This window comes from Larimichthys crocea, chromosome VII (genome assembly GCF_000972845.2).
Source record: "Larimichthys crocea isolate SSNF chromosome VII, L_crocea_2.0, whole genome shotgun sequence".
NCBI classification, from domain to species: Eukaryota; Metazoa; Chordata; class Actinopteri; family Sciaenidae; genus Larimichthys; species Larimichthys crocea.
This window is the reverse complement of record NC_040017.1, coordinates 24,242,517-24,313,452: the sequence shown is the minus strand read 5'-3', so window position 1 is coordinate 24,313,452 and position 70,936 is coordinate 24,242,517. Positions and strand designations below refer to the sequence as shown.

General features: G+C 42.6%; 7 protein-coding genes across 9 annotated transcripts in view; 2 read left to right on the top strand and 5 right to left on the bottom strand.

The window, feature by feature from the left end:
- LOC104919846 (odorant receptor 131-2) overlaps positions 1 to 1,093 on the bottom strand; it is a 1,117-nt gene extending 24 nt beyond the window's left edge. Inside the window, exon 1 of the mRNA XM_010731948.3 lies at positions 1 to 1,093. This exon is cut by the window's left edge and continues 24 nt beyond it. Coding sequence (XP_010730250.3) covers positions 119 to 1,093 — 975 coding nt within the window. The 3' untranslated portion in view covers positions 1 to 118.
- A 2,987-nt stretch (positions 1,094 to 4,080) lies between these two features.
- On the bottom strand, positions 4,081 to 5,013 carry LOC109139189 (odorant receptor 131-2-like). The gene has a single exon (XM_019261836.1). It carries the CDS (start codon positions 5,011 to 5,013, stop codon positions 4,081 to 4,083), a length of 933 nt encoding a protein of 310 aa, XP_019117381.1.
- Positions 5,014 to 10,426: 5,413 nt separating this feature from the next.
- On the bottom strand, positions 10,427 to 11,365 carry LOC109139177 (odorant receptor 131-2-like). Its single transcript, XM_019261815.2, has one exon. It carries the CDS (start codon positions 11,363 to 11,365, stop codon positions 10,427 to 10,429), a length of 939 nt encoding a protein of 312 aa, XP_019117360.2.
- A 3,238-nt stretch (positions 11,366 to 14,603) lies between these two features.
- Positions 14,604 to 15,503, bottom strand: LOC104919855 (odorant receptor 131-2-like). Its single transcript, XM_010731958.3, has one exon. The coding sequence runs from the start codon at positions 15,501 to 15,503 to the stop codon at positions 14,604 to 14,606; it is 900 nt and encodes a 299-aa protein (XP_010730260.3).
- A 1,523-nt stretch (positions 15,504 to 17,026) lies between these two features.
- On the bottom strand, positions 17,027 to 17,926 carry LOC109139179 (odorant receptor 131-2-like). The gene has a single exon (XM_019261817.2). It carries the CDS (start codon positions 17,924 to 17,926, stop codon positions 17,027 to 17,029), a length of 900 nt encoding a protein of 299 aa, XP_019117362.2.
- A 5,533-nt stretch (positions 17,927 to 23,459) lies between these two features.
- LOC104919845 (diablo homolog, mitochondrial) lies at positions 23,460 to 28,647 on the top strand. 2 transcript variants are annotated; one of them, XM_019261843.2, is made up of 6 exons: positions 23,460 to 23,591; positions 23,954 to 24,086; positions 26,632 to 26,754; positions 27,382 to 27,492; positions 27,624 to 27,720; positions 28,086 to 28,647. In XM_019261843.2, the coding sequence occupies exons 1-6, from the start codon at positions 23,527 to 23,529 to the stop codon at positions 28,286 to 28,288; spliced, it is 732 nt and encodes a 243-aa protein (XP_019117388.1). In that variant the 5' UTR covers positions 23,460 to 23,526; the 3' UTR covers positions 28,289 to 28,647. The 2 variants fall into 2 exon arrangements, with proteins under 2 accessions (XP_019117388.1, XP_019117386.1); XM_019261841.2 differs by having other exon boundaries at positions 23,464 to 23,591; positions 23,951 to 24,086.
- A 5,254-nt stretch (positions 28,648 to 33,901) lies between these two features.
- Positions 33,902 to 64,236, top strand: nectin3a (nectin cell adhesion molecule 3a). 2 transcript variants are annotated; one of them, XM_019261840.2, is made up of 6 exons: positions 33,902 to 34,182; positions 48,645 to 48,995; positions 53,826 to 54,125; positions 55,985 to 56,102; positions 57,659 to 57,810; positions 59,980 to 64,236. In XM_019261840.2, exons 1-6 carry the CDS (start codon positions 34,095 to 34,097, stop codon positions 60,633 to 60,635), a joined length of 1,665 nt encoding a protein of 554 aa, XP_019117385.2. In that variant the 5' UTR covers positions 33,902 to 34,094; the 3' UTR covers positions 60,636 to 64,236. The 2 variants fall into 2 exon arrangements, with proteins under 2 accessions (XP_019117385.2, XP_010730247.3); XM_010731945.3 differs by having other exon boundaries at positions 33,905 to 34,182; positions 48,648 to 48,995.
- The last annotated feature ends 6,700 nt before the right edge of the window (positions 64,237 to 70,936 follow it).

Below are 70,936 nucleotides of genomic sequence, written 5' to 3'. Positions count from 1 at the left end.
TTTAATTGAAAGCAATGAAACATTTCCAAATCATAACATTTGTCAATCACATGATGAAGAGTGTGTCGTCTACATATTTTAACTGAATTATTTACCGAATATTTACATGTATTGACAATTATGGCAACCGATCACGACACCCAACTTGACAAACAAAACCAGTCCGTGCTTTTATTTTTACACAGTGAAATCCAAAAGGGACCTTGTGCTTTAATGCAAGGAGAAACTTTTCATCCCTCAAACCGTAAATGAGAGGGCTCAGACACCTCGGAGCAAGAATAAAAGTTATGTAGTTAAAATATCTGACATTAACATATAACATAAGATCAATCTGAAACAATGCAACTTCTATAAATGGACACCACAGCTGGACGAGACAGAGGAACACCTGGAAAGCATGAAGAATTACTGTTCTGAGGCCTTTCCGTGTTGACTTTTTGTTTTCTCCTGATGCAGCTTTGGCCACTTTCATTATTTTAACATAAGATAAGATGATAGTGATTGACATGATTAAGAAGTAGAGCTGATATATAGCTGTTTTAATATTGTTCTGCCATCTGAGAGAGACAAATATTTCCATGGAGCATATCTTATATTGTGTATACAAGCTTTTGGAGGCTGATGCACAGAAAACAGAGAGAATAACAATGCAGGGTACAGAGCTGAGGCTGTGAATGATGAGGATGCAATGCATAGTGCTGCGTGTGGAGCACAGCTGTGCATGACGCAGCGGCATGCAGATGGCCACATATCGCTCCAAGGCCATAGCTGTCAGAGTAACTGGTGTGACAAAAATGCAAATCACCGAAAGAATATAGAAAATGATGCACAAACCAAATTGCATAGTCACCCGATAGGAGGACAAAATTAACAGGATATCAGACACAAATAACATCAGGCTATCAGACAGAAGTGTAACAGCAAATAAGATGTAGCGCATGGTTGTGTAGAAGACTTCTTTTGAAAAAAAGGTCACAATGAGCAACATGTTGACACAAAGGAAGATTACCACCAAAATCTGCACTATGATTACCAGGTCATTCATCTGATGCTGCAATGACCCACGACCAGCCATTGAGCTGTTATTTGCCATACTAAATCGAATTAAATCAAATCAGATTTAATTTGTATAGCCCAAAGTCACAAAGTACATTTGCCTCAGAGGGCTTTACAATCTGTACAGGGAGTGACACCCTCTGTCCTTAGACCCTCGGTTCGAGTGAGGAGAAACTTGCTCACAAAAACCTTTAACAGGGAAAAAATGTAGAAGAAACCTCAGGAAGAGCCACAGAGGAGGGATCCCTCTCCCAGGACGGACAGACGTGCAGTAGATGCCACGTGTACAGAAGAAATCAACACATATTGTACAATTACAATGACTGACAAAATGACAATGAATTACAATGAATGATAAAATGATTACGGTAGCAGTGGAACCTGTGTGATACTATACAGTATATAAACTGCACAGTATATGAGACCTACCAGATGTGTTAATTTTACTACTACTAATAACAATAGTTATATTTATATAAAAATAAGATGACAGCTCTAAATCAAATGTCACCTTCTCTTATGTCCTTACCTGCATTGTGCAGCTTATCTGTGTTTGGAGACTTTATAGTGACTAGAGCCTCCAAGAATAACACCATGAAACTTCGGTCATCGTGGTGTCATCACTGATTGTTCTGTCTAATTGGTACAAAATTATCTTGAGACCAAAGTTTGTGTTTATCAGAGACATGCAATAATGTACAAATGTACATTTTATTTTATTAAGATTTTGTTTTATTTTACCAAATAAAAAATAAAAAAAGCTCCACAATGACAAAATCCCAGCTACATATCTACCAATCACAGCAGGCAGATGTATTCTATGTGAAACTTGAATGTTTAAGTCGCGATGCTTGATCTGTATCTATACTACAGCAACAAGGCAAAACAGTCGAAGGGACAGAGAACAGATTTATTTTTTTCTTTTGAATGTTGACACACAAAAAAATGATTTTCTTCCACATTTTTTCATCTGTGTGTTGAAAATAGGAATTAAACTGAATTAAAGCATCCAAAAAATATTGGTGGATTGATTTTTCAAGGTTTTTTTTTACACTTTAATTCTAAAACATGCTAATATATGCTTATATGCTTCAATATAAACAAGGTCTATAGGCCCTAAATTCCAAAACAAAGGGAAAAATGACTTGTTACAGTCTTGAGTTTGTTCTGTGTTTCCTGTTTTATTTTGTAGCTGTACCCTGTCTGTGTCTTGATCCTGCACCTGTTCCTGATCAGTTTCACCTGGTGCCTGGTCTCTCCAGCGTTAGTGTGTTGTTGTTTTTTTGCCTGGATCTCCAGCCGCCTTTTCGTTAGTTTGTTTTTTGTATTCTTTTGTTTTTCTACCCTGTGCCCGTGCTGTCTTATGTTCATCCCTCACCGTTCCCTCCCTCACTCAGTGTCTGTATTATGTCATTTTTATTCAGTTTTAACAATCATAGAGACTTAATATGCTTATATTTTTCTTTGATAAAAATCAAGGAAGCTTTACGACCCCCTGTGAGACTTTGAGGACCCTTTAGTGGGGGGCGAGGACGCGCATGTGCAGTCCATGTGGTTAAAACACGATACCAGTGCAGAAATGGTAAGAGCACCTTCTGATCTTCAACCTTTACGTTTGAGAAAACTGAGCAATGGATTCATGGAGTCAGAGGCGAAAGGATTAATGATACAGACACACATCCAAAATATGCAGCATAAGGACATTTATTCTCGTAGTCCTTCCAACTGCAGCACTGGAAAGATGTGGGGTGTTTCTAAAGTTATTCAACCAGCTGACAAGTACTTCTTATGGAGTATACTGATGTCTTTAGGCTCATATAACGCTATAACACCCTATCACATGTTAACGTTGTGTACACACACACAACTTATTGATGCTTGTTGGGGTACCATAACTGATAAGTTGATAAAACCTGAATAAATTAAACAATTAAAGTTTTTTAAACTCAGCTTTTTGATCGATGTCTGGTATCTAAGCAGCAGTTAACACGTGTCCTGAGGGGATAGCACCCTGAAGGTAACACTCTGTAGTCATAGTTTGTTTCCATCCATGTGGATTTAGACAACAAACAGTGTGGCGACGCTAATTAGCCTGTATGACTAATAAACTGACAGATGAATCATTAATTATTTAAACCATCTTCTGCTATTTTTTGTTCTGATTCAAGACTGATGAAATAACACTCAAATAGTTTAGATAGTTGTAAAACTGCCAGCAATCCAAGCGCATGTCATGTTTTAGTTGAAAAGCATCTTTTGATACGACCACTGAGAACACTTCCAAGTATTATTCTGTTACTGGTTTGTGATTTTCACTTTTATTTGAGCGTTCATTGGAGAGGACAGGCCCGACAATATATATTTGTCTTTCTTACAAAGAATGATCAACCGAAACAATTAGGGGCGGTGTTTAGCTTCTTGCTGTGGAAGCTCAGGGTTCGAATCCAACCTGTAACTTTTTCCCACAGGTCGCTCCCTGTCCCTGTCTCTCTCTCTCTCTATCTGCATTCCTGTCACTCTTCAGCTGTCTCTGTCAGAAATAAAGCTTGAAAAGGCCAAAAAACAGACAGTTGTGGTGGAAGGAGTAACAGTGTCAGAGAGAAAAGACTGATATCTCAGCAAAAAGTCAATGACACAGTACATCTCTCCTGTCTCAAGTGTTTTCCTGACGGGACAAGGTGCTCTGAATGAGGTTCCTCTTTGTCTTCACCTGTCATTTGCATCTGGCTGGATTGTCCCTATATGTCCCTTTCACTATTATCATGCACTGTCAGTGGAAATCTAACAAGCGATTAGCAAGACAAAGGTGTAACCCATGACATGAATGAAGAGACGGATGGAAGACATCCATACTGAATAATTGTTTCTGTATGATGTGCTGCTGACAGTACTTTGTCCTCGATCCAGTCCCAGACCCAATTATTATACCTGTCCCTCTCAGCCGCTGAGTCAAAGAGGCTGCTTTAATCACAGGAACCTCAGGATGAATCGTTTAATCTTCTGCAAAATAACAATAATTATCAGTCAAAATAAACCAAGTGGTTTCTTATACAAGCCACACAAAGCATAGTACTTCAGTGCATGAAAAAACATTTCATCCCTGAGGCCATAAATGAGAGGACTCAGACATCTCGGAGCAAGAATAAATGTAATGTAGTTAAAATATCTGACATTAATAAACAACATAAGATTAATCTGAAGTACTGCAGCTTCTATGAATGGACACCACAGCTGGATGAGACAGAGCAGCAGCTGGAAACCATGAAGAATTACTGTTCTGAGCCCTTTCCATGACGACTTTTTATCCTCTCCTGATGCAGCTTTGGCCACTTTCACGATTTTAACATAAGAAAACACAATGAGGATAACCATAATCAAGAAGTAAAACTGACTTATAGCTGATCTAAGATGACTCTGCCATCTGTGATGAATGAAAATCTCCACAGAGCATATTCTGCCCTGAGTATAGAAGCTGTGGGTCACTGATGCAAAGAAGATGGAGAGAACAACAATGCAGGGCACAGAGCTGAGGCCGTGAATGATGAGGATGCAATGCATAGTGCTGCGTGTGCAGCACAGCTCTGCATGACGCAGGGGCATGCAGATGGCCACATATCGCTCCAGGGTCATTGCTGTCAGAGTAACTGGTGTGACGAACGTGTACAGTGACAAAACAGTGTATACGATAAGACACAACCACATTTGTATGGCGAAACGAAAATAGCTGAAAATGAGCAGGATGTCAGTCATGAGCAAAAACAGACAATCGGACAGCAGTGTGACAGCAAACAGGATGTAGCGCGTGGTCGTGTAGAAGGAATCTTTCATGAAAAAAGTTATGATGAGCAAAACGTTGATGCAAAGGAAGACTGACACAAAAACCTGAACTAAAATGACCTTATCATTGATCTCGTGCACTGAGGATCCACCACCAGTCTGAGAGTTATTGGCCTCCATATACAGGTTTTCTCAAACATGTAAGAGTTTTACACCCTGCTACAATTTATTCAGCTCTGCAGCCAGATCCACAACACAAGAACTCATCTGACTAAACTGTGTCTCTTGCTGTACCCTAAAATATTTGTATAAGACAGTCAAATCATTAAACCATCCCTGCTTTAATTATAATCCCTGCCAACAATCTCCTCCTGCTGAGCTCTTGCAGCCTCGCGAGGGCTGAAGGTGTATGAAGACTTTATATGTAAATGTGACACATTAGGATCACGTGGTCAGACTTTGCTTACCACAGTGTCGTCATTACCAGATGTTGTTCGCTACACACCTCATAGGCCATAGTAACCCCTCGATTTGTGTGTTGGAGAGATGTTTTCCCGCAAGAAAACTACTCACAATCACACAGGCCGGTGTTTTAGGCCGGGTTCTGTGACAAAAATGTTAAAGCAACATTGTGCAACTTTTCTTTCTAAACATTTGATGCTACATTAATGTGTAATTAGTTGAAAGGTGTCTGTCATTTCCACTCTCTGGGTAGCAGAATGGTGACGAGGAGCCGAGCCAGTGTCGTGCCAGAACTGGAGCTGGGAAAAGTGGGCAATGTAAGTGAGGTCAGCATCCTCTAGGGACATAATGACAGAAAAAGATAAAGTGACCTGACAAGAGTAAATCTGGGAAGTTCAAACTTTCTCACTTCCACAGACCTGGTTAACCGCTACGTGAATCGGGTGTGGATGTCTGTCAGAAAGTTACAAAACTTGGTCGTAGTCCTTCCAACTGCAGCACTGGAAAGATGTGGGGTGTTTCCAAAGTTATTCAACCAGCTGACAAGTACTTCTTCTGGAGTATACTGATGTCTTTAGGCTCATATAACGCTATAACACCCTATCACATGTTAACGTTGTGTACACACACACAACCTATCGATGCTTGTTGGGGTACCATAAGTGATAAGTTGATAAAACCTGAATAAATTAAACAATTAAAGTTTTTTAAACTCAGCTTTTTGATCGATGTCTGGTATCTAAGCAGCAGTTAACACGTGTCCTGAGGGGATAGCACCCTGAAGGTAACACTCTGTAGTCATAGTTTGTTTCCATCCATGTGGATTTAGACAACAAACAGTGTGGCGACGCTAATTAGCCTGTATGACTAATAAACTGACAGATGAATCATTAATTATTTAAACCATCTTCTGCTATTTTTTGTTCTGATTCAAGACTGATGAAATAACACTCAAATAGTTTAGATAGTTGTAAAACTGCCAGCAATCCAAGCGCATGTCATGTTTTAGTTGAAAAGCATCTTTTGATACGACCACTGAGAACACTTCCAAGTATTAACACGTATTCAGACAGGAACAGGGAAACCGGCAACCGGGTTGCCGTGGGCGTGTCTATACCTGCTGAATGTAACCGCTGTGAAACAATCAGGAAATATTTTTTTATTTCGCTAAATAATAATAGCTTTATCGAGGCCGGCGCTCGCTCTCTGTTATTGTTACTTTATATCTCTTTCTCTCTCTCTAATCATCAGACTCAAATCAAATTAAACTTCTTCGTGTCTCTATTTTGCAGCGTAAATTGCGAGTCGGACTCAGATTTAGAAGCTGGGTACATGAAATAAACAAAGTCAGAACACACACACACACACAGGTAGATTATCAGAGTTTAGTCCGTGAATTTACCTGGATAGTCAGAGGCATTTCATGCTGTCTGTGGAGGTTTAGCCAATCTGAGTGTCTGATTGGCCTGTGGAGCGTGACGTGGGGCTCTGGTTTCCCAAAAGTTGAGCTCAACTTCTTTCCGGGACGCCAGCAACGTTTTTTGCGGCAAACCCTGCGTCAGTGCGGAAACGCACGACCCCCAGTGAAATGAACTGAAAAACTTTTCTGACGTCCGGTTTCCCTGTTTCTGTCTGAAAGTGGCCCTAATGTGTTGTTTATTTGTGATTTTCAGTTTTATCTGAGTGTTCATTCGAGAGGACAGGCCCGACAAATTTGTCTGAGTGTCTGTTTATGATAAAAAAAACGTCCTGGAGTGTCTTTCTTACAAAAGAATGATAAACTGAAACAATTAAGCTACAGAAACTATTACAATGAATCATGTGAAGAAATTATTTTTAGAATTTAACAAAATATTTAACAGACAGTTGTGGTGGAAGGAGTAACAGTGTCAGAGAGAAAAGACCGATATCTCAGCACAAAGTCAATGACACGGTACATGTCTCTCCTGGTGCTCTGAATGAAGTTCCTCCTTATCTTCGCTGTCATTTGCATCTGGCTGGATTGTCCCTATATGTCCCTTTCACTATTATCATGCACTGTCAGCGGAGAGTCTAACAAGCAATTGCAAAAAGGCCGTAACCCATGACACAATGGAAGAAATTACATCCGTATTGAATAAATGTTTCTGTAGGATGTGCTGCAGACCCAATTATTATACCTGTCCCTCTCAGCCATTGAGTCAAACAGGCTGCTACTCTGTCTCATCCAGATGTGGTGTCCATTCGTAGAAGCTGCTGTACTTCAAATAGATTTCATGTTATACATTAATGTCAGGTACTTTAATTTCATCACCTTTTATCTCGCTCCAAGATGCCTGAGTCCTCTCATTTACGGCCTCAGGGATGAAAAGTTCTTTCATGCTCTTAAATATTACACTCTCTGCTGCTTGTGCAGGAACTTTTTTATTCATTTGAGAAATTAGAGCCCAAATTCTGCTCCAGAAAATAATACTATGTATACTATAATATACTCTGCTACTGAATATAATGTGCACTGATGACCTTAGAAGGTCCCTGGTGCCTGATTCTACATGGTGGAAATGCCCTCTTGAAGTGTTTGTGTACAGCTGTTGATGTATTGTTAATACTTTTTGTAATTTCACTTTGTAAGGCACCTTTTTTTCTTGTCATGTGTATTTATAATACATTTCAAATTTCTTAATTCTGATGGTGTTTTCAATTCAAGCCCCAGTTTAGACTAGATGCTCTCTTTTCTTCTCTCTCTGGATTCTTTAAGTCTTCCACACACTGCATAGTGTTAATCATGTATCAAGTTACATAGCATGTTTGATCTGAGCTACAAGATGAACCAAACAATCTGTTAAACTAGCTAGTGTGCTAAGTGAATCCTCAGTTAATCAGCATGCTGCCTGAGCCATGCCCAAACAAGAAACAGCATGTTTAAGCCACCTGGCATGCTAAACCAACGTCTGCTGTGACGTAAAGTTGGAATCACTGGATTTTATAATGAAGGTGGCTAAAGGAATATTTCTAATATGAATTGTCTCATGTGGCTGATACTGGAGCCACTTAAGAGTGTCAGTATTGAGGCCTTCAGGAGTCTGAAGACCTGCTGAAGAGGGTCAATGTGTTGTCCACGTTTTAGGAGGACATAGTAACAGTTCATGTTTCATAGATGGAGTTTTAATGCTATGGAGTTGAGTATAATCTGAGTCAGAGGGGCATAGTGGGCCAAGTCCAACATGGCAGAGGGGGCCCAGGTTTGGGAGCAACAACACCCACATGGCAGAAGGCTACTCCAGCTGAACGCAGGCGCCTGGTGGTTGAGGAGGTGCACCACCAGGAAGAAGCGGACAGGGGTGCCAGAGCTGTGTCCCAAGCCAAGCAAGGCTGCTGGATGGGGTGGGATGGCGTGGAGAGGAGGAAGATCACTTGGAGCGAGTTGTGGAACATGGAGTCCAATATGTTGAGCTTTACCATCAGAGCCACATATGATGTCCTGCCCTCTCCAGCCAACCTACATCTCTGACTTGGAGAGGATCCAGCCTGTCTCCAGTGTCTTGCCCCAGCAACCCTGAAACACATCCTGGTGGGTTGCAAGACCAGCCTTACTCAAGGCAGATACACCTGGCGCCACAACCAAGTGCTGAAGTGCCTGGCTGTTGCACTGGAGAATAAGAGGGTAATTGCAAACGCCATGCCCCCAGAAGCCCAGGCTACATTTCGGCAACCAGCATCCTTCATCCGGGAAGGGGAGAAACAGTCGACCAACTGGTCACCTACAGACTCATGCCCACTGAATGCAGCACGGGACTGGGAAATGCGGGTATACTTAAACCAGAGGCTCACTTTCCCACCCAAAATTGCAGTGACCAACGTGCGCCCAGACCTGCTCCTTTGGTCCAAATCCTGCCGACGTGTCTTCATCGTGGAACTGACAGTCCCTTGGGAAGAAGCCATCAATGAAGCGTTTGAAAGGAAACGGTTGCGATATGCAAACTTGGCTGCCGAGGCAGAGGACCAGGGCTGGAATATATTTGTGCATTCAGTGGAAGTGGGCTGCAGGGGCTTTGTAGCCTGTTCAACCTTAAGGCTACTAAAAGAGGTTGGAATAAGAGGACAGGCTCAGCGGAAGACCATCAAGGAGCTCGCAACTGCTGCGGAAAGAAGCAGCCACTGGCTGTGGTTGGAGTGGAACGAGACGATATGGGCTGCCAAGTGACCTCATGGAGCCTCCAGCGCAACACACACCCAAGTCTGATCAGCCTGTGGTGGGCCAACCTTGGGTGAGGGTCTATTGTGATAAAAGGCCGAAACACCCAATGAGGCTGGTGTGCACAACTGATGATGTGTCGTACTGGAGGCACCAGGCGGTCTTCCCCCCAATCCAGACCTCAACCCAAGAGGACATCTCCATCAACAGTGTTGTGCTGACTTATCAAGGGATTGTAACATCTAGTCCTAGTGAACATGCAGTATGTGCAGGTGGAATTACGTATTTTTCAGTCTGCGTTGTGTATATTTACATCTAAATCCCCTCTGATGCAAATCATTCAGTCATGTTCTGTAGGGATTTCAAAGGCATGACCTGGTTGTCCAATACTTAACTCAAAATGCATAATTATGGAGCTTTCTTTGGGTTGGTAAATTGCACCTCTTCTGTGACACATGTGATTTTTACTCCCTGAAGTCAAGCAGCAGAAGAGTAGTGACAATGTGCAGAAAAATGTGCTAGAAAGGTCTTACATGACATTAATGGTAACAAAAGGTGTTTAATAAAAAGAACTGGGGCACATAAATTAAAAGTATACCCACTTCTCCAGATACCACTACACCACTGAGTGTAATCAGCACAGTGTGTGGAAGACTTAAAGAGAAGAAAAGAGAGCATCTAGTCTAAAGTGGGGCTTGAATTGAAAACACCATCAGACTTAAGAAATTTTAAATGTATTATAAATACACATGACAAGAAAAAAAGGTGCCTTACAAAGTGAAATTACAAAAAGTATTAACAATACATCAAGAGCTGTACACAAACACTTCAAGAGGGCATTTCCACCACGTAGAATCAGGCACCAGGGACCTTCTAAGGTCATCAGTGCACATTATATTCAGTAGCAGAGTATATTATAGTATACATAGTATTATTTTCTGGAGCAGAATTTGGGCTCTAATTTGTCAAATGAATAAAAAAGTTCCTGCACAAGCAGCAGAGAGTGTAATATTTAAGAGCATGAAAGAACTTTTCATCCCTGAGGCCGTAAATGAGAGGACTCAGACATCTTGGAGTGAGATAAAAGATAATGAAATTAATGTACCTGACATTAATGTATAACATGAAATCTACTTCAAGTACAGCAGCTTCTATGGACGGACACCACATCTGGATGAGACAGAGTAACAGCTGGAAACCATGAAGAATTACTGTCCTGAGCCCTTTCCATGACGACTTTTTATCCTCTACCGATGCAGCTTTGGCCACTTTCATTATTTTAACATAGGAGAATACAACAGTAATGCACATGATCAAGAAGTACAGCTGATATATGGCTGACATAAAATGACTCTGCCAGCTGTACAAGAACAACTTCTCTACAGAGCATATCTTGTATTGACTGTACAAACTAAGAGAGGCTGATGCAAAGAAGGCTAAGAGAATCACAATGCACGGTATAGAGCTGATGCAGTGAATAATGATGATGCAGTGCACAGTGCTGCGTGTGGAGCACAGCTCTGCATGGCGCAGAGGCATGCAGATGGCCACATAGCGCTCCAGAGTCATTGCCATCAGAGTAACGGGTGTAACTAAAGTGTACACAGCTGACAAAATGTAGAAGATGAGACACAACCACATCTGTATGGTCAAATGAAAATAGACAAATATGAGCAGGATATTTGTCAGGATCAGGATCAGACAGTCAGACAGTAATGTGATAGCAAATAAGATGTAGCGCATGGTTGTGTAGAAGAAATCCTTCAGGAAAAAGGTTGTGATTAGCAGAGAGTTAACACAAAGGAAGAGTGCAACTAAAACCTGAACTAAAATGACCCGGTAATTAACGTTTCTCATTAAGAACTCAACACCACCCAATGAGTTGTTTTTAGTCATATCTTTCCGATGCCCAGCTTTTCTGTCAAATAAATTCAATATGAAGGACCTCACAGCAACAACTGGTAGAAATTGCATTAAGGCAAACTAAAAGAAATACACACCAGCAGCATATGACATATGACATATACACTATGTATGATAGAATCGACAGAAACACATCAACAGAATCTTGAAATGTCACTGACTAAACTAGTAAAGTGAAGTAAAGTGGTGTTATGGCACACAGTGCAATAGACGAGCGTCTCCTGTGGAGCTGCATGCAGCCTTCTGACAGAGCAACATGTATGAAGACTTTATAGAGACAAAAGTGGAGCATCAAATGAAAGATAACGAATGACGTCATCATCAATTATTGTGAACACACAGCACACAGGCGGTAATAATTAGAGTTACATACATGTGTTTGAGTTTTAATGGTCGTAGTATTGAGAAAAAAATCATACATGCTTTCGCATTTGAACAATATCAGTATATCAGCCTGTCCACCATTTGGTCCAGACTGGTATATCTCAATACCTATTGGATGGATTGCCATGAAAGTTTGTACAGACATTTGTGATGATTGATTTGTGCAACAACTCCTGCATGGATTTCCATGAAGTTTGGTGTAATATAAAAACTGTTGATCGTCTGACTTTTAATCCAGCATCACCCGCAACCCAAATTTCAAAATGGTTCATGACTGTTGTGATGTGTTTTGTGTGTTCCAACATGCCAGAACTACCCTCCACTTCATTGAACAAACACACTCAATACAATCCTCCATACCAGGTCGTGTGCGCTTTCGTCTACGGCATGTCAAACTAACCCGGAGCTAAACAAACATAGACCAAAACATAGACTCTTATATACCATCAAATGACATTAATCATGTATCAGGTTACATAGCATGTTTGATCTGAGCTACAAGATGAACCAAACAATCTGTTAAACTAGCTAGTGTGCTAAGTGAATCCTCAGTTAATCAGCATGCTGCCTGAGCCATGCCCAAACAAGAAACAGCATGTTTAAGCCACCTGGCATGCTAAACCAACGTCTGCTGTGACGTAAAGTTGGAATCACTGGATTTTATAATGAAGGTGGCTAAAGGAATATTTCTAATATGAATTGTCTCATGTGGCTGATACTGGAGCCACTTAAGAGTGTCAGTATTGAGGCCTTCAGGAGTCTGAAGACCTGCTGAAGAGGGTCAATGTGTTGTCCACGTTTTAGGAGGACATAGTAACAGTTCATGTTTCATAGATGGAGTTTTAATGCTATGGAGTTGAGTATAATCTGAGTCAGAGGGGCATAGTGGGCCAAGTCCAACATGGCAGAGGGGGCCCAGGTTTGGGAGCAACAACACCCACATGGCAGAAGGCTACTCCAGCTGAACGCAGGCGCCTGGTGGTTGAGGAGGTGCACCACCAGGAAGAAGCGGACAGGGGTGCCAGAGCTGTGTCCCAAGCCAAGCAAGGCTGCTGGATGGGGTGGGATGGCGTGGAGAGGAGGAAGATCACTTGGAGCGAGTTGTGGAACATGGAGTCCAACATGTTGAGCTTTACCATCAGAGCCACATATGATGTCCTGCCCTCTCCAGCCAACCTACATCTCTGACTTGGAGAGGATCCAGCCTGTCTCCAGTGTCTTGCCCCAGCAACCCTGAAACACATCCTGGTGGGTTGCAAGACCAGCCTTACTCAAGGCAGATACACCTGGCGCCACAACCAAGTGCTGAAGTGCCTGGCTGCTGCACTGGAGAATAAGAGGGTAATTGCAAACGCCATGCCCCCAGAAGCCCAGGCTACATTTCGGCAACCAGCATCCTTCATCCGGGAAGGGGAGAAACAGCCGACCAACTGGTCGCCTACAGACTCATGCCCACTGAATGCAGCACGGGACTGGGAAATGCGGGTATACTTAAAGCAGAGGCTCACTTTCCCACCCAAAATTGCAGTGACCAACGTGCACCCAGACCTGCTCCTTTGGTCCAAATCCTGCCGACGTGTCTTCATCGTGGAACTGACAGTCCCTTGGGAAGAAGCCATCAATGAAGCGTTTGAAAGGAAACGGTTGCGATATGCAAACTTGGCTGCCGAGGCAGAGGACCAGGGCTGGAATATATTTGTGCATTCAGTGGAAGTGGGCTGCAGGGGCTTTGTAGCCTGTTCAACCTTAAGGCTACTAAAAGAGGTTGGAATAAGAGGACAGGCTCAGCGGAAGACCATCAAGGAGCTCGCAACTGCTGCGGAAAGAAGCAGCCACTGACTGTGGTTGAAGCGGAAGGAGACGATATGGGCTGCCAAGTGACCTCATGGAGCCTCCAGCGCAACACACACCCAAGTCTGATCAGCCTGTGGTGGGCCAACCTTGGGTGAGGGTCTATTGTGATGAAAGGCCGAAACACGCAATGAGGCTGGTGTGCACAACTGATGATGTGTCGTACTAGAGGCACCAGGCGGTCTTCCCCCCAATCCAGACCTCAACCCAAGAGGACATCTCCATCAACAGTGTTGTGCTGATTTATCAAGGGATTGAAACATCTAGTCCTAGTGAACATGCAGTATGTGCAGGTACACGGAGTGGAATTATGTATTTTTCAGTCTGCGTTGTGTATATTTACATCTAAATCCTCTCTGATGCAAATCATTCAGTCATGTTCTGCAGGGATTTCAAAGGCATGACCTGGTTGTCCAATACTTCACTCAAAATGCATAATTATGGAGCTTTCTTTGGAGCTTTCTTCTGTGACTCATGTGATTGTTACTCCCTGAAGTCAAGCAGCAGAAGAGTAGTGACAATGTGCAGAAAAATGTGCTAGAAAGGTCTTACATGACATTAATGGTAACAAAAGGTGTTTAATAAAAAGAACTGGGGCGCATAAATTAAAAGTATACCCACTTCTCCAGGTACCACTACACCACTGAGTGTAATCAGCACAGTGTGTGGAAGACTTAAAGAGAAGAAAAGAGAGGATCTAGTCTAAAGTGGGGCTTGAATTGAAAACACCATCAGACTTAAGAAATTTCAAATGTATTATAAATACACATGACAAGAAAAAAAGGTGCCTTACAAAGTGAAATTACAAAAAGTATTAACAATACATCAACAGCTGTACACAAACACTTCAAGAGGGCATTTCCACCACGTAGAATCAGGCACCAGGGACCTTCTAAGGTCATCAGTGCACATTATATTCAGTAGCAGAGTATATTATAGTATACATAGTATTATTTTCTGGAGCAGAATTTGGGCTCTAATTTGTCAAATGAATAAAAAAGTTCCTGCACAAGCAGCAGAGAGTGTAATATTTAAGAGCATGAAAGAACTTTTCATCCCTGAGGCCGTAAATGAGAGGACTCAGGCATCTTGGAGCGAGATAAAAGGTGATGAAATTAAAGTACCTGACATTAAAGTATAACATGAAATCTATTTCAAGTACAGCAGCATTTATAAATGGACACCACATCTGGATGAGACAGAGCAGCAGCTGGAAACCATGAAGAATTACTGTCCTGAGCCCTTTCCATGACGACTTTTTATCCTCTCCTGATGCAGCTTTGGCCACTTTCATTATTTTAACATAGGAGAATACAACAGTAATGCACATGATCAAGAAGTACAGCTGATATATGGCTGACATAAAATGACTCTGCCAGCTGTACAAGAACAACTTCTCTACAGAGCATATCTTGTATTGACTGTACAAACTAAGAGAGGCTGATGCAAAGAAGGCTAAGAGAATCACAATGCACGGTATAGAGCTGATGCAGTGAATAATGATGATGCAGTGCACAGTGCTGCGTGTGGAGCACAGCTCTGCATGGCGCAGAGGCATGCAGATGGCCACATAGCGCTCCAGGGTCATTGCCATCAGAGTAACGGGTGTAACTAAACTGTACACAGATGACAAAATGTAGAAGATGAGACACAACCACATCTGCATAGTCAAATGAAAATAGTCAAATATGAGCAAGATATTTGTCACGATCAGGATCAGACAGTCAGACAGTAATGTGATAGCAAATAAGATGTAGCGCACGGTTGTGTAGAAGAAATCCTTCAGGAAAAAGGTTGTGATTAGCAGAGAGTTAACACAAAGGAAGAGTGCAACTAAAACCTGAACTAAAATGACCCGGTAATTAACGTTTCTCATTAAGAACTCAACACCACCCAATGAGTTGTTTTTAGTCATATCTTTCCGATGCCCAGCTTTTCTGTCAAATAAATTCAATATGAAGGACCTCACAGCAACAACTGGTAGAAATTGCATTAAGGCAAACTAAAAGAAATACACACCAGCAGCATATGACATATGACATATACACTATGTATGATAGAATCGACAGAAACACATCAACAGAATCTTGAAATGTCACTGACTAAACTAGTAAAGTGAAGTAAAGTGGTGTTATGGCACACAGTGCAATAGACGAGCGTCTACTGTGGAGCTGCATGCAGCCTTCTGACAAAGCAACATGTATGAAGACTTTATAGAGACAAAAGTGGAACATCAAATGAAAGATAACACAATGACGTCATCATCAATTATTGTGAACATACAGCACACAGCACACATCTGGCATGCTAATCAAACGTCTGCTGTGACGTAAAGTTGGAATCACTGAATTTTAAAATGAAGGTGGCTACAAAACTATTTTTATATGAATTGTTACATGTGGCTGATACTGGAAACACTTAAGAGTGTCAGTATTGAGGCCTTCAGGAGTCTGAAGACCTGCTGAAGAGGGCCAATGTGTTGTCCATGTTTTAGGAGGACATAGTAACAGTTCATGTTTCATAGATGGAGTTGAGTATAATCAGTGCTGTGCAAGGTTCATGTAGTAAACCTGCTTATTTTTCAGTCTGCATTGTGTATATTCGCTCCTAAATCACCTCTGATGCACGTCATTCAGTAATGCTGAATTTGTTTTCCTAGGATGTCAAAGGCATGACCTGGATGTCCAATACTTCACTCAAAATGCATAATTATGGAGCGTTCTTTGGGCCGCATTTATTGCAAAATCTGCACCTCTTCTGTGACTCCTGTTTGTTACTTCCTGAAGTTAAGCAGCAGAAGTTAAGTGACAATGTGCAGAAAAATGTACAAGAGAAATCTTACATGTCATTATTTATAACACAGGCTGGCTGGACGGGACTCTATATTAAAAAATTGGGGCCATAAATTGAAAGTATACCATTATCTCCAGGTATAACATTACCACTGAGTGTATGAAACAAAGTATGAGAATAAGAATAATTCAGTTATTACAAAAAGAGACGAATGTGAGAAAAGAGAGGATCCAGCCTTAACTGGGATTTAAATTTTAAACACAATCAGCTTTAGAAAATCTAAAATTTTATTGTAATTCTGACAGGTAAAAAGAAAACAATAGGCATTGCAAAGCGAAATTACAAAAGGTATTAAGAATACATCAGTATCTGTACACAGAGACTTCAGAAGGGCAATTCCACCATGTGAAATACGGCTCTGGGGATCTTCAAACGTCATAAGCTGCATAATGGATCACTGGATTTGTCAAAAAGATGTAACTGAATATAGTTAATATTCAGTGACACAACTATACAATTTCAGTTATTAATTCACATCATGTTCAATATCAGAGTATATCAGAGTATAGTATATAAACGTTATTTTTCTGGAGCAGAATTTGGGCTCTAATTTGTCAAATGAATAAAAAAGTTCCTGCACAAGCAGCAGAGAGTGTAATATTTAAGAGCATGAAAAAACTTTTCATCCCTGAGGCCGTAAATGAGAGGACTCAGGCATCTTGGAGCGAGATAAAAGATGATGAAATTAATGTACCTGACATTAATGTATAACATGAAATCTACTTCAAGTACAGCAGAATTTATGAATGGACACCACATCTGGATGAGACAGAGCAGCAGCTGGAAACCATGAAGAATTACTGTTCTGAGCCCTTTCCCTGACGACTTTTTATCCTCTCCTGATGCAGCTTTGGCCACTTTCATTATTTTAACATAGGAGAATACAACAGTAATGCACATGATCAAGAAGTACAGCTGATATATGGCTGATATAAAATGACTCTGCCAGCTGTGCAAGAACAACCTCTCCGCAAAGCATATCTTGTATTGACTGTACAAAGTAAGAGAGGCTGATGCAAAGAAGGCTAAGAGAATCACAATGCACGGTACAGAGCTGATGCAGTGAATAATGAGGATACAGTGCACAGTGCTGCGTGTGGAGCACAGCTCTGCATGGCGCAGAGGCATGCAGATGGCCACATAGCGCTCCAGAGTCATTGCCATCAGAGTAACTGGTGTAACTAAACTGTACACAGATGACAAAATGTAGAAGATGAGACACAACCACATCTGCATAGTCAAATGAAAATAGTCAAATATGAGCAAGATATTTGTCACGATCAGGATCAGACAGTCAGACAGTAATGTGATAGCAAATAAGATGTAGCGCACGGTTGTGTAGAAGAAATCCTTCAGGAAAAAGGTTGTGATTAGCAGAGAGTTAACACAAAGGAAGAGTGCAACTAAAACCTGAACTAAAATGACCCGGTAATTAACGCTTCTCATTAAGGATTCAACAACAACCAATGAGTTGTTTTTAGTCATATCTTTCCGATGTCCAGCTTTTCTGTCAAATAAATTCAATATGAAGGACCTCACAGCGACATTGCATTTAGCTATGTACGACAGAATAACACACAGTGCAATAGATGAATGTCCTCTGTGGAGCTGCGTGCAGCCTTCTGACAGGGCAATGTGTATGAAGACTTTATAAGAGCAAAAATGAAAATGACGTCATCATTAATTACTACAAACACACCTCACAGGCTGTATTAACTATACGCTAGAAAGTTTGACCACAGAAACACAATTAACAACAACAGCAGCAGTTTTAAGTCGGTTGTACACTTTGACGTTTAAGAAACTCTATTAAAGGTTTCCATACAGTCTCAAAGTCTGCAGTCCTTCCCCTGGTTATGTAAGTTAGCCTTCCCAACATAATACAAGATGCCATCTCCTTTATCCACACATGTATCGAGGGCATCAGAGCCATCATCCTCCTGGCCTACAGGAGTCCAAAGTCAATTAATGTTTACTCTTTAGGATTGACAATAACATTTTTTGGATATATACCAAGTATACATATCTCTGCCTGGTGAGGTACCTTTACTCCAACAATCTCAGATAAAGTCAGAACAACTTCTTTCCAATATTTTTTTTTTAATTTTTGGACAATCCCATACGCAGTGGTACAGAGTACACTTTCCTTCTAAGCACTTAATGCACGTGTCATCAGGGGACCACCGGTTTAACTTAACCGGGGTAATGTATGTTCTCATCAACCATTTGTATTGTAATAGTTTCATTCTAGTATTGATAGATAGTGATAGTGGTAGTTCAGCTACTACATTCTTATGTTTAGATAAAATAAAATGTTTTAATTGCAGATACTTAAAAAATGTTTTCTAGGAATATAGTATGCTTGGCACATCTGATCAAATGTAAGAAGATTGCCATCCATATAAAGGTCCTTTTTGCGCCCCATTATCTGCCCAGAGTGGCACCAGGGCGTTAGCAGGGCGTTCCAGATGTCCGTCTTTCATGCATCAGGGATCCCGATGCATACCCAGGCCAGATGGGTTATATATTCCCTACAGCAGGTTCTGGGGTGTACTAACAGTTGGATGTACCAGGAACACCTTTCAAAGTAAGGAGGCATCCTGATCAGATGTCCGAACCACCTCAGCTGGCTGTTATAGACGTGAAGGAGTAGTGGCTCTACTCTGAGCTCCCTCTGTATGTCTGAGATCCTAACCCCATATCATTGATTGAGCTCGGCGATCCGACAGTGGAAGCTCAATTTTGGCCTCTTATACCTGCGATATCATTCTCTCACTACCCAAAGCTTATGGTCATAGGTGATGGTTGGAACATCAACTGGTATCAAGGGCTTTGCTTTCCAGGTCAGCTCACTTTTTCCACACAACAGTGTAACATACAGACAGTTCTGGAATGATAGTAAGTTAATGTGTACATTCATTTTTGGGTTTAGGTATTGGAGACTGTAGGTTCACCTAAACCAGCATTATTAGGAGTCATATCCAACACCCTTCTTGCCGAAATAACCAAGGTGTATCGAACTGGCTCTAAATAATAAGTGAACTGCTTTGTTATGAAAAAGTGCAGATCATTTCCTTCTCATGACATTTCCATTGCCAGCACAAAAAAAAATTGCACCATATCTCTATGATGAATTCTGATTTTAGAAGCTACTTCTAATATTTCACAATCTGTCACTGGATGACAATGTTTATGTCTAAATTTTGTGCTTATTTCACCAAATGTACCTTTTTTTGTTCATGTTTTCTTATCCTCTGATACCACGCCTTTAATTCTGTTCACTGTGGAAGACATTGTCCGTTTCTTGGCCTGTCAGACGGTCCAACATGTCATCTCTCTCTCAATAACTACTGGATGGATTGCTATACCTTTTTGTACATACATTCATGATTCCCAGAGGCTGGATCGTAATGAGTCTGGTGACACCTTAACTCTAACACTAGCTCTTCCATCAATGGGTCCAATACTTTGGTTCATAAAATAATAACAAAGCTAACTATACTCCCATCATCCTCAGCTGTACTTTGTGTTTTTTGCTACTTCACAAGATGATTTTCAGAAATCAAATATCGAATATATAACCTTACGACATGTAACAAGGACAAATCATGTGACATCTGGGGATAGTGGGGGCCGAAAAGTTGGGGGACCCCTGCCCTAACCCATAACCTTGTTGTAGTTTTGACCGTCAGTCTTCAGGGCAAGTTAGATTTTTGGAGATAATGTGGATAAAAAGTTTTTTATTTTTGACGTCCTTTATGTTTTATACTGTAACAGACTTGTGCTCACAAATCAGTGAGTCGAAGAAACTAAAAGTTTAAAAGGTGTTAATAAACATATTATCTATATCAATAAACACAAGTGATTGTAAACAAGGCTGAAATCCTGATGCGCTCATTTGGTGAAACTTTCTGTAGATTATTTCTTCATCTGAAAGTTTGTTTTGCATGTTGGATTGTCGTCATTGTGTGGTCTGTGCACTCAGTTACTAAGCAGAGCTCACACAGAGGTATCATGAGGGAATATGATGGTGTTGGTGGTGGTTTGTTTTTTCTCCGTGTGGATTTGGACTCAAAACAGAACAGCGATGCTAATGAGACAATTACCACTATTCTCCCATGGCAAATAAACCCCTGTGAAACGCATTAAAGGTGGCTGTTAATTGGTTCATTAATTATTTAAACTATCCTCTCAGAGATGGATGACATAAACAGTTTTAAAAGTTTTTAATAGTTGAAAAACTCGATTTGTTTTTGGAGTTTCTGTAAGAATTCAGTGTTAGTGTTAATGTTTGTGTGTTCGATTATATTTTCATAGTGATAGAGGAAATTGAATTTATGGCATGCAGAAATGCTCTGAGAGAAGTAACACTTGACAGCACTGACAGCACCAACTATTTCACTGATTTTGGTGAAAAATGGTGAAAATATTTCTGATTATGATCTGATTTCCCGCAGATCTTCTTCAGATGCTCCACCTCAATTCATGTTATTGAAAGAGTTGATGGACGATACAATAAAATGTGGTTCCAAAAATATGTTTGTCATTGTTCTCTTGTGTTCTAGATAAAAGTATAAAGCTGCACTGTGAGGCATGAAAAGTTTTTTCTAGCGCTGATATACAATGTCCTCTGTGGCTTCGTCAAGAACAAATCTGTTGAAGTTAAAAAATATAAATCTGCCACAAACATAGTGTGAATTCTTACATTTACAAATAGTAGTAATCAAGTAATCGGTGAATATGTCCAAGGTAAATTAACCCTGGATGAGGATTTATCATCATTTTCTTCATGACTGTAAAAAATATCAGGATGCAGCCAGCACCAGACATCAGCAGTCTGGTCCATGGTCAGGCAGAGTTCGTAAAGGCCGTCTATGGGCCTGATATTTACACACTGCCGGTTCATCATTACATGCCTGGAATTTAAACCACTGCAGGTCAAACTTTAAATGATCTTAGATAAGATGTCCCGAACAGCACGACTACACGGGGAGATGAAAAGAGAGAGAGTGAAAGGTCTCTGCTGTTTGGCATCAGTGAATCCTGCACTGTGATTTTATTATAGCTTTATATTTTTATTCCTCTTTATACACATCATTCAATTTCACTGTGATATATTTGGAAGAGATTGATCAATAAAATTTAGAGAAGATACTTTATCTGTCAAGAGTAAATCACATCTTTATGGGCAACAGTGTATAATACTTTTCACCTATTAAAATCAAAATCAAATCAAATTTTATTTGTATAGCTCAAAGTCACAAAGTACATTTGCCTTGGAGGGCTTTACAATCTGTACAGGGAGTGACACCCTCTGTCCTTAGACCCTCGGTTTGAGTGAGAAAAAAACTTTTAACAGGGAAAAAAGGTGGAAGAAACCTCAGGAAGAGCCACAGAGGAGGGATCCCTCTCCCAGGACGGACAGACGTGCAATGGATGTCACGTGTACAGAACAAATCAACACAAACATATTGTACAATTACAATGACTGATAAAATGACAATGAATTACAATGAATGATAAAATGATTACAGTAGCAGTGGAACCTGTGCTAGAGATAGAGAGACCATAAGTATGGGATATAATTTATACCCCATACTTATATTATACATTATTATGTTACTATGTTATATTATTTAACTAGATAATATAGTATGATTACATAATATAATCAGAATTACTTTTATTCTCAGTGTATATACACAGATATCGACAGCTAAAAACAAGAACAACAAGCTGGACGGGTAAACATTAAACTACTATGTACAGACACAGAAACAGCAATAATGCATATAGACAGTAACAAAACTGTGCTTAAATATATATTAAATATGATTTATGTGGCAGGTTGCTTTATGTACTTTATGAGGTAGGTAGATGTGACAGTATATGTAGTATACACAGCATTAGTAGATAGTGTATGAGTGATATTATTTATATGTTTAAAGAACAAAAAGTGAGAATGAATCATTTCTAAACACACTTTGAGTCACAGGAAGTGATCTCGGGACGGCATGTGGGAGGAAAGCGTTGTTTTGTTGCACAGTGTTCGTATTCTCTTATAAAAATTAGGATTATATAGATATAGATAGTGTGTGTGTGTATCCTGTCTTTTGCATGTCTCGTGCACTTCCCTTAGTTGGCCTCTGATTTACTGAGGCTGGCAGGGAGAGACAATTATAAATCAGTAGTATAGGATGTTATGATATTATCTGTATCAGTGGGGATGTGTCCGAGATTTTTAAAAAATGTATAAGAACCAACTGTTAGAGCTCCTCAGGGAGCCTTTTCTCTGTAACCCCTTTTTGTGTGTTGCACTGTTAAACGCTCCTTCTTGTACAAGAATAATAAATCCAACTTGAACTTTGATTCTTTGAATCCAGTCTTCCTTACTTAAGGGTTTTTCTTTAAAAATTCCCATAACATATTCTATATAAATCATATGTATGATGATGTATTATATTGTATTTGATGGTATCATTTATTATACTTTGCTGCTACTAACCACATCAACACACTTTGCTTCAGAATTAGAAATACTTTATTAATCCCCGCAGGGAGATTGTGTTTGTTACAGCAGCTTAGATAGTAAGTATGAACACTATGGAGGTTTAACACTATGCACCTATAAGATATCCAATTTAACAATATATACACAGGGTATAAATAACAGTTGAAAACCAAAAACTGTCAAATAAAAGCCAAGTAACAGTAAACTATACGATATATAGATCTAAAACCTTAAAAAAGCATTCAGTGTTTGAGAGACTGTACAGAGAATAGTCTCTGATTGTTTACAGTGCAGTATGCATGCATGATATTGTAACTGACACTGTAATTTGAGAGAATCTTTTAATTAAATTCTTATTTTATATACTTTTATATGCTAATTATTCTTTTTTTGTCCTTGTGCTGCTGCTGCACCTCCCGAGTTTCCCCTGTGGAGAGCAGAGCTGAGCTCTGAGCTCATGCTGCTGCTCTTCCTCTCCACCAGAGGGCAGCAGAGCTCAGTGTGTGTGTGGAACCTTTGATCGGTGACGTCGAACATGTTATTGTGGCGCACCAAGATGTCTTCACTAAGGAGGCTAACAAGCTGCCTCCGTCTGCTCCGGTAAGATTTGTCTTTATTATTGTTAAACGACGTTAAACTGGCGACGTTTGTTATTTATTTTATACGTGATATGTTGAACTAACAAGCGCTCAAAGACTGAGTGTTTGTGTTGACGTTATTGTTGTTAAATTAGCATGTTTAGATCCATGTCAGGTAACCGGAAGCTGTCAAAATAAAAGCTAAACTTGTTTTTAATTTCACATAATTGTTTTTTTTTTCTCTGTTTATCACACAGAAGTAAACAAACATTATGTGTGTTAGCGCCAGGTCTTTAGTTGTTCTTCATAACTTCACAGTAAAAGTCTCTTTTTTAATTTGTTTTGAATTGAACCCAGTTTTATTTTGTTTGTTTTGTTCAGCAGCTCAAAGTCTGCAGCTCATCACAAACCTGTGAGATGGACCAACATGCTGTACACAGGTGTGGCAGGTGTCACAGGTGTGGCAGGTGTGGCAGGTGTGGCGTCTGGGCTGCTGTGTGCGGTGCCTTTCAGACAGGTGAGTCAGTCTGTCACCTGTCATAGACAAACACACTGACGTCATACTGTCTGACTATAGTCATAGATAGATAGATACTTTATTTATTTATTTATTTATTTATTTAGATAGATAGATAGATAGATAGATAGATAGATAGATAGATACTTTATTTATTTATTTATTTATTTAGATAGATAGATAGATAGATAGATAGATAGATAGATAGATAGATAGATAGATTATTAATCCCAAAAGAAATTCGAGCATCCAGCAGTAGCAGCATGCAAACATACATTGAACACACATTAGAAGAAACCTATAACTACATAAAATACACCACAACTCCTCTCCAAATTGTCAGAGATGTAGAACCTGTGAGGGGGACTTGCTTCATATGCTCTGGAAATGTCCTAACTTATTGGAAATACATCATTAATATAGTTTCAAAAACTACAAATATCAAGCTTTTTCTTGTCCTTAGTACCATCAGTTTAACTAGTATGTCAGTGTATAACCTGCTCCCCTTTACTACTTTGTCTACTTCTATGATTTTGACTATTTGGGACCTCATACAGCATTTGATTGTATTTTAATTTGCTTTTCAGATGTAAATGAAGGTGAACTCGTGCAGTTGTTTTATTTATTCTTTTTAATTTTTTTTACTGTACCAGGGTTGAGGGTGGGAGTAGATGAGGGGTTCTGGTTTTGTATGTCTGTTCCTTTGTGTGTCTTGTTTGTGAAAGTACACATATAAAAAAGACTTCAATAAAAAATATCTTAAAAAAAAAACAAAAAAGAATTAACCCTTCAACACAGTATCCATACGTTAAAATCGACCTGAGATAGATCTAAATTTAAATATGTGCAGAGGAGTTAAACATTGACTGTTAGAGGTTAACCTGTGCTAAACATACGTATACAAAAACTGTATAAAAAAGATGTTCATATACTTATACAGTAATACTTCTCAATACTGTATAGAACATTTATACATATTTCTCATAAACTAGTTCAATATATTTTGTATTTTTATTTTAACCTTTAAGTTTATTGTATTTTTATCCTTTGTGCTCTTCATGCAGAGCAGACCAGCTGCTCTCATCCAACATATTCATTTGTTTTGTTGACCCTGTGTTACCCTGACGAATAAAACTTAAAACATGACCTCGTATAATGACTATTTATAGTGACAAATAAAGTGTTTGCCACTGTATCTTATTTTGACTCGTGTCTATAAACTCATTATAGTAACGATGCAACGAGGGGGATAAACTTTAGAGATTTATTTAAATATTAACGACTCACAGCGTCATAAGAGGTGATTTAAAATCATAAATCTCAACCCCGTCCATTACTGACTTGTTACTGTCACACGGTTTACACAATTACACAACCGTCGATCCAAAACTCTTCTTAGCATGTTATTACAAATGACATGTGCTGTACTAGACCTGCAGGTGCCAGGGGCCCCGATGACTATCGTCTATCTCTCTCTCCTCAATACGTGACGTGGCGCACTGTGGAAACACTCTGGCTCTTACTTCTGTTACAAACAAAACAATAATACCTCAGTTACATAACACCCTTTAACAATCTCTTTACATCATTTAACTAAAGGATGACCAGATAAGGCCACAAGGTTGCAAAAGTATTGCTCTATTTCAAGCAAGGCTGGAATGTCCCAAACACTTGACCAACCATAAAATAACCCTTTAATCCTTGGACTCTTTTTGCCACTTACAACATCACCTGGCTTATCAGATTCAACTTTATTGTCATTGTACAAAGTACTAACACAACGAAATGCAGTTTAGCATCTAACCAGAAGTGCAGAGTAAGTATATGAACACTTATGAACAGGAATCTATGCAGTGAATAACATTGTAGATATAAATATGAATATATTATAACACATATACAGCATTAACAAATGAATATACTAAGATAAATACAGTTTGGCAGCAGCAGCATATGTTGGTAAGATAACATATTTACAGCGTATGTGTGAATACAAGTTATTGGTTATTATCCACCTTTTTCTTTGCCCATGCATGCTCAATTACAATTTACAATTTACATTGACTTTATACACAATTATAACAAAACATAAATAACATGTCATAACATTTACATTCATATTATATTCAATAAATAACAATAAAAAGTAGAGAACAGCTGTTAAACTGTACAATGAACCCAAAATTGTAAAAATTATTAATAATTCTGAATGAATTAAGTGAATTTTGAATTTTCTTTGTGTTTTCCTGATATTTTTAGGAATGTTTTATACAATTCTTAGCCTGTATTATATGTTTTTACCAATCATATGTACTTTTGTGTTTTAGTGTTTTATTCTCCCTGATCTTTGGCTGTTTAACAGAGAGTGAAGGCTCTGTGAATATATCTTGTGTTCAGGTTTTTACTGAGGCTTCATCCTGTGTTTAGATCTTAAATAATATGTAAACTTTAAAAACAATTATTTTATTTTATTCACGTTTGAAACCAGTAATCTACAGTGTGTAACCTCTCACTCTCTTTCTTGTGTTCCTCTCTGTGTCTGCAGGTTGACAACCTCTCTCAGGACTCTCTGATCAAACGAGCGGCCTCTCTGGTAACAGACAGTTCAAGCACTTTTCTCTCTCAGACCACCTTGGCTCTCATAGAAGCCATCACAGAGTACTCAAAAGTAAGTTTGGATGCTGTTATTTAGAATTTCTACGATTGCCAGCAAGTCTAGTGCGTACAGATTTGATCCAACATGCCAGATTACAGCATTAAACTCACATCTGTAGTTCACTGGTAAGTCAGAACAAAGACAGTAACATCATACAGAGTCATATAAGAAAATGTACACACAGACATCAAACACAATTTCTTTATTGACAGGCAAAGACTCTCAGTACTCACACAAAATGTGCTGACGCTGACACTTTGTGCTACATGTAAAAAATAAATATTATGTATGAAGAGTAGCACTTGTGACAGCTTCAGCTTTTTTTTTTTGAGCTGTTGCAGAAAGTGAAGCTGAGTCATCAAAAAGGAGTCGGATGAGTGAGCACAGAAAAAGCTGAGCTCTCTCAGTTTTCTTCGTTTGTTTGATGCCTCAGTTCATCACGAAATAGTCCTGATGTATAAAATCAGTATGGAGTAGATTGTCCTGGTTAGTGTTTCGGGAAAATCTACAGACTTATTTTGTCTGAACTGTAATACTTGAAAAAAAAAGTGTCCAGAACTTCCTCACCTGTGCTCCTCTGCCTCCATACTTTGATTTTTAAATGTAAACTATGTATGTCCTCCTTCTGTCTGCCATCAGGCTGTGCACACACTCATAGCTCTCCAAAAACGATATTTGGATTCACTGGGAAAACTCACTGCAGCAGAAGAGGACACAATCTGGCAGGTGATCATCCGCCAGCGTGCAGAGGTTGGTTCATGTTCGTGCTCCTCCATCAAACCTGAACACGTCATTAAGTTCTTTCTGTTCATTTATTGATTGTGACACCATAAATATGACAGCAGGCTTTGCTTTGGTTTCCTAAATCTCTCCATCGGCAGGTTAATGACAGACGAGATGAATGCAAGCGTTTTCATGAGTCCTGGTTCAGCGCAGTCAAGCTGTGTGAAATGGCGTCGGAGGCGGCGTACACCTCAGGTGTGTGAAAGATGTCTCGGTGTGGCTCTGTCGCGGTGTGATTGAAGAGTTGGGATGTCATGGTTGCAGTGTTGGGGCAGGTTTTCTCAGGGCTTTTGCAGCGATGAATCAAAGTGAATCATCTTCACGAAGCTTTGTTCGCCGCTGTCCGTGCCTCTTCCCATTCAGCTGCTGTCAGTGTTAACACTTTGGACAGCGTATGGATCATTTGCCGTCACTCGGTAGGCCTTTGTGTAAAACAAAAACGGAGATGATGGACGGGAGTGCCTTCCTAATGACCGCACCTAATGTCTGAACTTGAGGTGGTGTTACATCAACCTTTGAACTGTTGTTGTGTGTTTGCATCTGTGTGTGTGTGTGTCCAGGAGCTGAACATGCGTCCATCACTGTGAAGACAAACGTTCAGGTGGCCCAAACGCAGGTGGAGGAGGTGCAGAAACTGTCAGTGGACGCGGATAAGAAGTTAACCGAGGCTAAAGTAATGGAGGTCCAAAGGATGGCGCAACATGCTGCCTCCTCACAGAGTGACGAGGAAGACATACCCGAGGCTTATCTGAGAGAAGACTGAAGTCCAGAGGTGTCTGGGGAACAAAGTGAATAATTTATCATGTCTACAGAGTCTCCTTTCTTTTCTGGTCTGTCATATGTTGATTTGATTTGTTCCTATTCCAGTTAGACTGTGTTCAAATTTTACGTGCTTACATCTGCACACAGTGCCAGATATAGGCAAGTATCACACACACAAAATGAGGACGTCTCCATAATTGTTTGGTCATTTTAGACATTTTGTTGAATAATGCTTCAGCAGCATAGAAGATTCTGTTTTCTCTCAGCTGTTTGTCGTCTTGTGACTTCAACAGCATCAGATTCTTGTGTTATATTTTGCCAACATGTATTGTAATAAAGACAAAATACTAAAAACATAAATCTGGATGTTTCTGGTTTTAACCTGGGTTCATTTCTCTGGATTAGATCCAGGCTTTTGTTTTTCTGCGACATCTTGTTGATCCACATGACTGAAAAACATTTAACCAGAGCTAAAAACAAAGAGCAAACTTCATACGGCTGCCAAAAGATGAGAGCCATTTGCTAGATTTGTTCTGATTTAATTGTTGCCGTGAACGGATGTTAAACACGAGACGTGCCTGAGCCAACCACGTGAACAGAATGTCCTCTGCGGTCGTGTCGGGAGGTATTCTGTTTGACCAGAAGCCACTTTGTAAACACAGTAAAAACCCAGAGACGCCACACAATTGGATGACTAACTCTCTTTGTGAAATTCGACCAATCAGCTGGTGGGGCTGCATTTTTTACATGTTTCTCTGCATTACTGTGTGAATATTTCAGTCTGTAAAAGACCTCTGAGAACATCAAGGTAGTGTTGCTTTACTTGTTGTTTGTGTCTCTGTTTTTCACTCAACGACTCCACCTCCACTGCAAATTACCCATGTCCCCCCTCTCTCTCTCTGTCTGTCTCCTATAAAGCTTTTAGGCCGTTTGTCAAGCTCCCCATCTTCCTGTCATCACTTCATCCACAGCATCACCTCTTTCCACACTGTTACTCACAGAGCAGAAAACAAACCTCTTACCTCTGATCACTATAAAAGTCACGACATGATCCAGGTTCAGTTTAGTTGGTTTGATTTCGGCTGTCGAACTTGTAAATGAGATGATTGCAGACTGGCCTCATCTGCATGTATGTAGGACTTGTTTTAACACAACAAACCACAAAGGTGTTCTGCTGAGGATGGACCAAAGACTATAATCCTATATATCTGCCTTGTTTTGTACGCTTAAAAAAAAATAACCTGACAGCTGGTCTGAAGGAGGTTTTTGCTGTAATTGCTCCTTCTGTTTATGACGGCCTCTTTTTAATATTCTTCTGGTGTATGTGATAAAATCCAGTCTGTAGAAAAACACTCAGAAATCACTTCATTTTTCTAACTCATGTCAGCTCCAGTTTGTATTATAGTTTTATACACAGATGAAGAACCTCTCCTCTGCTTCCAGCAGATGGCGATCTAAATCCATTACAACCCATTTTATATGTTTTATTGCTACACTTGCACTCTGTGCACTCTAGTCAATTGAAATTTATTTCTTGGAGTCACTGTTTCATATTGTACTTCCTTTTTTATTGCGGTAGTTACAACCTACACTATTTTCTTTGCCGTTTATGGTCGTGATTAAATGGGAACTTCAGATTGCTAAAGAAGCTCTAATGTGAGTTTTACCTCTAAACCAGTGCACGCACATACACCAAATCACACTATGCTTTCAAAATGCACACCTAACCTGCAAACACTCATTGCAGAGGCCTGCTCTGTAACAGGTACGTCGTCTTTATTGCCTTCACGTATGCTTTCCAAAGGTCAGCGTGCACTGCAGAGGGTCATTTCAGAGGGAGCTCATTATGAGGAAGACCTATGTGGAGCTGCGAACACACAAGCATGTAGCGTCAGCAGTGAGGTGACCTCTCCCTGCTCTAGAATGGTCAAGCCTTGGCAGGGGATGGGACCAGGAGAGTGGCTGCAGAGGAGGAAAGGGTGGGTGGGTGGGTGGATTGAGGGGGCTGGGAGGTTTTTGGAGGTGTGCAAAGACTGGCTCACCAATGTGACTAGTGAGGAATGTTGTGTTTAACAAAGGCTGTTTTCACAGACTGTAAAACCAAATGTCCCAGACAGTCTATGTGGATGTCCACCCACTGGTCACAGGGGAGGTGGTGCCAGTGTAGCCTTGCCTTGCCTTGCCTTGCCTTGCCTGGAAGAAAATGTAATAACGCTTACTGAGTATTTTTTTTTCAGCATAAAACCTCAATGAGGTAACCACAATTACAAAGGTCATGGGCCATAAATGCTCATAAAGTATTTAGTGCTACTGAGGGGGGGTTTAAGCATTTATGAAGTATTTGCGCAGCACTGGTTACACCGGTGGTGTGAAATAAGCCTCAGTGAGACTATTTCGCCCAAATTGGCGATATCATTAACACATTAAATGTATTGTGGAAGAAAATAAGATGTGATTTATCATCTCATAAAGCCACTGCACTGACTTTACTGTTCCAATGCAAAGTGGCCCAGGAGGCGAGATTGATTGGTGAAAAGGGCAGCACTTTCACCTGGGGATTTATAGCTCTTTGAGGATATAAATAAACCACCAGAGGGTATAAAGGCAGGGGGGTATAGTGTGGTGACACATCATGGGTCATGCTTTAATCACAGTGAAGCTGGGATGCAGCGCAGGGAGAGGGAGCAGGTTAAGTTTTGCAGGAAGTGGAGGCTCCCCCTGGAGCGTTCACGTCCCCTGATGAGGACACTAATATGGGATACGAGCACGTCACCGCAGAGTGAAATGCTCCACGTGAAGGAATCCCACTGAAATGAGCATCTCTGCTTATCTCCAGTGAATAAATATGATGTCCGCCTCAAACTGCTGAGGGAGCGTGTTTATCAGTTCGAGCTACAGAGCACGATAATAACACCGTGCTGCACACGATGCCGGATTCCTGAATGTGTAAAAGCTGTAATTATCTCAAAGAGAAGAACAATGCAAGAGAGTGTTTCATTACCACTTTGTCTTAGGACAGAGCAGCCGCAGTGTGTGTGAGTTTAAGATGGTGAGAAGACACATTTTCACTTCTTCAGAAATCAGAAATCGCATGTTAAGTCACATGTGACTGCTTTGTCCTTCAGCTGCTGATCTCCTGTGATTTTTTTTATTAGCTTTCAGAATCACTTCCTCGTTTTTTCTCCCCACAGTTTCAGAATAATTGTTTTACTTTGGTTGCACAATGTCGACAAAAATGTGCCTCAACAATCTCCAACAAACAATAAACGTGCTAAACACACATCTCAGATTTAATGTGCTCAGAAACATTTCCATATTTTCATTTCAGACTATGAAAATCTGTGTTTTCTGTATTCTGACTGATTGATTGGATCTGCTATAGGAGTCTGAGAGTCCCTACAAATGTGTAAAGCGAAAACAACATTTATATCAGCTTACAATTTGAAACCTCTCGTCTATAAATAGGCTGGACCTCGTGGTTAGAGAGACTACAGGGTAACCAGTTACAGGTCTGGATCTCCACAACACTCGTGGGACCTGCCAAAAATGGATAAAGTTTCAGTTGTCTCTCCCCGAGTGAAACAATGAGCCCTTATCTGTTCAGTCGGTGCCGTGAAGAATATAATCATGCTTAAATAGTAAACTGTTATTTGTACAATTCATGGTTTCATCGCGGTTTTCACAAGTGTGCCCTCAGAACGAGAGGATTCCCGATGAATGCAAACAAAACTTCACTTTTATTTCATCCTTTTTAAGAAATATTACATATAAAGATCAGTATTTTATCATAGGATAAGATAAGATTAAACAGTTATCCACTTATGCTTCAGTAAGCGTCTCCCTCGAGGGTCAGACTTACTGACCCTCCCCTCCGTGTTTCTCCCACGTGTCAAAGCATTAGTTATAAATGAATATAATTACGTTGTGTGAACTTGATTGAGCACGTTTTTTATATCGTGCTTTAGTGTTGTCACCACTATTGCTAAACAAATGTTCAGTTAATCAAATCACCAAACACTAATTGTCACATGGTGAATCTGGAGCCTTCAGGGGCCCCTCCCCTGAGGTTTGGGGGCCTTCAGGGGCAGCTGCTCACTTCGTCCAGCTGGTAATCCAGCCGTGGTCCCATCCAACATGTCCAGTAGTCAATAAAAGTACTACGATTACCACTGCAGCCTACTACTGTTATTACTAGTATCATGTTTACTACTACCAGTGGTAGAATATAGCTGAGGACGTGCATGTGTACATATTTACACGTGAATACATCAGTGATATGCCAAAACTAAATGGAATAATATCATGAGGACACATTTTGCTAATAATATTTCACTTAAGTCAGATTTTTGATGCAGTATTTTGTACTTCTGAAGTAAAGTAAAGGATCTAATACTGTTCTACTAATACAAAGCCTGCTAGTTCAGGATGCAGCAGCTTCTTACTGGCTTTAACAGACGACAACATCACCACCCTAAATCCTGACTTCTCTTTTAGAGATTTGACTGATCACCTCTAAAGCTCGCCTTGGTCCTGGCTCCGGGTTACATAGCAGAGACGTTGACCTCTCGTGAGCCTGTCCACAGCCTTAGATCCTCAGGTGAGGCCCTTCAGGCTGTTCCAAAGTCGAGGATTAAATCTAAAAAGGTGCCACCTGAGGCCGGTGGCCCCCTTGACTTTGGCCTGAGGAGATAAGGCTCGCAGAATCAGTAACTTGCTTTTATTGTGATGCAGTCTAACTTGTTTTTACCTTTAATGCAGTGGTTCTTAACCTGGGTTCGATCGAACCCTAGGGGTTCGGTGAGTCGGTCTCAGGGGTTCGGTGGAGCCTCCGCCCTGGAATTTTTTATACCATTTGTTACAACATATCTTTGTGAGCAATCGTTTTCGAGGATGCTGGACATAAAAACTAAGAAAAGGAACAGACTTTGCTGTGAAAATGACATGAGACTGGCACTTGCCAAGGTGAAGCCACGCATATCTGAACTGGTCTCTCAAAGGTAACAGCAGAAGTCACACTGAGGTAAGTTGTTGTGAGTTCATGCACTGTGTTGGTTTTTGTTATTTGAACAAGGTGATGTTAATGCACGGTTCATTTTGTGCACCAGTAAAAAAAAAAACATATTTTATTTTTTACTAAAGAAGGGTTCGGTGAATGAGCATATGAAACCTCCAACAAGGTTAAGAACCACTGCTTTAATGTCTTGTATTTTTGATATTGTCAGGTCTTTAAAGTTTTTAAATGCTTTTAAATCTTCTTGCTTTTGTTTGGCCTCAGTTCCTGCACGTTCTTGTCTGTCAAAGCACTTTGTAAACTTTGTTTTTAAAGGTGTTATATATTTAAAAAAATATAAAAAATATCATTACTACTTGCTCTGATGCAGGGTAGTAGTATATATTATAGCAGAGTAGCTGTAAAATGACTTTTTGGACACTGGCCAACATAAAAAAAGTACTTTGGATGCAGAAATACTTCTGCTAACCAACATGCCAGGAGAATCAAAGTGTTGGAGGACAAATCAAATCAAACACAGGATGATTGGAGGGGAGGTGCGTGCGTGGTGTGCGTGCCGTGCGTGGCGTGCGTAGGCTTACGTGTGTTTCTGTTTGTTGTCCCGCAGAAGTGGTCCAGCCCACGCGGATCGGTCGCTATGGAGAGCAGCTCCAGACACAGAGAGCAGCAGCAGCAGCAGGAGGAGCAGGAGCAGCAGCAGCAGGAGGAGTAGGAGTAGGAGGACTGAAACGAGAACCGGAGAAGCCTGAGAAGAGGAGCCGGGAGGAGCACAACAGAGAGAGAGAGGGGGAAAACCATGGAGAGAAGATCACCGCTCGGGAGGAGTTTGCCAAATAACGGACTGCGACTTTTAACAACACTTCTCACCTTATACGGACTTACCTGTGAGTCTTTCTCTTTGTTGCTGTTGTTGTTGTTGTTGTCATGGTTGCTGCTTTTATTTTGAAAGTTGCAGCGTGGAGTCTGGACCGTTAGTCCCCGTGACGGAGCTCCTGAACGCGGCGGTGCTGCGTTCAAAGCCCCGCTAGCTTTATCCGAGCTAACGGTTTTTTGTTTTTTCCAGTTATCCTAAACATTACGTCGGTAGAAAAGCTCCTTTTTATTTATTTATACTAACAATACTTCATGTGAACTTGGAGAAACTGAGCTGCACTCGGTCAGAAAACTTTCTTTTTTAGGGGGGGAGGGTGGCCACATTTTGTAGCTCACATCATGACTTGGCTCACATACATTACTCGGGTTAGTTTTAGTCATGAAAGGAGAAGAGGTGGAGGGGAAATACCGGCTCTCTCTCTCCCTCTCCCACTCTCCAGCAGTCATTCAGGGTGTACCAAAATAGAAATGGAGTATATTCTGGGTGTCACTCCTTTGTGAAAAAGTTTGCCAAGTGGTTGGTTACAGATGAAGAGGAATGATTATGTGATACAGCAAAGAGAGAGGGAGAGAGACTTTTGGGTGGTGATGGTGGAGGTGGCAGGGGAAATGAAGACATATTTGAAGGGGAGGCACTGCAGTCGCACAGTCTCTGGAAGTATTGACCTGCAGATGGGCTCCATGCCAAGCTCGGAGCACCTTCCCATGCTTGTCCCCTCCTGCAGAAAAGCTGCTGTGCATCCCTGAGCTGGGATTACAACACATGACAGCCTCTTGCAAGCAAGAAAGACAAAAGGATGGACGGCTAAAGTAAATACTGCAAAGGAATGCACCATTTGTTGTTGTCCTCCTCCCTCCTCCTCCTCCTCCTCCTCCTCCTCAATGCAAAGGGCAATAAAAGCTTCACAGACATGCCATGGTAGCAGTTTCTAAAAAGACGGCCGTTAAAATCTTTTCCTGCAAACTGTGTTTTTAAGTGACAGTCAGGAACAATCATTTTTCATGATTAATCAGCAGATTGTTCTTCTTAATTAATCAATAATGTGATCGTGCATCAAAAATATTAGGAAAACGTCTTATGTGGAACCATTTCTGCCTTTTAAAAAATGACTCAAAACAATCATTTGATCAGCAAAAGCTTCTCTGATATCAAACTGACTATTTGATATGATATATGAGTATATTTATATCGCTAAAATGAACTGTGAGTAACACATGCACCACATACTACACTTAAAAAACTCGGAGAGGGCCGCTCGTGAATGACCTCGAATGTATTTTTGGCATTTCGGTGCCCGCGATATCTCGTTACGTATCAGCGCACACATTTTCAGATACTGATACATCTGCGATAAGATAATAGTAGCTTGATGTATTGGCCCCCGGCAGATTCATCTGTGGAGCGTCTCTTCAGCTGCCACCAGTGTCATCGCCGTCAAACAGACGCACAGTTGCAACACATACTTTTACAGTCATCTTCATACCGTACTTTTTCTGTCTGTGCCCGCAAAAACACTGGTTCATAAATCACAAGTCCAAACACAGGGAACTGATAAACAACTCACTGTTGCAAACTAAGCTGATTAGCCTCCAAACATGTGCTGCTTGTTTCAGTGTGTATGCAGGTTTCCAGTCCAAGTAGTCACCTCCGCAGCCAAATTAGGTGATTGTTAACACAGAAGGACAAACTAGCAAGTGAAAGGTTAGTCACGGTGTTGTGTTTGGAGCTGAAATGCGTGCAGGTTTTCTGTTTTTTCTCGATAACATATGGTCGGAGCCCATGTGGCCTAAGCCTACCGAGTGTGCAGGGGGACTTGTGACGAAAACAGACTCGATGCCAGTTTCCTTCACCGTCATTTTCAGATTCCCTGTAGTGTGGACGGACTTTGTGAGGAGGGGATTCATTCGAGGCGTGGCTACAGGCTGTGAGGTCTGTAATTGAAGACCATAGTTTTGTGGTTTCTCCTCTCGGGGCCGCATGATTCATAATCTAAATAAATAATGTAGTAATGGAGCCACCTAAATTACAGACTTAAAACAGAAATAGATTTGAAGAAAGCAGCTCACTGACTGACTGAGCAGATTGAGGTTCTTATAGAGGTTGATGCGCTTCGGTGGTTATTAATCGGCAAGCAGGATGTAGCCAACAGGGGCGGCCTGCCATTGAAAACATGAATCAGAGCTGCAGCTTTGCCACCACACGGCACAGGGCACATCAGGTCAAGAAGACACTTCTTTTTTGGGACCTTCTGGATAACTTAATAAACCCAGTGTCAGCCTGAACATTGAATTTGTGTAATAAATGTAGAGATGTAGCGACGTGCCAACCTTTCCGATTTTTCTTGGACCATCTGTCATCATGTATTTTACTCGATTCACTTGATACTTTCACCATTTTTCCAGCCAGTCCTCTCCAAATAATGACTGGTTGGTTTACTTCAAGCATGATTCAGTAGACAACTTGTGATCCACTGACTAAATACGTCCGCAGATGCCAACGTCTCACTAAAGCCTGCTGCTAATCATCCACACTGGTTATTTGGTATCAGAATTACACGCAAGAAAGTAAGTTTGAACGAACATCTGTGGGGCACAGCTGTGGCATTCATCTGATCCTCCTCACTTGATCTTAAATCTCAGTCGTGAAGCAGCAGACTGAAAACTCCTAATCACATTAAATGTGCGCAGTGTGTGTGTTTTTTTCTTTTTGAAGGGAGGCCATCAGCAGATGAGTTGGCTGCTTTATTGTGGGACATGTAGGCTGTGTGTGTGTGCGGGGGTTCAGGGAGCAGCGCTGTGGCGACCAGCTTCTGTTGACTCCACCCTTTGCTTCCTCCTTCACCGACAGATGTGACTATAACAGTCAGAGGCTTTTGTATGGCAAGCTGCTCCCTGGTGGTCCATTAGCAAATTCAGAGCTTTTTGTCTCCCCGCAGTTTTGTCTCGTCCCTGAACTTGATTACTTTCAACCCGCTGTTGTCACAAGTCCACTTAGGACTGCCTGCACCAACCTGTTCTAACCTGAATTACCCAGACTAAATATACTGTGTATTATACTTTATAATTGGGGCCCTGAAGATGGCACCAATTCCCATCCTCTCTTCTTTTTTTTTGCTTCCGTGTTGCCTCCCTCAGTGCGTATGTGATTTAGTGCTTCATACCCACTTTCCTAGTCTTAACATACATCTTTTCTTGCCTCTTTGCAGTTATGCGGTGTCCTGTCAAAAGTTTTACAGACATCTCTGGCACCAAAAGGCTTTCACTGTAACCAGGCAGTGCCATTTTTACCCTCATGTTTAGAGAGATGAGGCTGGCAATCAAGAAAGCGAAGTACTAAAAAGTTTTTGTCCGTGTTGCCCGAGCCCGATTTGGCATGTTTTTTCCTCCATTATCGTCCAAAAAACACATTAAAAACTCATCAGAAAGCCACATCGTTGCACTGTATGACCTAACATGTACCTACGTTACCATGAACGAGGCCACTGTAGGTTATTTTGAGTCAGCCCCACGTACACAATGCTGCAGCCATAAATACTAGCTGGCTCACCAAATGTGAGGTAATGGTCACAGGGATTTAACTTAAGGGTGTCCTGTTGCCCCAGGGACGGAAAAAATTGATCAGCAACAAAACAAAACTTGGAACGGTCGCGGGATGGAAGGTAGGACAGTAGGCAGTTCCTCAAACGTCCACTTGAGGCTGGCTACAGAACAAGTCAGTCTCCATAAGTCCCCATGCTAAAATGTCCAACTTGTGGGTGACATCACAGATACACTGTCCATTCGTTTTACTGTCATTGCCCCTGAGTCAGCAACAAATGCACCGTACATCGACTTCTGTCTGAGTAATGTTTGCTAAAAACTACAGTGCCCAACTGTTTCAGGAAATATCTTGGCTTTGCCTGTTTTTCTTTGTGCCCGAGCTTTTCGAGATTTACATCTTCTTCTGGAATTAATGGGCTCGGGGCAGGACGGGGAAAACATTTAGAGGCAGACTAATTCACTGTTTAATTTCCATTAGATGTAATGATGATGAACACAAATATAGAATCACCCTTAACCTGTAATCGCTTCTGGTAGCATTCATTACTGTATGTCTACTTCCTCCCCAGACCAACATTGGGAGTTACCCGTCATCAGGACCACAGTGCACGGGTAATTAGCCATTTAAAATTGAGAGGAAAAGGGGCAGCATGCACAAAAAGAAATACAAAGAAATGCCAAAATTAGGAATGCTGCTTTAGCTACTTATGTCTTGTCTACTGAATAAATCTCAGATAGACAGGAACTGCCTGTTTAAATCACTGCGTCACAGGAAACGGCGCCGTAAAAATGGCTTCCAGATATTTCCATGCTTAATTACCTGCTGTGAATGAACAGAGGGAAACCTTTTTAAACCGTTTTTTCGCCTGCTGTTTTCAGGAGTCGAGGTTTTTTCCCCCCCCTGAAAGAACAGATCACAGTATGCGACCGAGGTTTCGGGGTCACTCGGATACACTGTGGCTTCACAGTCCATATTAAAGAGGCATACATGTGCAGGATGTGCACCGTCAGCAGTCGAATCCTCCCAGGAGAGGAGCGCCGGGGTTATGGGAAACAGGTGTGGCTGCTTTTCACCCCTCAGTCTTATTTGTTTCACTCATTCAGCTGTCAGGTGGCTATGGTGTTTGGGTAGAGCACACAGTCGGTTGTATGCACTGACACACCCCCTTACCACCCAAGTGGGAGATTATTAACACCCACCAGCCAAATACGGGGGAAGTGCTGATTGTGGCAAATGAGTTAAAAGTAGTTATTTGTACACAAGGAGCAGTGACTTCCAGTATACTGCAGCTAAAAGAAGGAATCTGTTGCTTTGGCCACACCCGCAGGATGGAGTACTACACCCATATCCTCGTTTTAAGCAACTGTGTTTATCCAGTGTGATAATAGACATCAGGAGAGTTTCACAACGCTGGCTCTTGTTAAAGACTGCTTATCTATGATATAAAACTGACAGTTTTGGCTGAATCGCACGAGCAGGAAATGTTCACTTCATGCATTATTTAGCATAATGGACTCGCTCATGAGTGACAGTCCAAAACAGTTTCTCCCCTTTGACAAAAATGAATCAGATAGAAACGCGGTCAGATTTCACCTGGAGTTCTTACTATTTCATCCAACATTCAGTCCAGGTTTTCCAGGTCTCAGCAGCCACCGCCTGCCCTCGTTTTTATGTGAGATAACATCCGACACCGAAAGAAGAAGAAAGGAAGACCTGTGTCCCTGCCTCAGAGTTCCCTGATTTGGCTTGCAGAGCAGTCTCGGGTCCTTGATGCAGATATATTGCGGTAATGGCTCCAATAGGATTTTGCATAACTATATCCCTGCTGGTATTCAGCCAGATGATTCTGTATTCCCCTGCCATGTCCACATCGCCCCCTTCATACTTAAGTTTCATGTTTCTATTCCAGTTACTGGCGCTCTCTTCATCTTCACATAAAGTTTAAAGAAACTGCAGGTTTTTGTTACCGTTTAAAATTTATGAAGGAAAGTAGAACATATACTGTCTTTTACTCTCTCTGTCTCTGTGACATGGGAGTCATAAATTACTGCTCGCTGCTCACAAACATGATAGTTCAATGCAGCCGCTATTTTTCGCCCCTACTTGTATTGTGAAAACAGATCGTAACAAAACAAGTGGCCATTTCTATTTAGGGCTTAAAAACAACGTCAGGGTATCAGATATTGCACTCTTTAAAAAAGAGGAGGGCATCACAGTGTAATAGTTTACTCTCACTCCTTAACCCAGACACAGCTGTTAGAACGATGATGAAAAAAAAAATAGGGTGCTGCTGGCCTTATGTTCTGAAAATATTTGTCTTTTACATCCAAGTGAGTTTCATATTATGGGAACAATACATCAAACCAGACCTGTAACCTGGGTCCCAGAAGAAACACACTCGGATGTTGTCTTACTGTCTTTTCATAAATTGAATCTCTATGGACTAGAGGGGAGAGTGGAGTACGATGTCATATTAGCCTTGGATTGAAGGCTGCACACAGTTTTTCATGATGCAGAGCAATGTAATGTCGTCATAGATGAAGTATTTGGCTGTTGCATGTTGGATACACCTATTTGGGGTGTTTTTGTGAGGTCACAGTAATTGTGCAATAATCTCACAGTCACAGTAATCTCAGCAGTGTTGTTCTCGCTGTTCAAAGTGGGTGGTAAGTGTGAATCAGGAGAGCACCGCTCTAATGTGTTGCAGAAAACGGGGTGAGAGTGCCGGGAAAAGTGGGTGTGCCAGGAAAAAACGAACTCCCTCTGACCAGGATAATGCTGCTGAAACGCCACACTGACCAAACTACTTACTGTTTTTATTGACCACTGCATGCACACACATGCACACACACACAAGTACAGAGGCAGATTTTTGTTGGACTGCTTCACTTCCTCCCGCCGTTGTGATGTGGTGCTTGCTGACATATGCAGTGATGCTGATTGCTCAAGAATGTCGGAAGCAGCTTCCTCAATCGATGTTTCTCTACTGTACATTTGTTCATTTCTGGAGACTGTATCGACGGAGGGAGCTGCAAACAAAACAAAGTGGCAACGTTTGGGACTAAAACAGCCCAAACTAAAGATGCCGCAGACTCATTTAAAAACTAATACATCATGTAACAAAACTCTCCTTCATCGCTCTCCAGTGCTACAAACAGTGCAGCTTTTTGAACAACATACTAATTGTGTTATTTGAGTAGATGAAATGATTCACCGGGCTCCCTGTTTTCTCTCTTGTGCAATGAATGGGCGGATAAAATGATGCATTAAGCACACAAACCGTCCCATATTACTTTCAGGCCCCATTAGAGGACATAAATAAGAAGAGATGCACGCTGGGCACTTAAAACAAAGCCCTTGTATCTATAAAAATGGTTGTAAATATGTTCAAATAGAAACTTTTTAACCCAAAGTATTGGCTGTCATCCATCTTATGGGATAAAACAGGATAATTATAGAGTATTACTGACTGAATGAATAAAAATAGCACTTTCTTGTTCACCAAATCTAAAGACAATCCCAGAAAATACTAGTCCAGTGGGCGTAGTCTGCATGTGACAGTCACTGACATCATGCACAAAAAACAAAAGAGTAGCTGGTTGTTGGCAGAAGCGGGCGTCATTCAAAAAGTCTAACATTGGACAATCATGAGAATCATTTTGAAGGAAAACAGTCTTATTCCCGCCGGGCTCTCTGTGGCATGTGGGAAACTATGTTTCCATTATGTTAGATCAGCCTAATGAAAGTACAGTAGCCCATTTAGAGCCAGTCGAGGGCAGCGGAGTCTGTTATTAGTACAGGACCCTTTTTGCACCTCACTGCAGAGCTCCACCCACCCACCCATCCACTACCACCTCCACCTCCATCCAGCCTGATCTATTTTAGTCCCAGTGAGTGAAAGTTTTAAAACATTTGCCATCAGGTAGTAGCAGTATTTAATTCACACATCAGCATACTCTTGACTGAAGCTGTCTGCAAGGTTCACACTGAAGGAGACTGCTCATCATCTTCGCACCCAACTGTCTGAGAGCATCCTGTGATGAACTGGCGTCTTGTCCACGGTGTGCACCCCGCCTCTTACCCTAAGTCAGCTGGGATAGGCTCCAGCCCCCCCCTCCCTGACAGTGATGAGGATAAGTGGTTACAGAAAATGGATGGATGTTTGAGAGCACAGTGGTGTGGGGGTCATGTTTGTAGTCGTGATGGGAACCACAGGATGTTACTGCAGTGAGTCAAAGTTAAGCAAATGTTTTGAGTCCAGCGCAGAGTTAATCTTTTATCATCCCAGAGGCTGATGTGGAGGGTTGGACTTCCAGTCATCACTAGTCTATGCTGTCTTTGTTTGGTTTAATGGTAGATCTCAGCAAACGCTGTGTGAATAATTCACTAAAATCAATTAAACAGATACTACACCAACCATAAAACACTGCCTGCTCTCAAAGACACTTCAATTGTCTTCGCCTGATGTCTGGCTAATTGCTTTATATAGTAAACGTCCAAACATTTATTCATGGCTGTCAACTTCTGAGACGAGATAAAGATTTTTCTGAGAACACTCAGCTATCTAAAAAAAAAGGACAGCAGCCGTAGGGATGTACGTGATGCACTAGCAGTCCCTGACATGAACAACAACTCTACTGCAGTGCAATCTTCAACACCGCCGTGGAGTGGAGTGCAATGCAGCGTCTTTTAGCATCAACGTGTCAGGGATGTCATACACTTAAGCTCTAATTGAGAGAGACCCTCTGTGGGCTCTCGTTCTGAGAAGCAAATCTCCAAACTAACAAAGTTACTTATTCACACAGCAGATCGAAAAACCCTGCCTCCCGAGCCCGTCTTTGTCTTTTCCAATTGTCTTTTTTGTTCCAAAATTGTACGTCTTGTTATAGATTTTTTTTGTTCTGCATGGAAAAAAACAACAACACCGCTGCCCTTTTCCGGATCCATGGCACTGTGTGCACATGCTGAAATACCTCAAACCCCCACAACAAACAATAGCAAATCCCACACAGCAAGGCAGGATGCTGTAGGAGTGTTTGTGTTGCTCTGATACACAGTGGCAGACATTGTCCTTCACAAGTTCTACTGCATGGCTGTAGTTGACTCCGATATGAGGTTGTAACCCACCCCGACACTTTGTATGTCAACACTATTGATCGTTTTCTTTCAAGCATGGATCTTTAATCAGATGTGACCTAGATGAGAAGGGCACGGACGTCCACATTGCTACGAGAGAGGGGGGGGGGAGAGCAATGAGAAAAAGGTTTTGAAGAGGACAGTGACATGTGAAAGAGGCCCGCCTGCCTCTTTTTAAAGGCCTGTCAGCCTGTGTTTGTCTCCGCCATGAATTAGCCCACTGAAAAAGCCTCACACCCTCACAGGATACAATGGTAGGAAGGAAGGGGGTAGATTAGAGCTGGTATAGGAACTAATGTTTTCTTCACACTGCACAAATATTTCTTACGATAAAGACACGCTATAAAACAGGCAATTGACCACTCAGCCCATCCTGTCTAAGTGATTGAGGCATGACTTACAGGCCTCGCAGAAACAAAGCAACAGTCTGGGAGCCTGTGTTATAGGCATATAGGCATTGTCTGATTTGTTTTTTTTTCCTGGTCGACTCTTTAGGGAGTAACAATACCAAACAAATGGCTGCCTATTGACTTCTTTGAGTTTGTAGTGTTTAAAGGCCCCGATGGCTCCGAAAATTCAAGCCCCAGAGGGAGATTTATCGATCAAGAGCCCATCAAGTCGTTATTGAATAATACTGTATCTGATAGTCATATTTGAATCTGTATTCGTGGATCCATTTGGACGCTTTGTGCGAGGTTGGCAGACTTTTTCAATTGCATGTTAATGAACACTTTTGAAATGCGACCTTGAGAATAAGATGTAAGTTTAATAGTCAGCTAATGTTGCCATTGGCCTATACTAGACTAAGGGACTTCAGTGGCTGGAAGGAGAATGAATTACTGCGCTCATTAAACAGTCATAAAACATTGCCCTTCAGCCGGTTATCCACCTCCTACTCACACTTGAAAAGCACTGAAGCAGGGAAGAGGGTGAAGATTAGGCTAGGTGTGGTGCACCTCAGGATGCCAAACCCACCTGACAGTAATCCCGTGTGTAAATATCTTTTTTTTAAGTATAAGCGACACATAAAGAGTTTTCCAACTTTGGTTAGACCGCGGTAAAATCTTCTTCAGCTTTGCAGCAGGAGAGCGATTTCAGGCTTTTAACTCATTCATCACTACTTCTTATTTCCAACACTGTACTCCACAAAGTAACTGCTGAAAGGATGGGAACAGGTTAACAAACATCAGGTATCAAATGATAAAAGAAGCCAAACTTAAGTGAAAGATTATATAGTGGCAAACTTCCTGGTTCACCTGTAATCTACCTTTCTTTCTGTAGCCGTCCACAGTTTCCTCGTGCAGTGAGGGATTATTACTGACCTTGTGAGTGTGCTGACTCACAGTTCTGCCTCCAAATAAAGCTGTGGATAATATGGCAAAAATGTTGGCTGGCTGTTCTTTGCCTCGTTGGACTTTATTCTTAGCGTGTTTAGTTTTGTGAGCTGATGTTTTATTCGCTCTGATCCTCCTCACGTTCAGACAGTCGTTAATCTAATATGTGGCCGATTTTGGTGGGTAAACAAGCAAGATGGCTGCTTGGACACTCGATCACCATAAGCCTTCAAACGTACGGGTGACGTCATGGAAAGGTTGTCCATTCTTTGTACAGTCAGTGATTCAGACAATGTTTTGTGGGTAAACAGCCAAGATGACTGCCGCTGAATGTTTTGTCGAATCCACCGTCATTCCAGTGGTACAAACATCTGCACGAAAGCTTTTGTCGATAAGCTCCTTCACATGTTTTGTTGCTCTGATTAGCTTTGGGTCTGCTTTTGATAACACCCTCTTTTGGAAATCGCAAAAAAAAAGAACTGAAACCTTCCAGACCGCTTTGCATTCGCAGATTGTTCTGGCGATGTCAGGCTAGTTTATTTATTGTAGTAGAGAGCATAAACACGTCACAGAAACAGTGTTACAAAAAGAGAAGACTTGTGATGAAGATGACTGGATGATTATAAAAGCAGATTGAACAAATCACTCATCCTGCGTGCTGCATGTGTGTTTGTATCAGTAGGTTTCAGTTCAGCTGCAGACTTGGTGGTCTGAGCCGCTCTGCTAGACTATTAGTCATTTCCTGTCACGAATTAATATGAGTTTATAAAAATGATTGACCCAGCCTAGTTACATTTTTATGTCCTCCCGTAGTTCACGCTGTTGTTTAAACTCTTGTTCTTCAGTCCATCTCACTCCCGTGCTTCCTCTCAATAACTGCCCTATTTCTAGCTTTGTGTCCTTATTCATCCTCGCCTCGCCGTGTTCATTTTCTGAATGCTGAGCACTCAGAGTTTCCTCTTGCCTTCGTCCTAAACCACACACTCCCTCCTGCACAGATCTCATGTCTGCATTCTTCTCCTGTGAGGTCTTTTTAGATCAGTCCCTCATGAGTGCTGTTTGACATGATAATCTATGCACAGAGTTTGTCTACACGAACATGACATATTGTCTATTTTGTTGCTGCTTGTAAATGTCTCTGGCCTTGGATTCCTCTTGTCTCGCACGGTTCTGACATGCTCTGCAGGCTCCGTTGCGAGGATCTCTAGCCAGGAGACAGCCTTCTCCGCGGAGGTCAGGGCTGAAGCTGGGTCAGGTCTGAGTAGGTGGAGATTTTGGCTCGTCAGGCGGCCGACGTGGAATGTTTGAGCCGGTTGCCAGGCAAAGAGGAAGGTTTTGATTTACCATTGCGTCTCTCGAGCAGCTTGTCGCAATTAGTGATGTCAGGAGGGAAAGAAACAAATATGAAGCGTTTCTTCAAAGGGCAGGCATATCCTTCCCATGAGTTCATTCTTTCCTTGAGTTTCTCAAGGAAAAAGGGGGCAAAAGTGCAGCAACGTTAGGTTTCTGCGGGGCCGGGGTTCGTGCTGTTTCTGCGGGCGCACGGTGTCACACTTTGAGCCGACTAAATGGGTTGCAAAGTATCAGAACAGTGACACAGCACAAAGACGGCCACTTCTTCAAGTTAGTCCTTTTTAAAATGCTGAACCTCACTCGTTCGCTGGATAAGATGGATAACCAGTAATGAAACCAGTGACAGCCCTGAGCTTTGGCTCAGCTCTGCAGCGCTACACCTACGTCTCTGATGAAACAGCTTTGTTTAACGCGCTGCTTACATTTGAATTGCCTGCAGTATTTTAGATGATATTTCACGGTGCTCTAGTTTGCGAGCCCTGGCTGTGTTCTTCACGGTCTCAGCTACGCAGTGCCAAGTTTCCCCACTCTCCTCCTGGCTGTAGGTATCCCATGCAGAGGCCATCTGTCTCTCCTCCCTTAATGGTAAGGGTGGAGTCCACTTTAAGCACCCTCCCCTCCCCTCTTTTTTCTCTCCCCTCCTTCTCCTACGTACTCCCAAATGCTTACTGTAAAGCAAACAACATAGCATTGACGGAGTCCAGTTTCTTTGTATGCTTTGACAGGCCTGAAAGCCGACACACTGAGATAGACAAACTACGTATGGTAGCAGTTGGGGTGTCGGGTCAGGTAGCTGCAGTATGCGGAGCATGTTCGGCAGAAGCCCGGGTCTGAGACACGTGTCCGCACACATCAACGCAATGTCACGCATGCCGAGCATGTTGGTTTACTACTCAGACAACAAGCGCTGCAGGAGGATTTTTATCAGCCTGTCATCCTCACTCTCGTACCATTTATAGACATTTTGCAAACATTTGTCTCCTGTCAGGGCAGCAGCAGAAATCTGTTGTATTTGGTGAAGCTGCAGTAGCGAGGTGGAAACAAACAGCTGTTCTGTCAGCTCAGATGACCCTGGACTGCAGAACGTTAAACCCACACGTCCCTGATCCTGATTCTGCCTCTACCACACCAGTGCACCCAGAGGACTCTGGCAATGCAAACGCAGGGCTGCAAAGCACATTATAGCAGTGCGGGTATGTTTTTCATGATTCAAAGGTGGGGAAAAAGATGTAACTCGAGCCCTGAATTATCTTTGAGCAGTAATAATAATAATTCAAAGTGACTTTCCAAGGTGTTTTTCCAAGTGAGTAACAAATAAGGCTGGCTAACTTAAACACTCGAGGTTAATGGGTTAAAAAGCCTAAATACAGCGCAGAACTGTGCGAGATTACTTTACACAGGAAGGCAGGAAACATAAGGAAAATATTTAGAAAATGTGGGTCAGCATAGGAAAAAAAACAAACAGGAAAAGCCCGAGTATTATAGCACAGCATGACAACACACAGACACAATGCAGCATACATTTAAAACTCAGCAGCCATTCAAACAAAATGCCTGACTCTTACACACATGGTCACACTCTTATTCCTTATTTTGGAAGAGAGAAACTGTGTGTGTGTGTGTGTGTGTGTGTGTGTGTGTAATCACTAAAATTACAGGGGACGTAATGGAGCACGGGGAGCCTCAGCCTCCTTTGGCTTTATTCCTCACAAACCAAGATAGCATTGCTGTGGCTCACCACTCACATTCATGCCAAAGACTGAAAATACCAGCCAGTGGACCACTTTTATAAGCTTTACTCCATACACATCCGAGACGACGTACAAAGTGGAAATTTATGACTCCCCAAATATACGTTACTCTGGCTGCAACTGCGTCAGGAAAAAACTGGGACGTAGTGTTGGAATATTTTGAATGAAATCAACTTTGTTATGTTTTTATCTATAAAACAGACTTTTTCTGTCCTTTTAATGTGGATCCACTGGACATTTAACTTAATTTGTAAAGCCCCCTTTATCAATGATTCATCTGCGTGATTATACTCGCCAGAATATGCAGCTAGGATTTGTATATTTTTCTTTCCATTCAGGCCAAATCCAGGATCACAACCTATAATTTAGCATTTATTTCCGGTTAGTTTTCCAACATACTACATTCATTCCCACTGAGTTGGTTGTATTTGTTGACAACCCAAAAAGCACATCGATCATAATGACATGCACATCATGAACTCTCTCCGGTGTTGATTTCTCAAAGTGTCATTTATTTAAAGATATTTTTAGGCTTTTTTTTATATAGTAACAGCTGAAGAGTGCAAGAGAGAGAGACGGGGAATGGCCACAGGTTATTCGAACCCTGGGCCGCTACCCTCTGTAACTGGGGTGCCACGCTACCTACTGAGCTGACTGCTGCTAATGTATAAACCCACGTTTACATGTTGCGTTAGTTAAAACAAACTTTAAGCCAAATTAAGGGCCTCATAAAAAAAAAGGGGGAATGAAACCATCAAATCTCTCGTTTTGTTTCATCTCCTTCCAGAGTTTTTTTTCTTTCCTGCTTTAAAAGGTGCTCTGATGATTAGCGAGAGGGACAGTCTGAGCGTCCTGCGGGGAAAGTGTGTTGCTTATTAAGAGGCAGAGCAAAGCACTCAGAGGCAGATGAAGTCTTGGTGGGTTTTCTTTTTCCAACCTCAGGAAAAAACCTGTCTGAAACAACAATGGCTGTTAATGATGCTGCTGCTTTGATGTGCGAGCTGAATGCACCACATGTGCAAAAGTCGTGACAGTCTCGATGTAATCTCACGTGTGAGCGGTGGAGAGTTGTGTCTTAGTGCAGGTGTATGTGGATTGTCATGGATTGGCACATCCCAGCTCCCGTAGTTTAAATTCTAATCTTGTCTCGGTGATAGCCTGTCTCCTTCTGTGGTTTTAAAGCACACGTACGTTTGACAAATTAAATCTAGATTTGAGTTCACAGACGATTTTCTCCCACCGCTAGACACCAGAGAACAAAAACTCATTTCTGAATCCAGCGCCGTGACACTTTACAATCAAATTAAAGCCACGTTGCCGTTGTTTATCTGAATCTCATCTCTCTGCTTTTCTCCCAGCAGGTGTGAGCAGCAACCAGGTAGTCGTGCTCGAGAAAGTGAATGCGGTGCTGGGGAAGAACATCACGCTGAGCTGCAGAATAGAAGTGGGCTCCAACCTGAGTCTCACGCAGAGCTCCTGGGAGCGCCGCCTGCCTTCAGGCACCATTACCTTGGCAGTGTTCAACCCCGAGTTTGGGATCTCCATCTCTCAGGACTACGCCAAACGCGTCTCGTTTGTATCCCCCTCCGCACGAGATGCCACCATTACAATCGGAGGAGCCAGCTTCGCAGATATCGGGTCCTACATCTGCAAAGTGGCGACGTTTCCCCTGGGCAATACACAAGCATCAACTTATGTTAATGTTTTAGGTAAAGTAGAGCTCTTTTACTTGCTTTTTCATTGTGTTGAGTGCTTCCTCGTGCTGTTCCTGAACTGACTTTTCAAAGCAAAGACATTGTTGGTTGTTATTAAGTGAAGGTGAGGTGACCACTAAGCGTTTTCCCCTGGAGGCATGAACAATGCCCTGAAGCTACCTCACTTTTTTAAATCACTACCTGGACAGAGGCCATGCCGTGCAGAGGCTGCAGTGGTGTGGGGTCCCACTCGTCCTCAGCCACCCTCACTGTCAGTCACTGCAAAACTGCTACGTCAGGTTTCAGTTCATCTCTAGAGTCTCTATGATGTTCTCCACGAGGCGGCTCACACACTCCACACATATTAACACCCGTATGTAACGTGCAGGCTCTCTCTTCATGTAGCAACCGTGTAAACAGAGAGAGAGAAAGTTCAAACAGCTGCATGCGACAACAAGTTAATTGCAGGGCGTGATGCGGCGTGACTCTCATGACATTCACTTGCATTTAACCAAAAAAAAAGTTTAATTTGTGGAACTGCTCTAAAGACTACAATGTGCAGCCATTTCCCCGGAGACAGCGAGGATTGTTCTTCCCTCTTTGTCACTAATTATGGAATCATACCTCAGGCCGAGTAATTGGCATTCCTAAATCTCTCACCAAGAAGCACGTGACCAAAAAAATTAAGATGCTATACTTATCTGCACATTTAGCTTCACTGTAAATTTCTTTCCCGTTGTTGATGTGACATTTGTTAGTCAAAGGATGTCTGTCTTCCCTCGATAGCCCCCGAAACAAAAAACATGTCCACATGATAAACGAAATCACAAACACGACCAAGATCTATGTGTTAATTGCTGCTTATCTTATCTAGTGGAAAACAACATTTTTAATCAGGATGTTAATGACCATCTTTCCTGTTTTCTGAAGTATATTGTGCGCACTGCACAGCAGGAGTCTTATCTCGTGCAGCAATAACTCACGTAGAATCAAGTGACAGTTGTAGAGGGGGATAGATTCAGCATGTCCAGTTGTTGATAGTGCCAGGAGAGGAGGGACTCCATGAAGGGCTCGGTCTTCAGGAGGTTTTTGAAGGTAGAGAGTAACTTTTCCACCAACGGGGAACAACAGATGAGAAAGGTTTGAATTGCCCGTTGTTGGTGTTGTTCATTGGCGGAGTGCAGCAGTCGTGAGGTAACATATGCCTGGATAAAGGCATTCAAATACCAGAGACTACTTTGTAAACAAGCATGAGCCATTTGGATTTAATGTGGGCTGGAAAACTACAATGTCCATTTAAACTTTTAGTAGAGTAGACTCATCCTGCAGGCTGCATGAGAAGTGTTGATATGATGTGTCAGTTGAAATTCTCGCTGCACAGTGTCCTCAAGTGTACGTACATATTTTACACCGTATGGACACGTAGCCCCCTCCTCTCCGAGGAGCGTGAACATTGACCTTTCTCTGTGGTCAGCATGTGTTTCAAAGCTCTAAATGGGCGGTTGGATTGCACTCTGGCGGAGCCGAGAGTCGGAGACGGTGGTTTCTCGTCTCCCTCCAGAGAGTGAAGGACACTCCGATGACTAATTAATGCTACATTAAGTGCCGCTGTGACAGCCTCGGCGTCTGAGACCTCACAGAGTTCAGCTACACTTTCGCCGTGTTCTCACACCGACACATACATGCACACCCATACGCAAATACACGCTTTACAATTCAGATGTAATTAGGGTGTAATTACGAAGGAAGTGTATGTTCTTCGCAATCTGATACATGTCATGTTGGAATTAGGTTGGTCCCATAGGGTGTTTTTCTTAGAGAGCACACATCACAATTACAAGACCTAAAGTCAGCACATTCGAGTTCCCAAGGCAGCGATGAAGAGGGGCTCCTCCTCTGCAGCGCTGCTTTGAGAAAGAACAAGGTAGCTGCAGCACAACAACAGCTGCATCGTGCATTCAAGTTGAACCCGAGTCTACACAAAGCAAATTATATTTGTAACAGTTCAAACATGTTATTCTTTTAACGCACTTAAAAAGTTCCCACTTTTATTTCATGTTTATTGTTTGAGGTTTAGGAGCACTTGACCTCATTTCATTCCTTTCAAATGAACTAAAGTAAATCAATGAAAAGGTTTAAACTCATAAACAACAGACCGAAGTCATGACACGCATCGTAATGATTAACAGGTGCAGCGGACATCGTCTTGTATTTAATCAGCATCGTGAGACAGTCGCCATCTAACATTTGTCTTGGCTCTGACACTTTCGCTTTCCTTTTTTTCATCCTCGTGTCTGCAACTTCTCACAGAAAAAGGCCCGAGTGTTTTCAGGAACAGCTCGACGGGAACTGCACAACAGCACATTAGCAAAAAAACCCCACCAGTAAGCCAACAGGAAGGGAACAGAGAACGGAAATATGACACATGAAATGAATAAAGTGGAGTGACCCTTTGTTTGAAAGCGCTGACAGGTGAATAGGAACTTTAACGAACTCCAAATGAGCTCTTAAAAACAAAACATTCACACGCATGAAGCCGGCGAGGGAGCTCTTATTGTTAAACAGCACGGCCGCTGTAACCTTTTGTAAATTAACTTCATGTTTGAGCTTCTTCCTCCGGCCACATTCTTTTGTCTGTAGTCGTTCATTCGTGTGGCCAATAATGCGGCTGTTTTTTGCTGAGTCACAAAAATTTGAGAAATCCCCCCACAGAGAGAGAGATGGTTAAAGTTGCTTACTCACTAAAGCCAAAATCTGAGGAGTCATAGTTTTCCTGAGGTGAAAAATGTTCCATTTTATCTTTTCAGTCTGTTCATGATTGTGCTGTTTTTTCATTTTTACAAGTTTCTGTAAAGTTTCATAAAGTTCCTACAAGTCACAATATTTCTTCTCTTGTTGTGTTACCTTAAAAGAAGAAAAAGTATATCTGCGAGTCCACAAACATCAAGCAGGGTCAACAACACAACATGTCACCGAGCTCTCGCCAACGACTAAAAGTCTGTCCCGGATGAACTCTTGTCTAGCGGGCCTCGTGCTCATTAGCTAACAGCAGCTACAGTCGGCAGCAGTTTACTTCACTGTCCATCAGGAAACTCTGTAAATCAGAGTTAAGAGTTGAGGCCAAGCAGCCTGAGGACATCAGAAGGATTTCTCCATAAAATATGATCCAGTTTCACCAAAATCAGTGAAATACTCGGCGGTAAAGTGCTACGTACTTCTCGAGGTGATCATACCCGGAGGACAAAGCTCAGACTGACGCGTGTGCCTTTAACTATCAGCTAGCAGCTTCCTTGCAGATAATGTTTACCTGCTCTCCATGTGTGGCTTCAATTGCGCGATGAGTTATGGTTGTTGTTTTGCTTCACAAACTTTTGGTGCCTGATTTACTCTTTGTCTACGCTCCAGCTTTTTTTTATCATGGCATCCCAAATCTAAAACACAAGTTATGGCTCTTGATTTAAGAAGTGCTGCAGATGATCAGACTCCTCTTTCTAGGGGTTCCCACTCTGACGTCAGTGTTTGGTGTGCATATGTGGATTGGAGTGTGTGTGTGTGTGTGTGTGTGTGTGTGTGTGTGTGTGTGTGTGTGTGTGTGTGTGTGTGTGTGTGTGTGTGTACGTGGGCGAGAAAGGGCCAATGCAGCCGGTCTGTTGAAGGGAAATCGTTACCCTTTCCCCCTAAAGCATTTCCACTCATCCAAAGCGCTCCCCTCCCTTTCCTGACAGCGACTCCAAATTAACACGTCTCTCTGATTTAGTTATTCTGAAGCTTCAGCCAGCTCGCCTCCTAACATAGAGCAGCTACTGTTTATAGTCACAGGCCTGTAAGGAGGGGCCGGGGAGAAGTGAGTGAGGAATCTGAGGTGGATGACTGAGAACGGCGTCTCCGCCCCTGGCCTGGGCACACGAGACGGCAGGTTTTATTTTTGGAAAAAAAAGGGGGTGCCAGGAGTTATTTGAATTTGTTGTTGGACCTCCTGCTCGGCCCGGAGAGGAGCCGGGGGGGGTGGGTGGTGGTGGCAGATGTCTTAAAGGTGATGGCCTTGTCTCGCGGATTTAGGCTGCTGTGTGCCTCCACGTGCTGCCGCCTTTTAAAACTGTCACCGTTGCAGTAAGTGGAACAGCTGTTCGTGTTGTTTTAAGGGCAGAGATGAGGCGAGAGGGAGGCGCTGCACTGCAGGACAAAGAAAGAGAAACGAACATAAGAAAGAAATTCAAGCGGCGCTTGGGACGTGGAGCCTTGTGCAACCTGTGTAGCCAGTTTACTTTTCACTGCCCCTCCATTGTGTCCGCTCTCTCGAACACATTATCTTTTGTATTTCAGCTGTCCTGTTTCCTCTTTAGTTTCGCTGAACTTTCCCCAAGTGTCATTCCTGACACTGATTATTAAACACTGCCCCATATGTGTTTTTAGGCCAGTGCAGCTCAAGATAAACTGCTTCCCACAACAGGTAGAGCGCTGTATTATCGTGGTCACTTCCCTCTTGCAAACTCCAGGTATCACATTACCCCAGCGTACAGTAACTTCAAAACACACCCCAGTGTTTACTGTCAGCAGCCTTTCCCCTAAATCACATGCACAATACACTGCATGTTTGACACACGACAACAGAAATGCCTCCATATGATTGAACAGCATGCTTCATCAATTTTTAATGCATATATGAGAGATGCAGGAAGTCAATCTGCTCTCTGTGTCAGTTAAGTATACTAAGTCCACTTCCTCCTGTCCATACACTAGATGATGGACATTATTTATTCATATACACACAAAAAGATCAATATTCATTTTGTAATCTTTTCTCCATTCTGTCATTTCCCCTCCTTCCCCCTCTCGTTTACACAGTGGAGCCGAAGGTCTACGTGTCCGCCGGCCCCGCGGCTCTGCTCGACGGAGGCAACGAGTCTTTGGTGGCCACCTGCATAGCGGAGCGCGGCCGCCCCGCCGCCGAGGTTTTCTGGGAGACGGAGCTGTACGGACGGAGCGAGAAGCAAAGTCACGACGAGTCCAACGGCACCAGCACCACCCACGTGCGCTACATGTGGCAACCGCAGAGCTACGCCCAGGGGAAGAGGCTCACCTGCGTGGTGCGCCACCCGACCCTGCAGACAGAGTTTCGCATCCCCTACATACTAAACGTTCAGTGTGAGTGCTGAGTTATAAGATCTTTTCCTACATCTGACATCCACTACTTCTATTAGGATTAAAAGTACAACATTTCATGTACAGAAAAAGAGTTTTAACTGATAAAATGTTACCTTTCCTGATGTAAAAGTCCGTTAGAGTTCCATGTGCATGTGTTTATATCAGTGTGCCACATCATGACACTTGAAGACTGATGATGAACACGGGCGCTGTAGCTTATTTTGAGCTGTCCTGCTGCAGTAAATACTCACCAGCTGTTCCCCGTTTACTCCTGTTTCAGTAATGTTTGTTTAAAAGCAGTGTTGTGGGACTCGAGGTCGACCTTTCTGAAGGTCTCGGAATCTCGGTCTTGGACAAAGAGGACTCTGGATTTTATTTCAAGACTTTCACTTTGCAACGCCGGCGGCACACACGGCTGAAGGGAGCCAAACAAATAACGGTGAAAACAGCTGAGAAACGGTTAAAAAACGTTGCTCTACAGTTACACAGCAAACACCTGCGTGGCACAAAAAAACTATAGAGAGGACAGCAGAGGTCAGGTCAAGACCACAAGCCAACAGCTGCAAAGTTCCTCCTACAAACTCAGGTTTTTTTTACATGTTAGGTACCTAAGCAGGCTGTATACCGTCTGGTCTTGGTCTTGACCACTCAAAGTCTTGATTTTATCTCAATACACTCTAGTCTAAGTACTATAGCTGCTTAATAATGTGTTTTATTGATGTTGTATTCATTGTCTTTAATAGTTTTCGTTTACTTTTGTTTATCAGAAACAGGAAAGTTCCTGAAATTGTGAAACTGAGTAGTCATGATCTTTATATGTAGCAAAGTAACGATTGTTATGGCTCTGGCCGTGCAGCTCTAACAGGTACAGTATATTTTATCGATATTAACCCATGCTGATAGCTTGATTTATGAGTAGCCTGCTCTCTACCTTCCCTTCTTCGCCCATAAAGAAGCCATTTAAGAGTCATCTTAATGTCCTAATCATTGATGCATACTTCCTTGGCGAGCAGTGCTAAGGGTTAGCGTGTGTTTGGACTGTGTGAGTGCAGCCTAATGAAGGTGTTTTATGAAATATTGATCAGGCCTCAGCGGCAACACAAGTAGCAGGAGGCTGCCGGGGGGCAGAGGATGGAGACGCAGAAAAACCAAGGTTAATACAGCTCAATAAATCATGTCAAATGCAGAGGCAAGGGATTTTAAGTGCAAAAGAAGCACAATTTCAAACGTCGAGCTGCGCGAAAAGGGTCAGCGGACACGGCAAGCCGAGGCATCTTCCTCTGCGCTGTAATGAGTTCCTCATTCGTCCTCCAGAGAAATCAAACTGAAAAATTGGATATCTAAGTCAGTGTTTGCCGTGTTTTATTACAATGGCATGTGCTGGGCTTCATTTAGGCATCCTCCTGCTTCCTTTTGTTTTTTTTCTTCTTCTTCTTTGTCACGGTGAGGCAGAGGAGTTTATTATTAGCTGCAGTTCATCTACTGTCTGACTGAGTCTGTCATTTTCTAACTTTCCACCAACCCGGGGTCATTTGTTTGTTCTCTTGGCACTCGTTCACCAGCAGATGCTGTACCCTGCTCCAGTCCTGCTCTGCCTTTGTTTTTGTCATCGCTCGCTACTGTGCTTATAATGCACGCTTTGTTCCTTCTGGAAAAGCTCATTTGTCATCAGGCTGCCGGGTTCGCGGTGACTGATTATTGAGTCCTCGACTTTTACCCCTTTGAAATAAAAATAAAATACATTTTGGTCAGCGCAACCGATCTGAGGCAGCAGAATAACACAATGCGCTTTTGTTCTTCGTGAATGATGCAAATGTTCGACATCCTCACCTTTTTTATTCTTTCATTTTGTTGTACAGTCGCACCGGTGGTGTCCATAGCGGGGATTGACAAAAGTTGGCACGTGGGTCAGGACAATGTGAAGTTCACCTGCAGTGCCAAAGCCAACCCACCTGCCCGTCACTTCTCCTGGATCAGGTCAGTACCCTTCCCCCCCAGAAGAAACTCATTTCTGGGAGCATATTGGTAGATATTCATCCTCAGAGTGAAAATAGGCGTGACAGTAATGTCAATGGATGTTGATGACGGTGAGCGAAGCAGCAACCTTCATGGCTGAATGCTGAAACAAACACAGAAGTGCATTAACGTGCAGTTTTCTAATGCTTAAGCAAAGGAGAGAAGCTCTAACGTCTCATCGGAAATAGATGATCACACATTTTCCAAATTCTCAGTAGATAGTCGCGTTCATATAAGGTCGGGTTATGCTCAAAAATAACTGCCTTTGACCGCAGCGGAGTGTGTTGTTGTTCAGCCACACTCAAAGATAAGGGCGAGGCGCAGTAATCGTTTAAATACGGAGACACTGGTGCACATTTTCCTCTCTACTTTCACTTGTTTTAACACACAAGAAGTGACAGAAACAGTGTGCCACAAATGAAAATTCAGGGGGGGTACCCTGTAGGGGGGGGTTTCCAAAACCGTTCAGCTGGTTCTGATGAAGCCTGATGGCGTCTCAGGGTGTTTCTTGGCTGCTGTTTTGTTATTTGTTATTGTTTTAATTGTCAGATATTAAGGCTTGTGAGCTGGATATCTCTGACTAACACAGCAGTCTGTTGCAGTCCACCTTTCAAGACACAATATGTAAAAACATTCTGTCGACGTAAATGTGACACATCTGTCCCAGATTCAGTCCTCGTCGACTCTATAAAGTCGGGAAAACCTTTTGATATTTGTCTTCAGGTTGTCGGCAGCTAATGTTAACACGTTCTGGTCCACTAAAGAAGCCATGGTAGAATGTAAATGATAGAAGCCAGGCATAAACTCTGTTGCTGTTTGTTCTTTCGAGCTCAGCCAAGTTAAGACTTCACAAAGTGTGTAAATGTAACGCGGTTAACTGGGCCGTAGTATTTAGCACAATGCTACTTAAATGTTCTACCTGATTCCACATGACAGATCAGACACATCAGCTGCTGTTTGGTCCAGTTGCACAGATCTAAACTGGGTTTGAACAAAACTTATATTGAGCAGCGACGCAAAGAGAAGCCTCGGCCTATAAATTACCTCTACATAACTTCAGAGCCCAGACACTGGAGCTGTCGAATGCCCTGCTGCAGCCATCGGGACTCCCTGCTATAAATAAAAGATTCCAAATGTTTCATGCATCTGAACAACACCGGCCTATTGGCAGCTCTTTGTCATCATCTTGCTTTGAAAACAAACAAAAAAAAACATGCTCTCATTCGAGCTGACAGCAACAGTTAAGTCTAGACAGCCGAGCTCTTTATTTTCTTCCTTTTCTTCTTTTTCTGCCTTCACGCTGAAGGAAAAAAAAAGCTTTTCTCCTCCGCCGATGGAAGCGCAGTCGTCTTAAATTATCGCAGTCACGTGATCACATAATAGTCGCAACAGGCCTGCGGATGCAGAGCAGTGACATCACCGCAATGTCGTGGAGAGGTTTTTCAATTGTAAAAACATGCAGCAATAAATAAAGTCCAAACTTTTTTTTGAGTCTGTTATGTTTCCTCTCTGCACAGGTTGGATGGAGTGATGCCCGAGGGAGTCGATATCTCAAACAACACCTTCGCTTTCACTCGCCCGTTGGAGCGCAATGACTCTGGAGTGTACCGCTGCGAAGTGATGAACGACATCAGTCTCCAGAGTCAAGACGTAAACCTCTGGGTACAAGGTGCGTTTTAAAACATCTGCTCACTTACTTAACCTTTGACACGTGAGGTTAAAGGTGGGAATCTACGCCTTCTGACCTTCATCGCGCCCTCCTGATGTAAGATTACCCCTCTCAGTACGACCGGGCCCTCGCTCCAACACTCCGAGCTAAGAGCTAAGCCTCCACATAAATGTCCCGACCCAGATCCACTTTCACACATTCCTGGCAACAGTGGAGCACGGAGCGCACATGAAGAGTATCAGTACCAAACATTTCCACTGTTGTGGTTTTGGCAACATTAGATTTCGCAGATAAGGAAGAGGGTGTTTACCCCCGCCGGTTCAGCAGAGTGTGCACCCATGTAAACTTTCGCTTTGTTTAGTTTGAGCTCGGGTTTCACAGCGGGGCATAATGAAGTGTGTTCGCAGATTTGCAGTACGCAGAAGTATGTGTGTGTGTGTGTGTGTGTGTGTGTGTGTGTGTGTTCGCTCAAGTTTGTTTATTCAACTGTACGCTGTTCCCTTGAAGCCGTCCTCAATGAAATGTGGTCGAGTTGTTCAGTTTAGCCGAACACTCCTCAGACAAATCGTCAGAGACGGGGTTTCCCTTCATTTGTTAAACAGAAAACAAAGATTTATGTTAATGAATCAGTGGATCCATTAACGTAAATCTTTGTCCGAACACTCGCAGGATACTAGACGACTCCCGTCTGCTTCCTGTGTCTGTCCACAGAGTTTGTTACTTTGACTTCATTATTGTAAAGTCAGGGCGTGGATCCTGAGAACTCTGCTGCATCTCTTTCTTTTTATTTTCACTTCTCCTCTGCTGCTTTTCATCCTTTTCCAAACAAAGCAACTGCTGCTTTTGGACACGTACTCCACTAACACACACACACAGACATACACACACACACACAGACACAGACACACAATCCTTTTTCGTTTCTCACTGTCGAAAAAGGGAAGAGCTGGACAACCCCCAAAAAAGGCTGTCAGGCTCCATCTGTGTACGGGCCTGGTTTTGGAGTCGTGCTCCAAACGAAAGCACAGCTGACATCCTGTCTGCGACGGACTTGCGCTGAGCAATTATCTTGCTTCTCTTGTCAAATATTAAGACTTGGGCATGTGGCCTCTCGCTTCCCTCCCCTGTGGAGATAGCCAGGTTGAACTCAGCTATATTCTCTACCCCCCCTCCTCTCCTCTCCTCTCCTCTCCTCTCTTCTCCTCTCTTTTCCTCTCCTTGTGTTTTTTGGCTGCTCGTCACTCAGATGATCAGCTACATGGTTGCAGATGCTCATAACCTCCATGAGGTTAAAATGTTGCGCTGCAGGGGTGGGATTGATGACGGACGAAGGAGACGATTGCCAGTATATCAGTTGACTGACCTTGATCTGTCTCCGTTATGCTCTCCCGTGCTTTTCCTTTCGCCCTGATCCTTCGGGCTCACACGCGGTGTATAATTGCAGATAATTAGATTCTTTCTCAGTTACACAAATTGTGGAAAGAATTAAAGTCTACAGGGAATCCGGTGCCTAGAAACCTCCTGGAGATGCAGACCTCTATTAGTGCGAGTCATATTGCTTAGTAGTCGGGCCTTTGATGTGCCTGAGCAGAGATCGACTGGTGGTATCAGGCTGCTCTTAGTCCCAGAGGCTGGAGGTCAAAATGGAGACCTTGAGGTCCACACACAGCCCCTTTTTGCTCTCCGACTCGGGCTGCTATCGCGAAAGGCCGAGGCCACCGGAGGACAAATCAGATGCAGGATTCTCACATCGATCAGTGTTTCATCTTCTCACATGACTTCCCCACAGCGGGAAGAAAGTGGGGTGAAGAGCCAATCACGCTCGCTCAGACGCACATGAGTGTGTGTCCTCTCCGTCTCTCTCTCACACTATGACATGTAGCACTTAACCTCTTTGTGCCCCTCTCATTTCCCGGTTTTTGCTCCACAGCACAGCTTTCGACAGATTCTTTATTCTCAGGAGAGCCGTGTCTCCGCCCCGACACCGTGCACTGTTGTTATAAATTAATCTAAAAACCATTCACAACTTGCTCCGTCAGTCGTTACAGAACATAAAGTGCGGTCTTTCTCCTCTTTATTTTTATGACTGCTCACTCCATCTGCTGTCCTTCATCTCTGTTTATATCTCTTCATCGCGTGTTCTCTCTCTCTCTCTCTCTCTCTTTGCAGATCCTCCCCCAACCACGGCCGCGCCCAGCACCACCGCATCCCTCCTCCACGGCACTTCCAGACCCGGTACCACCGTGGACCGGCGGAAATCCCCATTCACCTCGCCGACGCTGGCCTCCTTATCCGACAGCAGCCTGGGTACTATAGTCGGCGGAGCTGTAGGTGGAGTTCTGTTCCTGATTCTCCTGCTGATCCTCGGCGGGGCCTGCTTCATGCGACAGCGCCGGACCTTCAGAGGCGACTACTACACTAAACAGTACCTGGGACCGTCCGACATGCAGAAGGAGTCTCAGCTGGACGTGCTGCAGCCGCATGAGCTGCAGGAGGTCTACGGCGACAAGACGAGCAAAGGCAGCCAGGATCTGAAACCCAAACTGGGTGGAGACATCATTTACCCCGACTACACCCCCGAACGCAAGGATAGGGATGACTGGGCCGACAGGGGGGACGGCCACAGGGGCCTCAAGGAGGGTAACTACTACCCAGATCACTACAACACCCAAAACATGCACCCCTGCGGGCCTCCTGTGCACAGCACCATTGTGAACAACGGCTCCCCCTACCTCCCGGAGGACTGCTATGACAATGGTACAGACAGCGACTACGTGTCGCACATGGACGGATCTGTGATCTCACGCAGGGAGTGGTACGTTTGAGGACGGGAGCTGAACGGACACGAGACTGACTGAGAATGATTTAACAAAGTGACAGGTATAATCATCATTACAGGTCGTGTCATTTCAGTTAGAGGATGAATTCACTCAGTTTCTCAGCGCAGTCCCACGACGAGCTCTCTGAACAATACTGCTCTGCCTTGATTGTAACCACTTAACCTTAAGGACGCGTATGTGGACACTTCCCGTAGCATTTCAAGGAGCTACAACGAGCTGGAACGCCTCCGTGATACGATCTGCGCAGGCTTCGGCTCTTGATGTGAATGAGGTTTTTGTATTGTGCTTGTTTGTGTTTGCACCTGTCTTAAAACGCAGGTCACAGGTCAGGTGTTCAGACCCCTTGTTAGTGAAGTATTTATATCCCTGACTGACTGAGCTCTGCTCCCATAAAAACCTCACAACTTCTGTGGCATCTTCAAAACAACGGCCTCTTGATTGCTTACAGCGTTTTCATACATGTGAAATGTTTATCATGGCTGCAATCAGTATTTAAAGACAAATTGTATTGCATGGGGGTTTGTTTCTTTCTTTCCAAAAAAAAAAAAAAGTATCATCGCGCTAAAGGGAACGTTTGTCATGATTTAAAAGGGAGAATCACACAAACACACTGCCCCTCGGAAAGCTCTTCATCAGTGACTTTGGCAAACTCTGAGCATCTTCTGTAAAATATTTATGAAATGGACAGCGAACACGAGTAACGTAAAAGAGGTCACTCCCCGTGGAAGTACTCTTACTTTCAGCTTATTTATTTTACAGACGTCTCTGTTCCTGCAGTTGTTATCCTTGAGATTTGGCGGTAACCTGCGGTGACCCTAGTAACCAGCCAGTGTTTTTAATACCGCAGCAAACACAACTTGAACTATTTTGTCGGAAATACACGAGGAGCAGCTGGTGGAACCAAACAAAGCCGCTCATAATAACCGCGGAGTGAGGAGTGCAGCTTCTTTACAGACTCAAAATGACCAAAACAAAAAGCCAAAAAAACGACAGGTGACAGATTCTTTACGTTTCCTGTGGGTGCTTTCACAATAAAAGCCACCTCGAGTCTCACCAGTGCGGTGCTTTTAATCTGAAACGGCTACAACAGGAAGCTTTGCATTGGCGGTAACTTCACACGATGTCAAAGAATGCACAAACAAGATAAAACCGTGCACGCATCGTTTCCTCTGAATCCCTCGTTGTTTAGGAAGGCGATCTGATTCCAGCGTGGGAATGGCAGACCCCGCCACTATCTGCAGAAACTATAGAGATACATGAAATTACTTTAACTGGCTTCTGAAGGAAAAACTGGTGGCCGCAGATAGAATCAAAAATGACGTTTAACTTGGAAATATTATCGTTTTTGAAACGTGTTAACCTCGTCACTTTCCTGCAGTGAAAAGAAGCACAACTCTGTTATTACGGTTGTCAGTAAACATGAAAGGAAACTAACCGAGGCCTCGGCCTTCTCCACTTAGCCATGATAACAGACTGCATCGCTGTCTCCTCCATTTTCCCTCCTCCCTCCTGCATCTTCTGATTTCTGTCTGCTCGACTAACACCAATTGGTTATTATAGTTTTTATTTTAAACGCGGGATCAAAGAAATGTGTTATAAATACCAGATGTGACTATCACAGCTGTCATCATCTGACGTTATGTGGCTCCAAGAACCACCAACAGTTTCCCCCCCTCCTCCTTCCCGCTCGTGATTCCTGGCGATAAATAAGCAAAATACTTGTTGAAAAAGAAGGTCAAAGAGCTCAGAATAAATAAAGTGATCCTTCAGCTTTAGTTTGTGTGCGTTTGAAGTATGATTGCTCAAATACCTCACAGAAGAGTTGGAAGCACTGCGAGCGGCTGACATCACTACTGATCACAGAACGGGCTATAATGTCGGGGTTTGGCTCCTCGGCAGCTCCTCTGAGGACATACAGCGATCATGGAAACTAGAAATTTAATCCATGAGTGAAAAAAATTGGTTTAAGAACCATCTAGGTTGGAGCTGTCTGTGTAATGGCTCCCCTAGGGATATATATATATATTTTTTTTTCCTCCAAACAACAAACCCGGCAACTTTAAGTCGAAACAAAAGAGTTGACATCATCAGTGATCTCATCTCTCACTGCTTGATTTGACCCTTACGCTTTTCCACTTAGTGCTTGTTTTTTTGTTTCCTCAGGAATGATACACGGATCAAAGTGGCCTCACATGAAAGAGAGGAGCGTACCCCTTTTTTGGAAAGATTTAGTCAGTCAGAGTGTTTTGTTGCTCGAAGAATGAACCATATATGTGTAACACAGATCAGGAGGGGGGAGGGGGTCGGCTGTATTTTGAGGTCTGCTTCTTTCTTATTGGGGTTTTATAGATTGTGGGTGCACATTTTCCCTCTTTAACCCTTCTCCACCCTTCACTTTCTAATGGCAGGGCTTTGGTCGAGAAGTTCAGATGTCTGAGAATAAACCGCTTTAATCTCTGAAGCTTTCACTCTCATCGTCGCACACACACACACACACAGCCTGGCCCGGCCACACATCTGCCACCGCAAGGCCGCGTTCAAAGATTCAAAGAGCAGTCCTCACCTCAAACCGTGAGCTTTTTAATTAACTTTTCTTTTTTTCTCTCTCTCTCTCTTTCTCATAGCACTCTACTCTGTGATTTATAGCGCGTCCGTGTCTGCATGCGCGCGGCTGATTCATCGCCATCTTATTCGGTGAAGTCACGCCGTGCGATCTGTTGTCTCTGCTCCAAAAATCTTTTTTTATTTTGTGACTTCTGAAGCGATGAATGTTTCTGTAAAGTTCACCAACCAGGTTTGCATGTAAAATTAAGTTATTCGCTGCCTACTCGGTTCATTATTTCCCCCCACCCCGTCACTTCGATGTTTATACACGTGTACATAATGCTGATAGGTTAGATTCAGTTTAGCTGTTTTGATTTCTACGTTCGTGTACAGTTTGTTCTGGACTCCCCTACTGAATAGTCGGTGCCTTAGATGGGCTGAGCAATGCACAGAAACTTTGAAAGCATTAATATAAGAGGATATTAATATCGATAAAGAGGAGGACCGACTGGTCCACGGATACGTCTTCCATCTTGATATTTAAGACTTGCTGTTGTGAGAACATCAGAGTAGACTAAAGGTTGATCGTCACGCCTTATACGCTTCGAAAGGACACGTGTAACGAGTTGGTTACAGAGAAAATTGTAATAAGTAAAGTTTCACTGGGAATTTAGGCAAGCCAGATTCATAGAAAATATTATTGTCCTGTAAATATGCTGGCTGTTTTTTTGTTTTGTTTTGTTTTTTTATTATTGTTATTATTGGAAAAATCTTATTTTTTGTATGAGGTCTGTAATTTTCACAGAGTATCAGTTTATGTTGTGAGTGTTCGAGGAGCTCTTGTCTCATGATAACATAAGAGGGCGATGCCGTTTTCACTGCATTTTTATATGTTTTGTTCTGGAGAGTTTCTGACCAATTATTTTGTATGTCGTTCTTCGAATGATTGATGTCTCGCAGGAATCAGAGATGAAAGTGCGGTAGATTGTATTTTGTTCCTTTTTTTTGTTTGCAATAAAAAAGAAAAAACATCATTATTGCACTCAGACGTGTCCTGGGATTCTGCTTTCAGAGGTTTTTCCTTTAACTTGAATCAGCTTTTTACTGTGCTAATATAGTATTTAGATTACCCGTATCCATCTGGAGCTTGACAGCGACACAAGGGAAGACGAAATAACAAACGCAATTTGCAAAATAATACAGTACCCCTGCAGAAATATAACTATATAACTAAAAATCCGATTTTTTTTTAAGTTAGCGGCTCCACCAGCAGCAGACAGTTTTCCCAGTCGTCACAGATTAGCAGGTATTTAAAGTTCAGAGTGTATCACGGTCTTCTTCTTCAGATCTGCTGACTCAATCACTCAAAAACTTCACGACAGATAAAAGGTGATGCCAGATTGTTTTGTTATCTGCTGTTTTGCAAGGTCAAGAATTCAGTCAGCAACAACACGGCCAGACTGGACAGAGGGTCGTCCACTAATCAGAGGGTCGGCGGTTCGATCCCAGACTCCTCCAGTCTGCATGTCCTTGGGTAAGATACTGAACGGTTGTGTGAATGGTTAGCTCCTAAAACAGCAGCAGTTGGCAGCCAATGCCATCAATGTGTGAATGAGATATGTGGTGCAAAGTCCATTTACCGTCCTCGTGCCTCTCCCTCTTAGTTTAGTTTTTTAATTGTTGAAGTTAGCACACAGTTTCATAACGCCCTCGTTTACTCCTGGTCGCTGACCAAACAAATCACACTTCGCTTGAATTGAGATGATTTTGCTTCAGTTCAGCGGTCGCCGTGCGCTCCTCCTCCCTCTTTGTTGTCCTCTTCAGCGATCTGGACGTGACACAATCAGAAGCTCCACAACAAGTGAAGTCAGGATCACAGTGGCGGCTACACAACAGTTCAAGTCATTAGTGTAATTATCAGTAATTAAACAAAACCTCTCAACTCGACTTCCACTTGATTTATTTCAAACCTTTCCTGTCAGCCGTGCGGTTTGTTTTGTTATTTAATTACATTTCACCACCGTGCGTCTTCCATCGTAGAGTTTTGCTTTTAATCTCTTGCTAAACATTTTCATTCCTTCATAAAGTAACAAACACACACGGTATGTCATGGACTAATGTCAGGCTAAGGTCCCGTCTTATTATTTTGTGGTTCTTACCTCTTAAAAATGTGGATTTGCGTTTTTTTTCAGCTCTATCTTTGGATTTGGGGCTGTTGCATAGACAAAAGAAGGAAACTAAACAGGACTTGGAAACATTTATAGACTAAACGATTGATCAATTAATCAGAAAACAACAGACTGATGATGAAAGTAACAGTTGGAGCCATTTGTAGGAAGATTTTAAGATGACGTTCAGAGCAAACTAATACGCTACAACAAATAGATTCCTTCATCGTGCACGGTAAAGGTGTTTCTGTCTCTCAGGCCAGTGGCCATCAGTCTCTGTCACCTTCAGCCTCTTCCACTGTCCACACCTGTGATACTAACTAACTGACCCTTTTCACACAACTCTCCATCCTGTCCAACTCAGCACCCTCTTCATCACCCGGTCCACAGACTGAAGCGAGAAGTCAGACCGCTCAGGAGGGTCACACCTGCATCGACTGGGCCGGGTTTACTGACCACCCACAACTCGCACAACTTTCTGTCACCCGTCAGTCCTCACGGAGAATAAGATGTGTCTCTTTAAATATATTGTGAACTTATCACACCGAAATTATGCCCTCAAAACATTTACAAAGGAATTTACAATGGCATCTCCTAATCCAGGCCCTCCCACTCTAAGTGCCTGTGTTTAATCCCCAGTGTTAACCTGGCTTTGGAGGTGACGCAAACGCTATCAATATGTGTTGTTTAGCAAAGCGACAATCGGCCCCTCTGGTCCAGATTAAAAACAGGAGGAGAAACCAGATACTTAATCCTCTGTGGCATGTTGGACAGAAATCTCCCTTCTTGGACTTCACTTTCATCACTTGGGCGTCCACGTCGGCCCAGCCCGAAAGCACTCACTCTATTATCACCGTGTTGCCTGACTGGGATAACCCCGGCCTAATCCATCACTGCTACTATCTGCATGTTTGTGCAGGCAGTGTGGGTAAATAACGCTGTGTTGGTGGGCTTGGGTTACCTCTCCTTTCTGCTTTCTTAAGTTTTTTGGCAGATGGCTGCGAGGGGCATTTTTTCACACTTAATGAATCCGTCAGCAAATGTGTTTAGTTTTGTTACCTCATAAAACAGCAGCGGGTCCATTCTTTCAGACCCCACCCAGAGGAGTTAAAGTCGGGACGGGTTTGAGCATCAAACTTTAACCTTTGCAAACTATTCTCGTAAAAAATGCCGGCTCTCTTCTTCCTGCCAATGTATCAGTGCTGTTTTTCTTTTATTACCGTTCATGACTTATTTAATTCAGACCAAAGAAAAGAGAGATGGCTTCTTCTATGCGGTGCTCCTACCCTCCTCCACCTCCTCGTCTTCCTCCTCTTCTGCAAAAACACCGATTGTTAGCTAATGAACACGAACGCAGCACCGGGCAGCTCACATCAAAGGCCGCAGCTGACTGAGCTGAACAGACAAATTGTTTGAGCTCACGGGTTTGGAAATAATCAAATGCTGCAGAGGGTGGGAGAGTGCGGAGCAGTTACAACAAAAATGTTGTCACATGGCCCGCGGTCTCTGTGGTCCTCATGTCGGCGTGAAGTGTGTGAGGCTTCAGGGCAGCAGGCACCTGTGGCCGAGACAGTGGTGGCGAGTACTGGGAAAAAATGTAAATCTCTGGTCTGTTTCATCCATGAGCAGACATATACTGAGCCATTGTCTTGAAGGATTGAGTTTCTCATTGATTTAAAGCTTCTGTAATCAATATTTTTATGTTAACAATGGACGAAATGTAAAAAGAAGTCAATCACAGTGACAAACCTGCAGTGAATTATCTCCTTTACAGCATCTTTGAGCTCATTGTTTTGGTTTTATTAGACGTTTTTCCCCTGTTCTGTTGGATGAATTTAAGAGTGACGACAAAGTTTACAGCTGCTTGCCAATAAAAGTCATGGAGGACAAATTAATTGAACAGAAAACAGCGAGCCTGCAGGCAAATTAGTGTCACTAATAGTTAAATGCCAGCTTGCAGTTCATGGTTTTTGTTAAGACGTTTCAACGTCTCCCTGAGGAAGCTGCAAGACAAATCTAAACCCAAAATACAGAGCTGACATTAAAACAAACATAACACTCGGCAGGCCCGATACAGTGCCTGTAGTTGGTCATCCTAAAATGAGCTTTGAGCCGACCAAAGCCGGTGATACTCCCTGTGATTTCTCCTCTGTTTCCTTGTGTCCAGCGAACTATTTGGGAGCAACTTCTCACCCACAATTAGAACTAGAGCGAGTGCCCTCCGCCTGTCTATGTATTTACACAAACAGATCTGTGAGTTTAACTCGCAGCAAAGTCACGGTTAGGCAAAGGACAGATGATTCTGTGGCTGCCTAAAAAAACGGCACAGTTTTCTTTTAATGGTAGGCTTCAACAACAACAACAAAAAAAAAGGCAGTGCGGTGAGCCACATGTTTTACAAACTACAACCTGCCCTCTGTGTGATCAGAGCCCAAATAGGCACCTTATTGCTAAAGAGTTTGCCCTGTCGACTAAAAACGGTGATAATATGTCAGTGTTGTGTTTGTAGCTTGTTTCTGCCGCCCCCAAGTGGCCAAAAAACAACAAAAAAACTAAACATTACTGCAGTTTTAGGGATTTAGTGCGCAGGAAAAAAATGTAGAATTTCATCATGACATCTGGGCAAACTCCATCTCCTGCAGGAACATTGTGTTACGCCATCAAACAGCACCAAAAGGACCTTGTATTGACATTGTTCTGTCAGCATATTTCTTTTTAGATTATGGCAAAAAGCAGAGTGACTCTTGGGCCACACTTTGGTTTTTCCTTTCTTTGTTTTTCAATACTTAATTTGCTATATTTATCTTTTTTTTCTAACAAAGGCCACCCTATGAGCAAGTAGAGAAGTAAATAAAAGAGCATTTTGAACGGTCATAGTCATTCACTTACAACATACACAGCCCAAAGCATGCAAACAAAAAAACAGACAAACAAACTGTCCATTCTCCTTTCAAGGTTTATAAAGAAAACATGTCTGCTAAAGCTGGAAAAAGCCTCTGGCCTCTGGTGTGTCTGTCTGTTAGCAGTCTGCTACTGTTTCACTCTGCCTTTTGTGATTTACAAGCCACAAGTGTAGGTTTCCATCCTGATGTATAATAGAGCATTTAAATTCTGCAGTATATAACCAACATGACAGCCATATGCAAGCTGTCTGCTTTGTGCTGCAGTCTCTGACATCCTCTCTCTATCGCAGACAGAAAGGAAAGGATTAGCATTTACTTCTAAAATAAAAGCTCACAAGAGCAAACTAGGTGAACTGCTCTGATCTATATATAAACCCTCCTACATGCGTTCACCTTTAAGCAGTACATTCTGACTTGTTTGCAGTATAGATGTGTACTTCCGACAAAGACGAGAGGCTGGGCACCGTGACAAAACCCTCTTTGTGCAGCAACTCCTCCGAGGCCGCGAGCAAAGACAATGAAGGTTTTCATCGATGAGCCACATTGTTACTCTAGATTGCACTGAGGGCCATTCACAGATCAGATCCTCTGTGCTGTGTTCCCAGCTCACTCTGCTGCCGCCGTGGAAAAGCTTACTGCTCTGAATATCTGTGAGCCTGCGTTTCTCTCTGCTGACTCAGAAAGTTTTCCAGAGATGGTTTAAAGAAAAGTACTGAGAGAAGCATATCTTATTGCACAATATGAAATTAAACTGGGATGATCGAGTGGTTTTCTCTTGGGTCTAATAAATAAGGTATAAACATACAGATTGGATAGTGTGGATGGTAAGAAAATATCCATAGGATCATTCTTACTCTTGGCACACTGGCCATCTCCGCCTCCCGCTGCTGTAACAGGCACCTCTGAAGACAAAAACACGCACATGTTGCAGTGCAAGGGGGCAGACAGTTACATAGTTTTACATACGAGGCTCTAAGTTGTTCTTATGGATCATTCTCTAATTGGGCTCATGGCATGCCACAGGCTCTGATCAGAATGGGTGGGCATCCATCTTACTGGGTCGTGACAGGGAGACCCACACATCCCTCCTGCATTGTTCTGCAGTGCTGGAGCAGATATAATCTTCAGTGAATTTTAATCCCTGCAAAACAATGCAATGTTCCCTGGGAAATGTCCGTAGGGTATATAAAAAGGAAACAACAACACAGTTGTTGAATGGTGCAGGCTTAAATACAGCGAGGACCGGAGACTGGACATGCAACTCAATACATGCTGGGGGAAATATGAGAGGTGCCTGGAGGAAGTTTGCTTTCTGCAATTACCAAGACTAACAGTCCACGGCCATGCTAGCAGCTCTGTGAGGCTGTGACTCCTGTAATATCTGTACCAATTACGTGGCAATCCATCGAACAGATGGCAAGATATTTCACTTACAAATTATAGACATCAACCTAGTGATTCGCGATTATCCACAGGGTTGTGCGGCAGGATATGGAAACGAAACCGCTGTGAAGAAAAATCCCTGCTGGCACTCCCTCTCCCTCATTCACTGTCTATGTTGCTCATCCACCACTGTCTCTCTCTCTCTCTCTCTTCAAAGAAAAAGAATACAAACCAAATGAAACCTCTTGTTATCGCATAAACATCAAGCCAGAGACAAATGCTGAAGCTTGGTACGTGGTAAGTGGGAGAGTATCATGATCCTGGTTTCAGTGATATTTCAGGTTAACTGTGGGGTAGTTTGACTGGTCTGATCCTTGGTTTGGCCACCGCAGAGTGACGCATTGTTTTCACCATAGTGCCTGATCTGTAGTCAAAGAAGCATGAATGTCTGTACAATCTTGATGGCAATCATCCTATAGTTGTGAACCAAACATGTCAACCAGCTGGTGGTGTAAGAACGACCTTGAATATCTGTAGCAGATTTCATCGAATTGAAAAAGATATTTCACTCTGAAACCACGGGAGTTCATCTCATGTGGCGCTGTGGGAAAAGTCAGGGGATCACTAGGATATATCCTCTGGGCACCATGAATGTCTGCACAAAGTCTCACAGCAATCCATCTCAGAGTTGTTGAGATATTTCCAGCTGGGCAAGAAGACTGACCAACGCTGCCCGCCTTCGAGTCACGCTGCTTGCATGGCTAAAAAAGACTTCAAATTGACAGAAGAATTTCACCATCTATCACTTTCAGGGACTTCTGTCTGTCTGTCCGCTGTTCTCTGCGTCCGCTGTTGTTATTTTTAGTGTCAACGCTGTGTTTCCTTCACCTGCCCGTGTCTGTCAGTCTACAACGACTATAAGGCCCAAGAAGCGGTTGACTAATCTGACTGACCAGACGTCCGCCACTCCCTCCGCATGCCTCCTGTGAACAGTTGGACCTGGTGGTGTGGATGCAGTCTGACAGCTGGACCAGCCGGACGAGCCGTCTACTCTCCGCTCTGCTACCACCAACTGTGTGCATCTGTGCACGTGACGGCCACTCGTCATGTGACCCCGCCGCCTGCCTCGGTGTCAGTGCCTCAGCAGCCAGCGGACCACCACCGGAGGCTGTTGTTGTTAGTTCCGAGCCCTTGGAGCAGATGAGTGGTCATAAAAGCTCACCTGACATTAATCTCCCGGGAGCTCAGCTTATTGTGAATCAGTCAACTAGATTGGGTTTTTATACTA

Coding starts and splice junctions, on each gene's coding strand:
- LOC109139189 (XM_019261836.1), bottom strand. CDS start 5,013: ATGGAGGCCAATAACTCTCAGACTGGTGGTGGATCCTCAGTGCACGAG.
- LOC109139179 (XM_019261817.2), bottom strand. CDS start 17,926: ATGAGAAGCGTTAATTACCGGGTCATTTTAGTTCAGGTTTTAGTTGCA.
- LOC104919845 (XM_019261841.2), top strand. CDS start 23,527: ATGTTATTGTGGCGCACCAAGATGTCTTCACTAAGGAGGCTAACAAGC. Junction 27,493..27,623: donor TCATCCGCCAGCGTGCAGAG/GTTGGTTCATGT, acceptor CTCCATCGGCAG/GTTAATGACAGACGAGATGA. Junction 27,721..28,085: donor GGAGGCGGCGTACACCTCAG/GTGTGTGAAAGA, acceptor GTGTGTGTCCAG/GAGCTGAACATGCGTCCATC.
- nectin3a (XM_019261840.2), top strand. CDS start 34,095: ATGGAGAGAAGATCACCGCTCGGGAGGAGTTTGCCAAATAACGGACTG. Junction 48,996..53,825: donor AACTTATGTTAATGTTTTAG/GTAAAGTAGAGC, acceptor TCGTTTACACAG/TGGAGCCGAAGGTCTACGTG. Junction 54,126..55,984: donor CTACATACTAAACGTTCAGT/GTGAGTGCTGAG, acceptor TTTGTTGTACAG/TCGCACCGGTGGTGTCCATA.
- LOC109139177 (XM_019261815.2), bottom strand. CDS start 11,365: ATGACTAAAAACAACTCATTGGGTGGTGTTGAGTTCTTAATGAGAAAC.
- LOC104919855 (XM_010731958.3), bottom strand. CDS start 15,503: ATGAGAAACGTTAATTACCGGGTCATTTTAGTTCAGGTTTTAGTTGCA.